The following is a 72,089-nucleotide window of genomic DNA, read 5'->3' as shown; positions in this document are numbered from 1 at the left end:
GTGACACACACATGTACACAGTTGCTGTAAGTTTGTTGTATGTGTAGAGTCAACCCTGATGTCACAGAACAACTTTTCACGCTCTGTGCTGTGTTAATGTGTAAGGGTTAATGTGTGAGATACTTGAACTTCACTTGAGTCTTCTCTTTCTTTGCTGTTTTATATTTGCATTTCACCATAAATATCATGCCTTTAGATCCACTCTCATTATATTCTCTATATAACACTTTTTGTTCAGGTTATACCAATTAAAAGTGCTTTATAAGCCCTGAAACTCTAATCAAAATCGAGGCTCAAAAAGTTGGCTTTGTAAGTTTACATTATATTTGGATGCTAAAAATCAGGTGTGGCAGGACAGTGATCAAATGTCTGCCACCTTCTGTGAAGTTTTGTCATACTCATATCTAAACCATAAAACCATCAGTTGGTCCTGTGTCATCAGCTTTATGTGTCAGCCCCATGAAACTGTGTGTCATCGGGGGGTGAGGGAGCTGACCAAAAGATCACATGACAGTCTTCAGGGGTAGAATCATGATCTACAGTCTGAATCACAGTTCTCCTTGCAGATTTTGTAAAACTCGTGTCACCACATGATTAGTTGTGCGTTTGGCAGTCTGGGTACAAAGCATGTCACTACATCTCAAGATCTGATTGCGAACCCCTAATGTCATTAGCATAGCTGTGGAAAGAGACACAGTGGCAAACATATGCAAGTAAAAAGTAAGGCTCTAGAGTCGTCATTTGGGAACCCCACAAGTTATTTGAAGAGACCCATGGAGAGCAGGACAGTTGTCTTGGAGGGTGATGTCAGATAATGACAGCTTAAGATGAGTTGCACTAGAGTACTTTTAAATTTGCTATCAAATATAAGGACACAACAAAAGTAATACTTGCTGTTTGATACTGGAAGAAGTATTAATACTTGACATTCCAGAAACTGATGTACTAAGATCAGCTGGTATCAGTCATATCTCGCTCATCTATTGTAAACCAACACTATATAAAAAGGTGGGAGAGAGCTACCAGGTTAGACGTTTGCAAACAGAAAAGAAGAGTTTCGTTTGCGTCAAGGTGAATCTCTAACTGACCATTGCTCCATCCAGCTTCGGAACGGAGGCTGCTGATGACGGTGAACCAGAGGTTGTTGTGTTTCCTTGCAGCTTGGACAAATAGCATGAAAAACTGTGAAATGCAAAGTAAATAACCAAACACATTCTGAAGCTCAGACTCACAACCACCTACTGCTACGCAATGAGCTGAGGCAGAGATGACTTCCATATGTGACTTAAAATTACGCTTTGGGAAAAACAATCATCTTTAAGAGCAGTGCTCAAAATGTATCCAAATTTCTGCTGCCATGTCTCATAAAACAGAATAAAAAACAAGAAATATTGTTTTTCATGTAGTCACTTCCAGAAATTATTAGGTATAAATTTACAAAGGCTGTCTCAAGCCCCATAAGATAGGGAGAGGGGCCAATCCTGGGAATTTTTAATGGCTCATTCTTGTTATAAACCAATGGTAATTTTTTTGTTACCATCTGTGGCCATGCAGATATGTGAAAAAAAATATATTTATGTCAAATGTTCCACTGGGATATAGAAACACAGTCTTAGGTCACGACTGCTTAATGTAACACCCAAAGTGTTATAGAAGTCTTTTTTGCCATGATCCTTTGCTAGCTAAACTTGGATTCAGCCTCCATGGGTCACTACAGTATTAAACCATAAGAAGATTCATTTGGTGGCACAACCAGGTGCTACAGCTAATCCACAACACTTTAGATGCCTATTATCTCGGAAAATGGTATTGAATATCAGCAGGTACAAATATTAAATGAGTCAGATTGGAAAATTTGATCAGGACGTCATTAAAATTTTGTCAAATGTTTGATCTGTAAGTTTCTGGAATGTTACTTTTGCCCCAACATGTTCTTCCACGTTTCAGGATTCTGCTAAAGGCTATATTTTGCAATATAGTATATACGATTACAGGTAACTTCATAATGTATAGCAGAGGTAGATACACTTAAATTAGCCTTTTTGTTTGACACTGTGGCATCAAAGTCAACAGATACAACAACTTAGCTGATCATTTCCAGTCAGCAACTTCATCTGTTGGGTGTCAGATGACTAGATTGAACCTTGGATGAAAACACTGATATTGTTCTTTCCCTTCATTCAAACAATCAGCAAGGGGATTTCCACTTGACTTATCTATTTTATAAAGCATTTGTCTCAGTGCCCAGCTTTAATTCCTGTCACTGACCTGTCAGCCCATGTGAGGCAAGAAATCTGCACTTAAAAAACATGTTTTCACCAAAATCTGACACCTGACCATTAATGTGCTTCTACTGAGCGCCCTCAGACAGGAGCCAGAGTAGTGACGTGAGCCTGCCTTGTATCATTTCCTGCCGGGCTGAGAGCTGGCAGTGGCCGCAGTGAGCGCTTTGTTTGAGTTGGAAGTTGTGGCCGAGAGCCCGTGTCACAGAGGGGTGTGTTTATGTGCCGTGACGGGCGTTAACGTGCTGTGAGAGAGCCTCTGACTCTGCAACTCTCAATGGAAGCACAAGCTCTGATCTCATCCTGCTGTTTCCTGGGTGTATATGTCTGGTCTGTATGCATGTGTGTGGTCGCGTGATGGTTTTCGTCAAAACATCTTTTAACTTCTTGATGAGGTTATGGAAAGAACATCATTTTAAAACCATTTTAATAGTTCTAGTTCCAGTCCTTGTCCCATCCAGTTGTGCTTGTTGACAAGCCAGTCTATCAGGTCCATGATTAATGGGTGGTAAAGCCATCCAATGGGGTTTATTCAGATGGGGTCATGTCACAGTCACACAATGGCTATTAAATGTGCTGGCACATTCTGGCAAAAAGCAGGCAAAACAGGAAATAATGTGGGCAGGATTAGCATCATAAGCTGTGGCCAGCAGGTTAATTTTAGCCTTCCACAATTTGAAAAGAATACAAAAGATATCTACTTTGTGAATTAGAGGTCAGCTCTGGATCTACACTACTGATGACAAAAAGTAAGCACGTCTTCTCAACTCAAATTGACTAACAAAATTTTTGACGTACCTTTGGAATTTGGGTTAGGTGCCAACATATTTTCTCACTGATGATCCCCATTGGAGGTGTGGCCATCTAACAGGCACGTTATATCTGTTTTTCTACCCATGCAGAACCAAGAGAAGACCAGAGCAGAGAGGCTGCGATGTGACTACAGCACAAATACATTGGACAAAGTTATCTGATAAACTCATAAATTCCGGAGGCTGAACACAGTAAGTCAAACTAGCTTACAGACACATAATACATTTTTTGATATGTTTTCTGCATGATGGAGAATGTTGAACTGTACTTTAGATTGATGGTCAACATCTGATAACTTTGCGCTCCTTCATCTGAATTAGCAGTGCTGTTGTCCGTACGGCTAATACTGATCAAGATTAGGATTGACTCACATTTTTACAAGTCTGTTTTGATTCATTATCCCCATTTCCATATGTACATTAAGATAGTTATCGGTCACTGTAATGAGTCTTCATGTCCGTACGGGTTGTCAAATCCAATGTGCTTCATGGCAACTGTTAATCTTTTTGGTTTTTGAAGATGCGTCACTTCTTATCCAAGAGGCTTATAACTGACTGATGGGAAGTCTCAGGTATTTTTACTCACCCCCAACTCGTATGACTCAAAGCTTGTCAACAGATGTGAGAACTGCATTCTAAGTAACTGATAAGTGGTGACGTAGGCCACCTCCCCTGATTAAAGATGGCTATATTCTGACAGCCGCATGTACATTCGTTGCTAAGACAACACCACCAATAAACTTGAATGCAACTCCCAAGACAAAGATACCTACTTGATTTAAGACTAAAGAAGCGTCATATTGGCGTCAGCTGAACTTTGAATTTCTGGCCATGGATTTTGTTCTGCAATCTTTTACAGCTTAATTGCTGCAGCAAAGATTTGATGTACTGCCAATATGAAGGGAGGGAATGATTATTGGGACCAATAAATGTCCATGTACACAGGGTCGCATGAATATTCTATCAATATAGAGATCTGGCAATGCTTCGCCTTTCCTCTGTGTCTTTGCGTCCATTGTTTTGACTTTGGCCATGCTGTCTGAAACTGGTCTAGCTGTTCATGATGCCACTGACTGGCTGTGACGGAGTCACAGCCATGTTGGGATTGTTGTCTCCAAACTCCAGTGAATGTGTGATTTGTATGACTCATTCCGACATTTGTGCTGTTGGTTGCCGTCATCACACCTACAAAAGTTTCACAATATATAACTGCTGTTTGTTGGTATCTTTGTCTTTGACTCTCTCAAGTTTTATTATCTGGGCTAATGGGTCACAGTCAACGATTTCAGACCATCAGAATTATCAAGCATGTACCAGAATCAGTATATGAGTTTGTATATGTTGGCGACCAAGCTCCCTGAAGAGAAGGACGTGAGTTGAATATGTTATTTGTTACATACGTAGCAGAGTTCATGTGCCGACAATGGCGACAATCCCTGCCAAAGAATATAACGTGTTGGTTCATTTAAGGTTCACATTGAATAGATAAAGTTTAATGGACACAATAGCTAGGCAGCGACCTTGATGCCAGACTGCTGCACAAGCTCTGGTTGACAATGATGTCACCAATGCAAGATGCAGCACCCATATCCAAGATACTTTGGCTTTGTGTCTGCAGAGCCTTCATACCATTCAACTATATGTACAGTCTCTGGTAGAAATACTGTCAACACTGATATGACACTACATGCACACTAAACCAAACAGATGAGGGTGTAAAAATATTCTAACATCATTTTCAAACTTATGGTTGGTTTGCTCTCATCCCAGTCTGTGGATTAGTTGGTGAACTTGTTGGGTGGAAGCTAGATTAGAATGTTGATTAGAACTCCATTGATTAAGTTGTTTCCACTGCAGGAACTCATGTTCCAGCCACAGGAACTGCTCCAGTAGAACCTCTTTCAGGGCTTTTTTTTGGGGGGTAAGAAATAAACACACAGAGGCTCTGAAAAAAATGTTGTGCAGGTCTCAAGGCTGATTGGTTAAATTTAGAGAGGACATCAAGAACCACTTTTTCTGACCACATCTGAAAAAGACAACATATTACATAGCTGGTCAGGGTGGGACCTTGATCTATTCTCAGGTTAGCACCTGCCAACTTTCGATTTCCTCATCTGCATACCAGTACGTAGACTGTTCAAACTTGTAGACTCGGGTTAGATTTGGGTTAGATTATGGTCTTACCAGAAACAAATCAATTCAGAATTCATTTGTGAATGGGCTGTGACCACTTTCCCTTCAGGCTCCTAAAGTGGTTGTTTTTGGTCTGCACCAAATTGCCCAATGAATGGTATGAAGAGGAAGCACAAATCAGAGTCCGATCCAACAGGGCAACACAGGTTTGAAAATGTCCCCAGAAGAATGAGGCTTCATTTCCAAGTCAAATCTGAGATTGCCAAATGTAATGGCATTCAACAGTGACAGTTAACTGTATGAATTATTCATGTATATGGATGCAAAACCTCTTGTTGGCTTAAAACATCTTCTATATTCATGACTATTTTTCCTGTGTTCTTAACATTGGCTTTGCACTTTTGAATGGGTTTCAACATGCCTGTGATTGTTGATTGAGAGACTGTTATGGTGATGACTGAATCATATGTGGGCTGTTTGTCTTTTTTTTGTAATTCCTGGCAGCAACAGGTTGTTGTGTTCATTCATATTTTCTTTGGTTTCATATTTTCTCCTATTTTCTCTCTATGATCAGGTTTCGTAACTATCATATTCTGTGTGATTTGAAAGGCTTTACAGTTGAGTGTTTTTTTGCTGGTTCCAAAAATTCAGTGACTGTTTGTGAGTGTTAATTATTAATGAAAATGTACTGAACTCTACCCACACTGAAGTTTTCTTCTTCATCTGCGGAGGCCTTTGAAACAGAAATCCCCTGTGGCTTGATTGAACTTTTCTGCCAAGTTATCTGGTATTACAACCTGGCATGACAGGAATGATGGATTTCCATACAAGATTTCTGTCACTAGTGACTGTTGGTTGTTAAAAAGCAGAGATAGTAGCCACTGGTACTTATGGGAGCATTTTGGTGTTCCTGAACAAACGAACGCTGCTCAGCTTTAATGTACCATCACTGCTAAAGAGAGTGACGTGTAGAGAGTGAAGAAGAGGTGTGTGTGAACCTGATGTATTTATCCTGCAAGGCAGTAAGCTCCATGGGTGTTCTCTTGTTTCATCAAGTTTCTGATGAAATATCCCCCATGGTGGATCACCTCTGGGTTTGTAAAAACACCCAGTGAGGCAGAGAGCCAGATAAAACATCTGAAAGTGAGAGGTCAAGACCCTTACCTGTAGGAAGTGTAGCCATGTAGCCATGCAGACTGACTTTTTGGATTTACATATTTCATCCAATACAGCTGTAAGTCAGCGTTGCAGTAACAGTGATTGAGAGTTTTGGGTGATTTGAAGGAAGTGGAACCAAATATGCTGATACATTATCTTACAAAGTTGTTGTGGCTAACAGTGGTTGGTTCTTTTAGGCATTCAAACTCTGACAATGTTTATCTAAAAGCAGATAACACACAAAAACAGATTGAAATTGACTAGTTTGTAAAAAGACAGATGAGGGCTTTTAAAAGCCAACAATTCCTTCTGCATGAAAACCTTTAATTGAATAAACAAACCACAGTGAGTCTCAACAGAGTTGTTTGGATTCATGTACAAATCTGCTGTTCTGCTGCTATGAACATTAAAAAAGGGTGAAGTACAGTAGGTGTGGACCCATCCATTATATCTTCCTGAATTCCAGTGATAACTCACCAAAACTTTTCGTAACTTGTTTGCAGGCACTAGTTGAGTTGGAAACTGGTAGCGTATTCAATGCACCCAGCTTCTCTCCAAACAGCATTTGGTCCTGGGTGAACACCAGTCGTGGCGCTTTCATGGAGATGATTCTCCATACAAGAGATATTGAACACTCAATTCCTGCCAACGCTTTCTCAAAGAGGGCTCTTCATTTGCACACAGACTGTTTACACTCATGCCAGCAGACCTTGATGTGAATCTTTCACTTGCAGTCAATTCGCCTACACTTTCCAGCAGAACACCCACAATCGGATATCAGGAGGTCTATTTGGAATTGGGGCATATCTGGTTTCAGATCAGGAGCTTTTTGAAGAGTCATAGTGGGGATGTGTCGGCAGACAGGAGATTCCAGGAACGTAAAAGCTCTTACTGTAACCACGCCGCTCATTTTGGGAAACTGTCATGGCACAGAGCCAAGAGGGAAGCAGAGGGGAAGCTGAAGATTTACGAGTCGGCTTGTGGTTAAAGCTTTTGCTGACTAACTGTGCGTGTGTGTGTCTGCAGCCTAAATGCATTCATCACACGGCTGCTGTGTGTCTGCCTGGCAGCAAGGCCAGAGTGTTTGAGTTATGTGACGAAGTACTTTTGGCAACACAACGCCCGTAAAGGCTGTTCTTTGTAATTTAAGTGTGTGTGTGCGTGCGTGCGTGCGTGCGTGCGTGCGTGCGTGCGTGCGTGCGTGCGAGAGAGAGAGAGAGAGAGAGAGAGAGAGAGAGAGAGAGAGAGAGAGAGAGAGAGAGAGAGAGAGAGAGAGAGAGAGAGAGAGAGAGAGAGAGAGAGAGAGAGAGAGAGAGAGAGAGAGAGAGAGAGAGAGAGAGAGAGAGAGAGAGAGAGAGAGTTTTCTGACTCACTGCATTGTGGGCCTGAGGAGAAGTGTGTCAACTCAAAAACAACTGCAGTGCAATCCAGGAAGGTCTCAGGGGAGTTTTAAGTGTGCAAATGTCCGTGTGTGTGTGTGTGCCTGTGTGTTAGAGATGGTTAACATCTTCTGGAGATGAGTGGGTTCTTTTATTGGCAAAGAAGTGACTAAGCTGGTTTACTGTAAGTGGGTGATGTGTCAAGATTATGTCATGACCCTGCTCCCCCCACCACCACCCCTACCCCACCCACACCACCACCCCTACCACACCACCACCCCTCGCCCACTGCCTTTTAAAACCGAGGCTGGAAGTAGAACCATCTAAACTCTGATATCAGTCTGATTTTCAAGTTGAGCAACTTGTCATTGTGACAGTGTACCCATCTAAACCCACCCTACTCAGTCACATCACCCTGTTCATCCATCCATCCATCCATCCATCCAGTTCCTTCTTATTGACGCTTTCTTCGTCCCTCTCTCTCCTTGACAACTTGTGTCCCAATTGGGTGAGAGGTGAAAAAGTTTCCCTGCCCCTCCTCGTCTTCTCCTTAAGGCCTGTTTTCCAGCCCACTTCAGATCTACGAGCAGCTCCATGCTGCTATTTTTACCGCACTTCAAATTGGCCTGTTAAGATTGTTTATCTGCGTCCAGGGAGGAAGGCCTCTCGGCCAGGCCGGCCGCCGTGGCGCTGGGAGTGGACTAGAGTTGTGATCCGTTCCCGGAACTGAGCCCAAACAAAGCCAGATGTTTGAAATTCTCCAGAAGGAGAATTTTTTTGTTTGTTTTGTCCTGTCTCCTTTCCAGGATGGAAAATAGGGTGAGGAGAAGTACGTCAGCCTTGTTTGTGTTCTTAAAATGCTGGAACTCTGAGGCTTATCCTGTGATGTGGCTTTGCTTCCAGGGAAGTATTGATGGCTTGTGGGCTGTACTGTTTATTCAAAGGATAATATCAGCGTTAGTTTTGACTCTTTTAATGATTTCCAATCATGTAAATTGCCTGTCTTTTTATCCAGTCCTCTCACGGGTGCTTGCATACTGGCATTTAGCTGCCATTCATTATTTTTCCCTACTTGTACTTGGGCCCAGCAGTGTTAGTCATTCAGTGACTCTTGGTTCATTCAGTACTTAAATAAAAAGTGCTTCCACAGGCCATATTGCAATGAATTTTACTAAATATATTCATTATTTCCAGAGCATGGTTCCTGGTGACTTATTGATGTTACATTTACTGGCAATATCAAGTCAGGACTTCCCTTAGGGTATTTTTGACCTCAGTACTCCATACATTGCTGTGAGATTCACAACACTGTAAAAAACTTTATTTTCTAACTACATATCCAGCAGTGGGTTTTTTGTGATCCAACAGATGTTCTCCCTGTCTCAAATGATAAAATGTTTAACCTTTAACTTCAATATTTTACAGTCTGCACAAAATCTTTCTGCTTCTCCTCAGGGGAACATGCTTTAAATGAGTCCAATCTGAGAAAATGTTGCATCCCAACTGTGAACAGACATTTGATCATTTCATCTAAAGACAGCAGGCATGTGTCAGATCATACAAAAAACACCAGGTTTATGTAGGAAGCTCTGGGATCTGTATTGCTGGGCTTTACCTCCCTCTGACCGCCACTGGTCGATGGCGTATAGTGTTTTGAGCTTCTGTTGATTTTGTTGTGGACATTCCAGTTGTCAGAGGATGCCGTGTTGCTTGGCGGAGTAATAAATTTGATTTGAACTCAATACAGTTAAGTGTAAATAACAGCCTTACAGCTGTGAACTAATAAACTCAGATGATATTGAACCTGTTCTTAAACTTTTCAGCTGCTACACTACTTAATGTGATGCAACAGAACTGGACAAGGCAATGCTGCATCCATTTTAACTGCAGTGCTGGGGGCATCCCCTTTAGGTAACCTGTGGGCAAAGTGACACTGGCATTGAATTGGAGGGCTGCTTTAGTCCACCTCATGCTGTAAGCACAAATGTCACTGTCCTTATAGCTCTATCTTTGGTCTCCATCTGGCTCTTAAGATGTTTCACTGTGTTGTTATTGAGGGGAACTGCAGAGTTTGGCAATAATACACACATGGTCATACAATCTGTTGTTCAAATACAAATTATCATTGATGCAGCTTTCAGAGGGGTAAATAATATGGGTTGGAATTTGACACACTGGCCGGACCTGCAGTCAACATGGAGCTGGAATGTAATGACACAGCATCCAATGGGGGTTGGGACTGTTAGTGTGCTTTTATTTACAGCACTAAAATCAGCATCCACTTTGGCAATCATGCATTGTAAACATGACGCTAAGCTCAGTCCGAGTTTTTGTTTCATCCTGATTTCATCGTGCTGGAGCTGCTTTGTTATTACTCTGCCAAGGACCACGGCAGAGTTATGTGACATTCGGCGTTGGTTTGTCTGTCTGTCTGTCTTTTGTTAGCAACATTACTCAAAAATGGAATAACAGATTTGAATGAAATTTTCAGGGAAGGTCAGAAATGACACAAGGACCAAGTGATTAGATTTTGGCAGTGATGCAGCTTATAGTCTGGATTCACAGATTTGTTAAAGATTTCTGTATCATTGATAATAGCATGACATCGCTGTAACTATGACAACAAATGAACACTACATCAGCTGCCTGCTAGGATCACATGACTGTGATCCTACTAAAGATCGACCACTGCACTTTATCGGGACTTATCTGTCAGAAATTATACAAGGACTGAGCAGCCTTGGCAGAGTACTGCGCTCTCTGAATGCTTTTCTTGTTTCACGCTGTTGTTCCTGTCAATCAGCTGACATCTACAGAAAGAAGTGTCCTCCAGGAAATAATACTTAACAAACACGCTGCCATACACACACTGAATTGCCACACCACTATAATCTGGGGTGTCTTTGTTTTCCACAGCAGCAGTTAATTATAAGCCACAGTGGGTTTGAAATCATGCTATGAAATAGCGACTTAGAAAATGAGGAGTTGAGAAAGGCTACAGTAAACTGTAAAAGACACTGTTATTCTGTTTTTATGTGCCTCTGGCAGCGCAGTGTTGTTGTCAGCTGTGCGTGCGTGTGCGTACATGCGTGCGTGTGTGTGTCCATGGCACTATGAGGTGTGGTTGCCTCACTGACTTAAAGTATCGTCATGCTCCTTAGCTGAGATTGATACCCTTCGCTGCCGCCATCAGCAACACTTCCATTAGCATAACTCTGCACGCTGGGGCTCATGCCTGCCTCCCTCTGGGCTTTTACGCTGCACGACCTCCGCTTGAACTGCACCACTGATGCACATTAACACACAGGAACCGGGGGCTATACACATCACTTCAGCATGAGCCGCTTTATGGTAATGTCACTGATGAGAGAAACAGCAGTGGTCTGTCTTACAGTCTGACATTCATCAATAAATCCAGACATTGGTTAGCAGTAATAAAGGGCCCTAAAGCCAAATGCACTAACAAAGTGTGACCAAGATAAATTGCACCCAGAGATGAGCCATTGCATCTGCTGAAGGCACCCGGGTGTTTGTCATGGAGTTATGATGCATTCAGGGTGCAATGTGGATTAGACTGGATATCATGGGGTCAAAACTTTAAAACATGGTGCCTGGGATGGCACTGGGTGGATTTTACAGACTTGTAGAGACGATATAATTCATATCAAAAAACGGCACAAATAACTTGTACATAAAGATTTTAAAACTGAATATGACATCTTAGAAACAGAGAGTGATCTTGTCAGAAGTTGAAATGGTGTAAAGGAACAGACTGAATATTTTAATGCTCCTGTGTGCCACATTTTTATGTGTCCTTATTGTCCCCTAAATGTTCTGATGAAGCTTAAAGAAGCATCAGTTGAGTTTTTTGCCACCTAGGGGCAGCAAAGCAAGATGTAAACATATTGTGATATCATGAAATGATATATTAAACAGTTGCATATTTACACATTCAGCAGATAGAATGTACCATTGATTTTTAGTCATGTTTCTGGACACTTGGTGGATAAAATATTTATTGCTCTTTTAGCTCCGTTTTTGGTCTCTTTGACTCCTGAGAAAGATAATTTGCTTTTTAGTAGCTCAGTACTCCTCCAGCTGCTGTCTGCTCCCTGATGCTGGACAGGTGACACAATGGGTTTATCAGAAACTTGTCACTGGGAAAAGATGTCTGCTATGGGTTGAAACAGCAATAACATGGACAAGGACAGTTAACCAAACAGTTGTAGACCAGCTGGAAGTGGCCATAGAACGTTCTGTAGAGTTGGTATGTTCTCTGTGGTTTTGTCAAAGCCAACACATCACATGTAGTCAGTTGTTATTCTAGTTATATGGGCCAGTGCAGCTTTAAGTTTTGGTTTTAGAATAGTGAAACAGACCCAGTGAAGAGTCTACTTGTAGCTTTTAGCGTCTAGGAGTGGGGTCTGGCCTCACTAGCCGTTCCTGCTATTATTCATTATTTGAGTCAAACATTTCAAAATTCTTCATATTGTGGATCTAAACTGTGGGTAAACCTTCCAAACACATGACTTGCTGAAAAAACAACTGCAAAGGTCATTCAGAGTGTGTGTTAGTACAGTTTACTGCAGAACAGCTCATTTAGTGGTTGGGAAAAGATGGCAATAAATCACAGAGTTACGGAAAGAAACAACAATCCTTAATACATGTTTGTAAAAAAAGTACTAGTTTGACTCGTCCGATTCCACTAACACACAGGGACTGGAGTTTATGACCTGTACTTCAACCAGCCACCAGGAGGGATGGAGTTTTTTGGCTTCACTTAGGGGGAGGGGTCGTGTTGTCCATCTTCTTGTACTGATTTACTGCACTACAGATATCCCCTCCTCAAACTGGCATTGAATCTTTCTCTATACAGTGAATCAAACATCTGTATGCTTCTAGACTTTCTCCAGCACATATTCTGACCCAGCAGGGGTAATAGAAAGCTGTATTTCTTCTCTAAAGGCCGCAGCTCCTTTGATATTCTCCCGACAGCTTGAATGACCTCTTGAGCGTTGACTTTGTCTCTGAAATCGATCTCTCTGTGCTCCAGAAGTATTCATCCAAATCTTGACAAGCAGGAACCCCAGCAGACCCATCTGCTGGACCACACTGAAGCAAATGCTTCAAACGTGACAGAAAAGAAAATCAGGGGATAATTAGTAGAATTACAGCACAAATGCAGTCACCTACCATGGATATGTGTTCTTACAGGTTTAACTGACCAGTAATAATGTAGTATTTTGTTGAAAGTTGGACTATTCTATGGGACAAACATGTCTTTTTTTTGCTTTGCACCAACACATTGCTCTCAGTGTACAGAGGAGGATTAAGGCCAGGATGAAAAATGCATTTGAATTCCGACTTTTTCTCATATTTCAATTCCAACTTTAAACGTACAGTTCTGAATTTAATGTCTTTACTGTTTACTGTCACCCCAATCCTCTTCCATACCTCTGAATTGATTGAGGACGCTGTGTTTTTTCTTGTAGAGCTCATGTTGGGTCGAACACCGCCTTCGTCATTGTTGCAAACAGCAGCAGATATTGGGCTGAATGCAAATAGAGGGCTGGCAGCTACTGTATTCTGTTGCTGCTGTCTCTGATTGGTCCTGCATCGCTCCTCAGGGCTGCAATCATTTAGTGAAAGCGCTCATTGATTCAAAAAGCAGAACAGGCGTTTGAAGTAAGATAACAATTTGAGTTTGTGCTCTTTACACACACACGTTGTAAAATGCTAAACACACATTCTCTCCCACAGAGCAGACACCTGTATGCTGCAGCTGGTTTCCCACTGATAAATGTTTGGGGTTTGGCCAACTTTCGTTCTCATCTCCCAGTAAATGAAAGACAAAATTCATTCTTAAGAACAGTATGTTAGAGCTCTTGAGGGAACTGCTGCAGGACATTATTATTAGTTTAATCGATAACAACAGTTGAGCGATGACTGTTCTGTGATTCAACATGTATAAAAGCATACCGCTGAATCTACCAGGCATCTTGGCTTCCCCGTGTCAGTGTCAAGCCACTCGAATTTTTTCCTGGAACAGCTACATGTGAACAATAAGATGGCTCACAGGGGGGAGGTTTCTTGATGGGAGGAGAGGATCAGTATCTGGTCGGTGGCCCTGAGGTGCCGGATCTGTCTGACAGCTGGCTCCTGGAGGAGCAGTCCGCTGGGAGAGTTTAGCAGAGTCACGAAAGCAGAGGGTGACTAATGATTTTTAATACTGCTTATACAACCACGAGTCTCTTCTCTGGTACAGGAACAAGTGAAAGGTTTCATCCTACTGAACTACACCGCATACCTCCTTTAGGAAATAATGTTAAGCGGTATTCACTGCAGGCTTAGATGATGGCTACACAAGGCATTAGTGACTAAAGTGGGGTCCAGAGATCGTTGATGAAAAATAGATTCATTTTTCACTCTCTAGAAATCTGTGCTAAAAAATGATCTGTGATTACAAGTCTCATTGTTTTTGTCATTCCCCCAAATCTAATTATCAACCTCAGCATACTCCAAAGCCTGTCTTAGGTAGATTCTCCGAGGATAAAAGATCATCCGATTGGTATTTGGTGTCTCAGGTGTCTGTGTGTGGATCTGTAACATAGTTTCTGTTTCATAATGCGAGCTTGGTAGATTTTCCCAACATTTGTGCAAGGGGATGCGATTATACTAAGCACCAAATGTGCCAGAGGAGCTTTGAAAAATATGACAGTGTGATTGTTACGTGTTTATCTGTTTCAGAGCAACATTCCTGACTAAAAAATGTAATGAAAGTTTGGCTTAGAATCTCTTAGATAGCAGCAGTCATGCAGACAATGGTGACCGCTGTTTAAATGCTCATTTTTTGTAATTAAATATAATCTACAGTAGCTCTTCAGCTGTTGTGCATATTTTTCTGTTTTGCAGATGAGAACAAAAACATTTCAAACATACACTACCAGTCAAAAGTTTGGACACACCTTATCATTTAATGGTGTTTCTTTATTTCCATGACTAGTTACATTGTAGATTTTCACTGAAGGCATCAAAACTATGAATGAACACATATGGAATTATGTTGTAAACAAAAAAGATAAGTCATAACATGTTTTATATTTTAGTTGTATAGAAACATGATTTTTGGGGTCCATTGATGGCACTGACCTGTCACTCAAAGCAGCCACACCCTTACTTAGACAAAAATTTAAGCCTTACTAAAATTTAAATGGGTGAGTTATATAAAAAAATCACCATTTTACAGTTTAAATGAAAGGAAAAGTAGCTACAAAGACCAACACAAGTTTTTGTTTCAAGTTGTGAATATGTTTATTTCTGCTTTAACACTGGACATTTTAACATTGGTGTCTATGAGGACTGACTTGCTAACAGAGGAAATCCCAAGTGGCCATTGGAGAAAATGCATTTTGTGGTGCTTCTGCACTGACTTCATTTTTCAGCTCCAGTAGTTGCCATGGCTTTACTCTGTGAAGTTTTCTGAATGATGTTAAGATTGGACAGAATTTTAAGAAATGTTCCATATCCCATCAGGGGCTAACTGTATTTATGGTGCTTAACTATTATTCCTAGAAGTCACAATTTATGCATTGAAGGCAATACATGGTGTGGTTCATCCTTTCCCTTGGCTTATTATAGCTCACTGTGCTGGATGATTTGAGCTCCTCTGAAAAGCCGTAAAGCCATAAAGGTTAACTCACCTCTGTGCAAGAAACAATCACATTTTGTGTGGGTTTTTTTTCTACAATAATAGCAGACGCTGGCGTCAGCATGTGTCACTTCACTGCACAAAGAGGTTACAAAATGTTGCTGTAATCTTTTTCAAGCTGAAACTACCACCGTGTTTGAGCTGATGAGGCTTAAACGACTGCACTGAAAACGTAGGTATCTTTTGCTTTTGAAAGAAACTCGCGTCGCTTTGAACACAACAAAATGTCGTTTTTACCAGCATCTCACCCACACACCTCCATTTGCAGATCGTTCACCCGCTCTCCGTTTCTCACCTGAAGGTGTGTGATGATGCGGCCTGTGGCAGGTGGTGCAGACAGTGGTGCCGCAGTGTGACTAATAGTTGTTGCTAAATGGTGTGAACATCCTGTGCATCTGCTTGATTAGTGCTGCTCCCCCTCCTACACTCACCTTCCCATCGCTCCATCCATTCACTAATTCATCTCTTCCTCTAAGTTCACCACAGGTCACATGTAGTCTGTTATTTCTGGGAGAACACCATGATTCAGAAAAAAACAAACTGACCTGAAAAAAATGGACACGTTATGAAAGAAGCCCAATTATCAGCGCAATGGAGTATTGCACCATGACTCAGCAGAACTGGACACGAGGGACATAGAAGTACATCTTATATAAAGTTGAAATCATCGTCATTTAACGTCATTTCTGCCTCTCTCTCCTTGCAGTCACAATGGCAGCGTGGACGGCCGGCCGGACGGAGAGGCAGGGAGGATGACATCACCGTCACCCATGGGAGCCTGGGCCTGACATTCATGCCAGCAGTGTGTCTGTGTGTCACTTCCTGGGAGAGAATGGAACAGGAAGCCAGAGTGAGAGCCGACAACAAGCGCTCGCCTCACCTCCACAAGGAAGCCTTTCTCCTCTGAGAGCAGAAAAGAGGGATGTGTGTGTGTGTGTGTGTGTGTGTGTGTGTGTGCGTATGTGTCTCCCTCACTCCTGCATTCAGACAGCAGAGTGCTGGTTCAGGCCTCGACTGTTCGGATTTCCTTTGAGCTCAAGTCTGACCCTTTTAAAACCCTTGATCAGCTTGTCATCACTTATTTAGTGTCTAAAATAAGTTACTGTGATGACGGAGGCCGTAATGTCCACCTTGCCAGCGTCAGGGTTTATTTTATCACATCAGAGTAACGCTGCAGGTAAACCTTGAGGGATAAGTTCAGTTTTAAGCGAAAATAAATGCTGTTTTAGTTTGGATGGAGGGCTGAAATGGAGAGAATGACAGGTTTACAAATGTGTAATTTGTAATTTTCTAGCTCATTTGCTGGGCAGTATGAACAATATAGTACAATACAATGCTAAGTGATGCCACAGGAAGTTGCACCAGAGATATTGTAAGAGACTCACCGCTTAAGGAATCCTTTTGTTCATCTTCCTCCATTTACCCAGAGTCAGGTCATGTTGGCAGCAGGATAGGGAGGAGCCTCCAGACGTCCCTCTGTCCAGCAACTCTGTAATTCCCAACTTAGATTAGATACACTACCGTTCAAAAGTTTGGGGTCACACAGACAATTTCATGTTTTCCATGAAAACTCACACTTTTATTCATGTGCTAACATGAACACAAGGGTTTCCTAATCATCAATTAGCCTCTCAGCACCATTAGCTAACACAATGTAGCATTAGAACACAGGAGTGATGGTTGCTGGAAATGTTCCTCTGTACCCCTATGGAGATATTCCATTAAAAATCAGCTGTTTCCAGCTAGAATAGTCTTTTACCACATTAACAATGTCTAGACTGGATTTATCATTCATTTAATGTCATCTTCATTGAAAAAAACAGCTTTTCTTTCAAAAATAGACATTTCTAAGTGACCCCAAACTTTTGGACAGTAGTGTAAGTAATCTCCCCTAGTGAGTTATTGGTCGACCCTGGGGTGTATTCCCAGTTGGATGTGCCCATGAAGCAGCCCAATCAGATGCTCGAACCACCTCACCTGGTTCCATTTGATGTGAAGGAGCAATAGCTTTGTCAAAACAAGGAAAAGGGAAACCTGGGCCCCCTTGTGGACCTGGGAGAGGAGCTCACAAGCATCCAGTGGCCGTGTCTGACCCATGGGGCTCTGCTGGGCCTGAAAAGGCTGCATGGAGCTGCCACCCAGTGGGCCCACCACCTGCAGGGATCAGCATCGGGATCCGGTGTGCTGAAGATTCAGTGGCAGGTAAGGGACCTGAGAAATCCTGAGTAGAAATCTATGGAGGAATTCTGTAACGCTGAGGGGTAGCAAGACCTACCTGTAAGGTCTTTACTAGTCCACCTTAGCCCCCGTGTTAATGCTGCTAGCTGTAGACCTCCTACATTTCAGATATTTGGCCAAGGAAACAGGTTGTCATTTTTTCTTCAAAGTTCAAGTTTGAAGAAAAGTTCAAAGCTCAACAGTGTGAATTTTTAGTGCACTACACTGCCATCCTCATAATGCAGCACATACACAATGATAACGAGACAAACACAGTAGCTGTATTCCTGTGATAATACAAAACGCCATCAGGACTCTTGAGGAAATATAGCTGCTAACCACATCCAACATCCAGCCCAGTTTTCGAAGGAAATACTAGAAGATTTGAAGTATTATGTTCATTGTTATGATGCAAAAACAGAGTAGCACTTAATAATACAAGTATGTACCCCTGTAGATGACTGTGCAGTGTACACACTCCTGTTCCAAAGTGAGGAACTACTGCTGCTGCTGTTGTGTTGTTGATCTTCTTGTTTACTGGTTGACACAGTTTGAATTGTGAGGCTCTTTGCTTCTGAATGGTGATTTGTTTATTAGGGAGTCAACATAGCTGATTTAGAGCTGCTAAGGAGTAAAGATGTTAGTCTCTTCTCTCCAAAGGCCTGGATTATCCATCCAAGTAGGCTATACAAAGAGCACCAGTTTAATTTGTGGCTTCTGTTTATCACTTGGCTGAGATACCCACAGATGCCCACCGTGAAAGACCTAAGGGAAGTTCTTGTGTGTTAATTAGACAGTGTCTGAAAGCACCTTTGGGGGGTGTGCCTGCTGTAACTGCTTCCTTTTGCACGGTGATTGGTCAGCTGTTTGAAAGTGCAAAATTAATCAAGATTTGAACTTCTATCTCAAGCTGTGCTTCTGTCACTTTCAGTGTATGAAATCAAGTACAGCAGCATCTTCCTTTCACCTGGTTATTGGATTTGCTTTAAGCATCCTGAAGTGTCAGAACAGGCAGGATGTGGTTCAGGCATCGCCAGGCAGAGGTGAGCTGGTGTTTAATGACACTTTACCAATGTGCCAAAAAGAGAGGAAGAAAAAAGGGAGGGGAAAGGTAGCTGAGATAGAGAGAGAGGAGAAACTGAAAGCGTGCAAGTTTTCATCTCCAGTGGGAACCACAGCCTTGTTGAATTACACTTCACTTGTACTACCTCTATTTGCTGTGTTGTGCCTTTTATTCCCTGCCGATGCCCCACTGATGCCCCACTGATGCCCCGCCGGCCCTGACCTCTGACCTACTGAGGGAGAGCCTCTTAATGGGAGCTTCTGCATGTAATGTCGCCCTCTTGTGCTTAAATGTAGAACTGCAGGATTCAGGCAGACTGCATTTGACAGCTTGACAAAACACTGTTTCATGAACATGAAGCACTTACGTCATATCACCTGATTTGTTCATCTGTGGGATGATGTTCAGACGACTCTCCGCTCCGAAGCTCCGACCCTCCAGAGACAACAAACCCCACATGCAGATTTTCCAGCCTGGACATACCGATTGTGGCACCCTTCATCTCCTCCGATCATCTGACACCTATCTTTCAAACACCTGTAAGGGCTGCTGGGACAATGCAATTCATTTACTGTAGCTTTGTTGTCATGACGACCTGGTCGGTTACGTAAGTACTGGGCGCCGGTTCCCACAAACGGCGGCGTACAGAAGTCTTTGTGCTGTGACACGAGACACCACACACACACACACACACACACACACACACACACACACACACACACACACACACACACTGTCACTGTTTGTACATTCCTCCAGCTGCTCATGTGTCAAAGCACAGACATGTTAACAAGCTGTTTAATCCAGTGTAGAGGTTTAAAATCAGATTTTTCTTCAGGCGAGTGGGGAGAATGTGCCAGCTGGGTGGCACAGTTTGTACTCAGTATAAATAGGCTCCTGATTGCACTGGACAAAAGCAACTTATGTACAGCTGTATTGCTCAAAATCCTTCCAACAAGTGAACTAATCTTGCTGATTATCTTAAATTCTTCCAGAGTACCATGGCTAAATTCCTCCCCTTAAAACCAGTTGTATTATTCTCTCTGTACACTGTAGTTCATTTTGTCAGAATTTCATCACAGGTCTCTACAGAAACAACACTGAAAATCTTGATAACTTTGTGCATACTCTGTGTTTATCTGGTTTAATGCAAGTTGCTTTTCTTAACTAACCTAATAAGCTAGTGCAAAGAGTTAGCATATCAAACACTTTGTTAGCTTGTGGAATATGAAATTATATCATACTCATTGTAGCTAAAATTTGCTCCAATACCATACAAGAACAGCGCTGTTTCTTTATTTAAGCATCTTTAATTTGTAAATAAAGAGTTGTTCGTAGCCTAAGCTTCAGTCTTTTAGCACAGCATAATGTATGAAGATATCAAGGGCATGTTTTACACCGTCTGACAGAATGTGGTTTGATACAAGCTAGCAGGCTAGCAGGCTGTAGCATCCCACTCTTACAACTATCGCTACCCTAATGAGCTAGCTAGCAACAGCTGAAAGATAGAACAGGTTGTATGAGAATGAAATAACATTTTCCCATATCAGACCACAGACTGTATATAAATGTAGCCTCTCAGTCTGCCCCTGCAAAAGTGCCCTAAACCTGCATTCTCTCTAACAGCCAGCAGGGGGCGACTTTTCTGGTTGCAAAAACAAATCTGATTGTATAGAAGTCTATGAGAAAATGAATTTACATCTCTGTTCACCTGTTAGCTCTCTAAATATTTTCCTAATAAGTTTAGGGTCTCAGTCATTAGTTTCAAGCTTTTTAAAATACCATACGATCATCATTTTGTACATTTTGGTTGTATTTAGAGTAAAGGAGATATATAGATAGATAAATAGATGTGTACATTTTTAGACAGGGCTAATCTGCCCAAGTGTTATCCAATTAGATCCACCGCTTACTCATTACATCTTTTTTCAGAAATCCAAAATGGCTTTCCAAAAATTCCAAACTGGAGGCTTTAAAAAACAGTCCACAAACCTGGTCGCTCTGTCCATCATTTTTGTACAGTCTACATCTCGGACTAAACCGACTTAAGATTTTACTCTGGAAGATTAATTTCAAGTAAAGCAATGTTTAAAAAGCATTTAAGGAAAAATACAATGGGAATACTTTCAGGCATATGTCACATTTGGAGCATTTCGGCAAGGGAAAGGTTTGTCAGTGTCAAATGCACACAGGTGAGTCATGTGTCCATCCTACCTGTACAAAAGGTATAGTCAGCTGCATTCAGTGTCACATAGCTTTGGCACGGGTAAGTTAAATGAGCTATTGTTAGAGTGGAGGGGTGTGTACAGCACATTCATGAATACTAATGTGTGTACATACATCCATCCATTCACAGGGGCTTTCCACTGTGCTGTCATGTGCTTCCTCTGCCTTCTTCCCTGCAGCGTCGATGGCAGCGAGGCTGAGGCTATGAGAACCCAATCACGGTTTGGAACAAAGTGAGTGCTCATCATTACCTACTGCATGTTTGTGAAGTCTAAAATAACACCGCGCTTCAGTATGTAGCTGACAACAACTACTAAAAATCTCTCCTAATGCAAGCATCACTGTCCTGTGCTGCCGTCAGCTTGTTTGTTGTGTTCTGTTTGAATTTTTCTGCTGCTGTAGGCCAATTTTCACGTGTTAGCCGTCCATGAGGCTGCGCTGCCATGACAACAGTACTGGTGTTTGACAAACTTCCTCTGAGTAAGAAGTACTCTTCATGTTTTTCTTCGCTGACAGGACACCTCATGCACTGACGTACTGCAGGAGAGTGTGACTGAACTAAGCTGACTACCAGTGACGTTTTTAGTGATTGTGACACGTGGCTGAAAGGCTTTTCATGGTGCCTTTGTTGTGATCACAGCTTCTGACAAAGAACAGAGAGAGAAAGGTCTTTCTTGGGCTTGGAAATAATAGATTGCATGGCTAGACTTACACTACCGTTCAAAAGTTTGGGGTCACTTAGAAATGTCCTTATTTGACATTGTTAATGTGGTAAATGACTATTCTAGCTGGAAACAGCTGATTTTTAATGGAATATCTCCATAGGGGTACAGAGGAACATTTCCAGCAACCATCACTCCTGTGTTCTAATGCTACATTGTGTTAGCTAATGCTGTTGAAAGGATAATTGATGATTAGAAAACCCTTGTGCAGTTATGTTAGCACATGAATAAAAGTGTGAGTTTTCATGGAAGACATGAAGTTGTCAAGGTGATCCCAAACTTTTGAATGGTAGCGTAGCTGCTAGGGGTCCCAGGCCAACACTAAGTAGTGGCCAATTATAGAGAAACCACTAGTTTCCTCCCAGAAACCAGCCAGTATTTCCTTGCTGAAATATTCCATATTGTTTGCTGTTTATCAGGTAATTGTGTTTATTTGGTTTAAAAAAAAAAAATCCCACTCACATTTTTTGCCATTGCACTAATGTCTTTAATTTGCTTGCATTGCTGAATAACTAAACTAATCAAATAGCTGCAGATTTCTCTTGTGTCAATCATCTAGTGGACTAATCAGCTTAACACTGCAGCTCTGTTATGACTGTTATAGCACTGACTCAGCCTGGAGCCTTCCTGGACCCCGAGGGTTTAGGATATCTTTTGCCAAATTATTCATCCAGCTCTGGTACTCTGACAAAACTTTAGATTGCGTTTCACACTTTTTATTACCAAATGAAGTCATACAGTTGTCATGTTTTCTACGTTGTCACTTGTCATAGTGCTGTGAAGACCAAAGAAAGAAAGTGTTCGAAAACACTAAAAAAGCTAATAAGTTCTTGTTCCTTGTGTTGAGATTATTTGGCATTTAATTGTTTTTTTATTTTAAGGTATATACAGTATTTCTATGTATGTATCTCTGTGTATTTCTATGTATGTGGCTGATGCTCTTATTCTAATGTAGCCACAGTTTAAGGTTTAGTGCAGATTTCAATTTGGGTTTTGTGGGCCTAAGTCACTTGATCACTCAAACACCACTGCTGTGTCTTCAGAACCTGTAATAGACCCAGTTTAGCGAGGCTTAACCCAAACCTGCTCCAGACAGTTTAACTGAGGTTTAACCTAAAGTGTCCTCAGTTTAACCGAACCTGCTACAAACTTAGACCTCAGTTGGTTTAATTGAGTTTTTATTTAAACCCACTGCTCAGACCCAGTTTCAATGTTTAACCTAAATCTACTCCAGACCTTGATTAACTGAGGTTTAACTTAAACCTGCCACTGACCCACCTTAATTAATGTTTAACATAAGCCTGCTGCAGATCTTCTTTAATTGAGATTATATTTACATTCTTCTCCTTAGAGACAGTTTAGCTGAAATTTAAAACTAATGACAGACCTAATTAAAGTCAGGTTTAAGTTCCTAAATCCAGGCATGACGACATATTTATTCTGCTCATGTTTTTAATTTGTAGCTTTTCTACCTCAGTTGTTTTTACAATGACAATTATGCACCACTACAAGTCCACAATCTGCAGGATGACGTGTTCAAAGGTTTAGAAGTTAGAGAAAGAAATCATTTTTTCTGTGCTGTCTGACTGATTCCACCACAGTTTTACTGTAAGGCAACACTGTGCATTTTACAGGTTATCAGTACAGATATTTGGTAAATGTGTTGTGATATGAAGTGACTAAAACATTTAAAGACAAATTACTTGATGTTAGTGATAGGCAGCTATCTGTACATTGTCAGGTTTGGAGATGGAACAAATATTAGCAAGGAGATGGTTTCTACTTAATGTGATATCACTAATGGAAACCAAATCACTATCAGTGATGTATCATGTCATCAGATCAAGCATCTCACGCACACAATAGTCAAGGCTTAATCATCTACTCATATTGATTAATTGTACAACAGTGGAAACACAAGAAGACAATGCAGATCAAAATAACACCAGCAGCAGCACAGTGATGGTTCCTCTGTCTCGGTGCATGCTGGGAAGCCATCAGACAGCTACACCATGACGAGGCTCTGTCAGTTTAGCTGCAGTTTAGCTGCAGTATGTTGTAGTTTAACTGGATCCATTCTAAGACAACCAGCAACAGCCCCATCAACTTTCCACAGGAAGGTAAAATGGGTTGTTACTGCTTTTTGCATTTTTCATTGATTGTTAAAACTAGATCAAAAATAATGACCAATGCAATCAGCCTTCCTTTTTGTGCCCCCCAGAATGACTAAATGAAAAGGTTAGTGTTCTTGAACCCTTTTGACTAGAGTTGTGATCCTAGGTCCTGGTAAGTTTTGGGATTTTATTATAAATTATATTGACTAGAGATGGGATTCAAGGCTCTTTGAAGAGATCTTGAGGAGCCGTTCCTTTCAAAGAGCCGTTCAAAAGACTGGCTTGTTGTTATATTCATTTATTATTTCAGGAGTCAACCAGGGGTAACTGGTTTTATCAAGGAAACAATCACTGGTAGCTGTTATAAGATATGATATGGATCAGAATAATTCCAACTGACACATCCCTAATCCTAGCCCCATTGGTGGATGTATACATTGTTATTTATTATTTTTTTTATATTTTTCCATTTTGTTAAAATGTTTTTGTGTGGTTTATATTGTTTTTGTTATTGTTTATACATATATATATGGCGGTGTAAGTTGTTTGTTGACCCAGACTTGAAATTGAACAAACATTACATTGTGCTCTACCTTCGTCCCCAGAAAAGTGCATCCAAATGCTGCTACGTTTGATTGGAATCTGGCTCGTATTTTATGTTTTTTTTTGTTTTCCCCATCGCTAATATCTCCTCCTCCACTAAGTTAGCTGCATATAGAGCTGCATTCAGTGACTGTAGCTGCTGTGGACAAATCAAACTCAGAGATGTCATTAGTGAGTTCACATGAAGGCAGCGTGGACAACTCAGACTTATGGGCCACACAGGTGACACGTGAAGAAAGCGTGGGCCATTTGCACATATGAACGGCTCAAACCGGTTCTCATTGTTCATTTAAAAGAGCCGTTCAAACGACTGACTCATTCACGAACATCACATCTCTAATATTTACTTCACTGTATTGTGTGGTAGGTGTAATGGTAAATGGATGTAATTGTCCACTTTTTCCATCAATCTACACTCAGTAACCCATAATAACAAAATGAAAACATGCTGTTAAAATTATTACAATTCAAACACTAAAATCTCTTATGCACAGAAGTGTTCAGACTCTTTTCTGTGGCTCCAGATTGTGGTTGGATTTAACCTGTTTGCTTGAATTACCCCTGTTGTGTCTTCAATTTAATTGGTTGCAAATTGAAGTTTAGAAATGCACACACCTGTGGGTATAAATGTCCTGAACTTTACACTGCATGTCAGGACAGAAACAAACCAGCAAGTCCAAGGAATTCTCTGTAGATGTCTGTTTTGTGTTTTGGTAAAGCAAAGATCAGGATAAGAGTGTAAAGTTCATCTCACCGCTGCAGCTGTGGTCAGCGAACATCTTCCCCAAGAAGCTGGTTTCACATGGTGGTTTAGATGTGTGTTCCCGTTGTCTAGCACCATTTGAAATCAGTGTTCTTGGGGACAGCAGGACAGCTCCGGCAGTGAGAGAGCCTCAGACACAGGACTGCTCCTCCCCTCTGTCGCCACCAAAAGATAACTGATTTCCTCTGGTGCTTAGAGCCCTCTGCAGCCTTCTAGCACCATTTGAAATCGGTTATGAAACTGTGGATCACTGCATCTGTGAGTCGCCAGCAAAACCAGAGAAGAGAACCAGAAGAAAGAGTTTGAAACTTGTGGATGTTGCTGTTTGTTGGAAATATTTATGGATAACAACATGACTTCTAATAAATCTGTTTTACTCATGTCTGTTATAAAAGTGAGTCTCCTTATTGATTGTTTTGGACATCCAGCTGATGTTGCAGTTCTTAATGACTGCCACTAGAGGCTGTTACAAGTCCTGACATGTCATTTTTAGTAGAGCAATGTTTTTATTTTGTTTTTAGTTCCTGGAAGGAGACAGCAGAGATCCTGTCCAGTACACAGGGATGAGGAAAATATTTTTTTATTGGGGAAGATGGAGGGAACTGGACAAATGTCTTGTTCCTTATAGATTTAGCCTTATTGACCAAAGTATATAGTTTACGGGAAGCAGGCATTAAATGGACCACACTGTTGATAAGATGATCCTTTATTGCTCCCCACACCAGGGGAAATTTACGTTCTTACAGCAGCAACATTTTTACAGTAGAAATAAACATTTGTATAGTAATAATTTTATGTAGTATTTATTTAACCAGGTTAGTCACATTGAGATCAGAGATCTCCTTTACAAGGGAGACCTGGCCAAGAGGGCAGCAGCATAGTCACATTAAAAACAATAAACAGTAGCTAAAATTAACAACATTAAAACTTGCTCACATATAACACTTGCACACAGACAAAGTAGACTGTAATGATTTCACCAGAGCTTTAAACTCATCCAGTGCAACAAGGGCTTGAAGTTAAAGTTGAGATCATAGTTTATTCCAAGCATTAGGTGCCGAAAACCTAAAGGCTTTCTTGCCCAGTTCAGATCATACTTTGGGGACAACAAATTGAGTATCCATAGATCGGAGATTGTCATTTCCATAACACACACACAAATAGGATGAAACAATCCCCAGAATGGTTCTATGAATAAACACATACCAATGACTGAGATGTCAGGCAGTCAGTGGTGTCCAGTTAACTTTAGAGTACACAATAATAATAATACCATGTACAGTATTTACAAGCATAAAGAATGAAAATGAATAAATACAGTATTAACAAGCTGTAGACAACAGCGATATAAAATGAATTGTAAAATAAGTGTAAAAATGCAAGATGCAGCAGTGCAAACATTGCTGTGTAAATTTTATTATGGTTTGAGATAATGATGATAACATAAGTCATTTATGTTACAATCAGCCACTGATGCTGATGTTGTAAAATCAGCCGTATCCAGCTAGAATAGTCATTTACCACATTAACAATGTCTAGACTGGATTTATCATTCATTTAATGTTATCTTCATGGGGAAAAAAAACTGCTTTTCAAAAATTTCTAAGTGACTCCAAACTTTTGAACAGTAGTGTATATTTTAAATAATCCATTAAAAAACTAAAATAATCCCCAAATTTCAATGTGAAAAAATTATGGGAAAAGAAAACATTTTGCTGTGTACGGTTACATTCTAAGAGCGCCAGTAAAAGCAGCTTCTCCTTTTGGTTTCACCTCTCATCTAAGTGGCTTGTTCAGTTCTACCTCTTAGGATTACAATGAGCTAGATGACTGAGAAGCTATTTACATTGCTAATTATTTTAAGATTTACATAAATCTTTGATAGATTTTTGATGTGATGCAAGGAATTGAATTATAAATGATCTGCAGTTATATAGCACCTTTCTCCCTTAGTGGTACTCATAGTTCTTTACAATGCTCACACATTTACACACCAATGGTGACAAAGCTGCCCTGCAAGATGCCTGTCTGACGTTGGGAGCAACTTGGGGTTCAGCATCTTTCCTCAGGGTTGACCAATTATTAGCTCAGGAATTAAACATACACAGTTTAGTGGTTGACGATGCTAAATCCACAGCACAAAGGTCACATTTCTTTGAGTTGAGTCTTTCCACTGGAGCAGAGTTCAGATGACAATGGTGCATTTGATCGACTCATCACAGGCTGTTCAACTAAATTAACCTGCAGCTGTTGTTCATCTGTAATATGATTGTGCCTCAAGTTCCTAGCAGAACATTGCCTACCAAGATCACTACTGTGATAGTGGGAAACATCCAAACTTAGTTAAGTGTCAGAAATCAGAATGGTGTTCTGAACAAACAGGAGCTTTTAGGGCATTAGATTAGGTTTTAATCCAAAGCAGCATCAGACAATTACACCATCAGATCGATACATTAAGCTTGGTTCACTGAGAGAGAGAAAAGCAACTTCGACACACATACAGTATTTATTTCATAAACAACACAAGATCTCAATCAGCAAAAGTCCTGTCAACAGAAGGCTGTCTAGTAGCTTCTTGGAGGAAGAGAAGCGTTTCTAAACCACTGCCCAGGAGGGAAATAAGGACAAACAGTTTTGCTGGCTGAAGACATAGCAGCATGTCACTGTGGATGATGGATGGAAAAAGTCCCATTTACTGATAAATTCCAGTTAGAGATTAGCTGCAGTAACAGAAGGATGCGCTAGTATGTGAGGAAACTGACCAGAGAGAGAGAATAATACCACAGGGTATCAAACCCACAATAAAACATGGTTTCTTGAGTATTTGTCTGGAGGGAATGTTTGGTAGTCTGGAGTTGGACATCTGCACTGAATCGACACCACTCTGACCAGGGAGAAGCAGCATTTCATCCTTCAGAGTACATACACATTCACCCAGTCATCAGTTACACTCAGCCACATCTAATCTAAAAAAATATGTACCAAATGACCATTTCAGATGAGATCCCACTTCCCACTGTGTGCTCGCAACAGTTAAGTCTGAAAAACAGTAGCAACCAATGGCTGCTTGTGGGGAAGCCTGTAGGAAGCCTACAGAATTTCTTTTCTTCAAAAATCATGTTTTTATTGTAAAATAACAATAATAATAATAATAAGAAGAAGAAGAATATTTTCTTTTACTGTTAAAATGGATTATTGAGAAATATAAATGCAGTGATTGAAAGAGCTGTTTGACAATTTAGAAATTAGACAATATGGACAATGAAAACAGCAGTAAGATTTAGCATAATATGAACATATCATATATCAGAGAGTGTGACATCTCTGTCTCTATGTGATTATTGGCAGCAAGTACACACATTATCTGCACACAAGATGGCAGTATAAGTAAGAAACAAGAGACCTACTCTGACTCTGCAGTTTTCCATTAAATAAAAAGAGGCCCAGTGTAGGATGATTTAGGCTGGTTTTAAATAAAAGTGACATACACACCCTATACTGTACAAAAAATAGCCTGTACATATATAGAAACTGTCTCCAGTCTGGTATGTTCTCCACATACTGACAAGCAGCACACATACAAATGGATCCATTTCTACTTGAACAAAGTCATTGACCAAAGAAAAAAAGACATCCAACCCATCAAAGATGAGCAAAGAGGATAAAAAAGAGAGACTAATATTTATTTGTCCTTACAATGAACAACTCCTTTTTTTAAAAAAAAAAAGTGAAACCTGGTTTCTGAGTTCAGACTGTTCTCATATTTCTTCCCGAGACTGCGTCTTTTCAGACACCATGAGGGTCCATCTGTCTTGGTGTCGATTAGTCCTCCAGGGATCCAAGACCCACAACCCTCATCACACTTCTACCAGGTGGTGTCTTGGCTCGGCTGTTGGTGCATGTAATTCTATGTTGGCGCAATTTTATTTTATTTTTTTATCTGTTGTGAATTTTAGATATTCATGGATGCATTTGTTTTTGTGTTTGGGTGATATTTAAATTGCAGGTTGTCTATACTAGTATCTCTCAATTTAAATGCAGCATGCTTTTCAGAATTCTGCTTTATTGTCATGAATCAGATTAACAATATTGCCAAAACATCAAGGATGGTGTAATACTACTACTACAAATAATAATAATAATAATAATAATAATAATAATAATAATAATAATAATAATAATAATAATAATAATAATAATAATAATAATAATAATAATAATAATAATAATAATAATAATAATAATAATAATAATAATAATAATAATAATAATAATAATGATACGGAAATTAGATAGACAGATCCGTTCTCTCCAGGCCGCTCATATTCCGTTGTGTTCTCTTATTAGTTAAACTACTGGCCCCGCCCATTCAGTGTAATATCCTAGCAACGAGTTCGTCTCTCCTCCTCTCATTGGTCAATTTTTACATTTCCGCCATATTCAAAAATAGTCACGAGCCTCTGCTATTGTAGTTAGATTTATTGTTTTTCTTCCCTTTAATCCCCTCAGCAGCACGTAATTTAAAACCACAGTAGGTCATATTTCAAATGGGTGAAACCGGTGAAATCCAGGCCCATGTTTCGACTTTAGAGGAACCGAAAAGTGAACCGAGCTCGGTTAATTTAAAGAGGAAGACTTCAGCTGATGAAGAGGAGTTTCAGCTGGAGAACAGCAGCAGGAGTCTGAGACGGTGAGTTGTTTTATTCCTCCCGTTCAGACTCTTAACATAGCTCTCCAGACCTGCAATAAAGAAACTAAAAGTAGCAGCCGTCAGCGCTGCTCCAGTCTCTACTGCTAGTCCAGGCCAGCATTACAATCCGAGCTAACTTTGGATAGCAATGCTTTAGCTTGACATCTTACTATAATATACAGAACGAGACTGTACGGTGCATTTTCTTTGAACGGACGTTTTATTACTTGGAAATACCAAGCTCATTGTGAATAATCATGCAAAACAAGATATCGACTAGTGAAAATACCTACATTGCATTGTTACATAGTTTTAAAGCGACCTGCCGTCATTTTCAGCTGCGTCATAACGCCACAAGGTGGCGGCAAAGGGCCACTGTGGTTATATAAAGTCTGACCTGCCGCCTTTACTGTTTCTGGTCTCTGTATTTTGCAGCTTTTGTTTTATCTCTCTCTCTGTATCTGTGTAATTTAAAATATGTGTTTATTATAATAGTTTGTATGTGTATTATTGCACAGAAATGCTTCGGTTTCATGCATTACAAAAGGCACAAAATAGGCACTGGCACTTGCTCTTTGTTCCAGGTTTTTTGAATTTTGGTTTTTACTCTTTGGTTTTGTTATCTTTAATTATTCTGATGCACTGATAAGTTTTTATACTGTTTGTATGAGCGGAAAACAACTAAAAAAATGTTTGTCTCAATGCAAACTCATGTGCAGAATGATCAGGATGCATAAACAAGGTAAATAAGCAGTTTATCAGTGATGTCACCTAGTCCTAGTTTCAAGCTGTATTTGAGGACAGGTCCACATATTTTCAAACAGTTATGCTGATAAATTACTGCCCCCCTGTGCCATTCTGCAAGAAAACACTCTCCAGTGGGCATGAGAGTGTTGTTTTACGACAGAATAAAAAAAAAAAAAAAAAAAGAAAACTGTTCTTTAAATAATAATGCCTTAAAAACAACAACAATCCATGTTCCAAAATCATTCATAAAATGACTATTTGACTGATAAACTATTGTTTCTTTTAAGCTTATAGCAGTCAATAAACCAGCTGACTGGTTCATATCTATTTATGGTGTGAACTTTGAAATTAGTTAAAGTATAGCAATAAGTTAATTGGTGGAAACTCTACTCAGGCTTTCAGACTGTCCTGCCCTACGTCTGTGTACACCTTTAAAGGTAAGCAGAAAATAGAATGCCTTATATACACTGTTATTCTGGAATCAGGCAACACAGACACTTGTCATTGTCTCTCTTAGCAACATCAATAATTTATTGGCCAGAAACGTGACCAGACTAATAGGGCCCCAGAGCTCAATTACATCAATCCAATGAGTTTTATCTGGTTCTCAGACTGGCAGCTAATAGAATAACAATCAGCATGTTTTGGGATGATAAACCTCTGGGAGAGTTTATGTTGGAATCTTTTGAAAGGCTTTCCATGTTGTGTGCCAAAGTGCACCAGCCCTGCCCAGTGCCCAACTGGCTCTGCAGACAAACATGGAAAAACATAACCCAATATTTGACCTCCATAGCAAGGTTTATGGAAAAAAACTATAAATGTTGAGTGAGAGAAAATAAGGCTTGATTTCCCAAGTGAGATTGGCATTAAACACTAGACTGGCAGTGGAATTTCTCTTTTTCAGTGGTCTTGTTGCCAAGCACGTGCAGCATTTAACCCACAGAGATAAACAGGCTTGGTTGAAAGTTTGTGAACTTGACATTTTAAGGTCATTGGCCATGTAGAGCAGTGTGGTTAGAATATGGGTGGAGGCAGAAATGTATAAATGTTCTTAGGATGCAGTCTAAGCCCCATGAAAATGGGAATGTTTTTCAGTGAACTTCATATAACAGTTGTATGCACATGCACTGCGTACCTGTCAGCATCATGAAAAGTCTGATCGTATATCTGTCTTTGATAGGAGCATTAGAAAAGACAGAGGGGACACGTGGGTTCTGGTGGGGTCATGGCACGGGCTGTTCAGTTTCAGTGTTAGCAGGCTTTAACAAACAAGGGCAGGACTAAAGAGGATGCTAATCCACTGACTCATGGGCCACGCTTCCCTTAACACATAAAAGCAGGTATAGGAAGTGAAAAGACCTTTGTCCCCTCCTGACTGGCAGCAGTGACAGTTGTATACAGAAAAAGTCACACACAGGTACTGTCAACTTTCAAACAAGCCCATCGCATGAGAAACAGGATGTTATTAAGTCTATATCCAATGAGTCATTGACTGATGAAGCTGAATTTTGTGACTTGATCATCTGGTAAGATGCCTACATAGTAGAACAACCAATAAACCATTCCCAGAAATTCAGCATTTATTATGAGTGCTGATTCCCTCTGAGACGGTTATATATTTCAGATATTTAGTTGTTGTTCATCTGTTCACAAGCAGCTTACAAAAGGAAGCAGGGATTTGGTTTCACTCTCAGAAGACACTCTGAAAGACTGCAGAACTGTTGACGTACATAGCAGGACTCTTTGAAGGGTTAAACCTGCTGGGTCAGGAGGTGATCTCACTAACCTCCTCTCTTTTAGCTTACAAGTGGAATAGGGAGAATCAGACAATATATTCCTGGCATTATGAAATGCTTTCAGTTTCAGAAAATAACACGGATAGATAGATTATCAGGTATGGCATTGCCCACTGAGTGCACTTTTCCAAAGTACATTGTATCTTTACACTTGGATTTTTGATATTCGTATTTGTGATTCTTAATTGGCCAAAGGTGTGAATGTTGGTGTATATAGTTGTCTGTCTCCTTGTGTTAGTCTTGAACTGGGCTAACCTGTCCCAGGGATACACTGCCTCTTTTTCAGTGTCAGCTGGGACAAGCTCCACCCTCCTGTCACCTACTATGGGAAAAGGCACGCATAGCTAATGGATGAAACAATGATATTATTTCTAACTAGGATATGAGGAAATTATTTTATAAAATTCATAGTCTATTGATGAACTGTTTAGATTTTTTCGTCATGTGGCCACTAGCCTTTCTCACACCAGGAGTTTTGACCTTTCATAGTAGGAAATGCACAGGTGTTACTGATAATGTTAATGGACCTGTTTTGTTGCACGTAGCATTAAACCAAGCTGACACTGTCCACATTAATCCCAGCTTTATTCCTAAATTGGTGCCCTTGCACAAATTTTAGTTTTGGTATGTTTTGATTGTGCAGTCTTGATAGATTAATTTGTAACAACAACAGCTGTTTCTACTGTTTACCTTCTGAATGTTGAGACTGAGGATAGAATGATGATCACCAAGATAAGATTTGTAGAGTTATAAAATCCTGTTTCTTTGTTATAAACTGCTGTCCAGTGTCTTGGCATCTGATGAGCCTTTAAATTCATAGGCTTTTTGGATCATACTTCATTGTCTTACCAGTATCTGGAGCACTGCACACACGCTAACTCAACCCTTTGTTTTTGTGTTGTTTTCATTCTGAGCCTTTGTTATGCCTGCCAGTTTAAAGTAAATTCATAAGCCATTTAAAAACTGCTGTGTCCACCGTGTCTTCAACAGAGGCCTTTAACAGTAACTGTTGTTGCTGTTCTGAGAGTCAAACTGGTGACCTAGTCGGCAGTGAATTCATTTAATCACTCCTCTGTAATTACAAATAGCCTTGTCTTCTCTGGCACTACTTTCTCTACAATGATTGTTTAGATGAAGCAGTCTGGTATTAAGTCAGTGAGTGGAAAAGCAGTTATGTTTACTTGCTGTAGGCTCTCATCACCAACAAGATTCCCAGCATGTCTTCCTAGTCCAGAGTGAGAAATGCCTTTGTCCCTCTGTGTGATGACATAACACTTGTTAGAGTGTGTGTGTGTGTGTGTGTGTGGCCCAGCCTGATTACTGGATCAATGGTTTTCATTTTACAGCATCATACCATCAACCCCAGTGACTGGCTGCTTCTCTTCTTGGAAGCTCTGCACATTCCCCACACACCTTTGCTTTACCGTCAGAGCACAGCCCGTCTAAACTATTCTGCAACCTGTGTCACTGTTGTTCTATTGAAATGGGCTTGCCATCATTCAGTATCATCGGAAGTAGGAAATCTCTCAAGTAACTCTTGGGTTTGACAACAATGTCGCTTGTATCCAGCAAAAAGGTGACAGCAATTTTCTAGTATATTGCAGTTAACTACACAGTGAACCCTCAAATGAGTGATAAATAACAGGGAATCAGTAAGCCAAGATGTTATGAAAACAAACCACTATCCTAATTATTTACAGGATAAACTTTTCCATGAATTGTTTATAGCAACTGTTTTGCCAGCTATTTGTTTCATTTTACAGTCACAATTTTATAATCAAAGGAGCATATTTCACTCTCTTTAACCGCCAAAGAATAAACAATTCACAACTACAAGGGCACTGAGAGCTGAGATCTCCACCAAGGCTAATTGTCCGCTCTCCTCTGAAATATGAACCCAAAACAAATCTGTACCACAGCCAAAATATTTAATGTTGAATGTCCTGTGTGTGGACTGTAGGTGTGTGATTGCCTTTGACTCCTTCTCCTGCCTCATCTCATGTTTCCCTCATGACTAACATTTGTGATAAAAAGCTTGCAGTTCTTCAGAATTTGGCCACAATGATCTGTTCCTGCGTCACTGCTACGTTACATCTTTATATTTCCCCCTCCGCTGCAAAGCTTATACCATCCTCTGACTGAGCAGCTGCAAATGGTAGTTCTTGACTTCTTAAAATGCTGATTGGCACAGAAAATGATTTCCTAGTCATTACCATGGAAATTTACTGAGATGATCTTGCTGAAGGATACTTGGCATATCACTTTGAACAACACATGTACAAACCCTCATTTCATCACAGTGCAAATTTCCATCGTCATTAATGGTTTCGTTTTCACTGTCCTACAGAAGAAGTGCTGTGTCAAATTTATGATTCTCGGTAATATTACCTGTTGTATATCATACATTTTGAGGAATAACCCACGCAGAATTTCATCACATTGCCATTCTGAAGCATAAACACACCTTGCTGTACTCAATAACAGACAAACCTCAGCCAAACCCTGACTGTCTCTCAGGTGTGTTTTGTCATTCAATATTTGTTTCTCAGGAAGCTAAGGATGTGCAACATTAGAATAAACCTCAGTTCCTAGATCATTCAAAGGGATGACGGGGACAGTATTTGTGTTTCTGTTGGGACGGCAAAAGAAATAATTATTTTTGGCTTTTCTGTAAAATGTAAGAAAATACTGAATAAGGCCCCTTGTATTTTTCAATGTAAAATTTTTCATCTTCAGATTACATATATTAAAAATCATAAAGTTTAAACTTCAACATTTTATACTTATTTATATATTATATAAAGATTGTAATGTAATACCAGACATTTCAGTTTCTTCAGGCTCTTTCTGCAAAAGGCATAAATCACCCCAGATGGACAAGTGAGCTGTGTATAGTGTAGTGTAGTGTAGTGTAGTGTAGTGTAGTGTAGTGTAGTGTAGTGTAGTGTAGTATAGTATAGTATAGTATAGTATAGTATAGTATAGTATAGTGTAGTGTAGTGTAGTATAGTATAGTATAGTATAGTATAGTATAGTATAGTATAGTATAGTAAAGTGTAGTGTAGTGTAGTGTAGTGTAGTGTAGTGTAGTGTAGTGTAGTGTAGTGTAGTGTAGTGTAGTGTAGTATAGTATAGTATAGTATAGTATAGTATAGTAAAGTGTAGTGTAGTGTAGTGTAGTGTAGTGTAGTGTAGTGTAGTGTAGTGTAGTGTAGTGTAGTGTAGTGTAGTGTAGTGTAGTATAGTATAGTATAGTATAGTATAGTATAGTATAGTATAGTATAGTATAGTAAAGTGTAGTGTAGTGTAGTGTAGTGTAGTGTAGTGTAGTGTAGTGTAGTGTAGTGTAGTGTAGTGTAGTATAGTATAGTATAGTATAGTATAGTATGACTGTAAGTGGAGGATTAAAAAAGAGTACATTTGAATACTTCTCTAAAGCATTTCATACCAAAACTGGGACAGCTGATGACACTTCATTTTCCTCTCTGTCCTGCCTTCAAGTTGATTCAGCAGCAGTTTGACAGTTTAAATCTGAACAACACCTGCGCTGACCTCTGACCACTGATTTAACTCCTGGACACCCAGAGAGCTTCTTGTTTTCCTTCCTTTTGTAACTACTGTTGCTAGTGAACAACACATGCTGTTTATCCAAAACACCTTACAGTAGCATCAGTCCTTACATGTCCTACATGGGTGGTCCTAACACAAACTGTATCTCTAATTTAGTGCATGTTGGAGCTCCATCTGAATTATCTGCTCACTTTCTCCTCTCTAATTGTTGATTTTCATTCTATTGTCTCATCTGTGATATCACTTAGATGTCTCAAACAGCTACAGTTGTGTTAAAATGTTCTGGTTTGTGGTCAACAATGAGCATTTTTGACATATTTTTGTAACTATGTAGTGAGACCAATGGGTATATCGTACTCAGTTAATGTCAGTAACAGAACCAGGATTGTTTCAAATGCTGAAAATTGTAACAAAACATTTTTTCTGCATTTCAGGTCCATAGTAACTACTAATGGATAGTGTGATTAAAGTGATCAATAAAGGAAGCATATATGTCTGTTTAGACTATTTTAACCTGTCTCCACTTCTTCCTCTTCTGCATGCCTTTTGTTCATTTATTACATCTAACTTACTACTTTTTGTGTGTCAATTTCAGACCAATGTTGTTAATCTGGACTACTAAACTACAATAGATTAATCAAAGTTATTGTATAATCTACCACTAAGTCCTTTACAGACATGGAATATGTACCATTGCATATGAACCTTGCCAAAATTGAAAAGACATGCGATATTTTGCCTCTAACAAGGAATATTTGACAATATATGAAGTCACACTGTCTAGCTGCTGTCTTGTTAAGTTGTGTGGTCATCTCATCCTCAGTATAAAGGGAGACTAGTTCTTTGATTTCAGCACTGGACCATTCTCTAGCCATTTTTCCAACACACGCAAACTCTAAAGCAATTCCTCTTACAGTCAAACTTGCCAGTTTGGAGCCATATCTGGACTTGTGCTGCAGCTGACTGGTACAATCTCTACTTTAAAACATTAGTCATGGTTATGTTGTGTGTGTATCACTCAATGAGACCTGGTTTATTCAGATTTTATTACTTTGTCTGAATAGTTACGCTGCATTCACACACATTTCTGTATTTAAGTTCCATTCTAAACTTCTAATCAGTGCATATTAACACAGCTGAAAATGCATATCACATGACTATTTATGTACACCAGGCATACGGGTGCTGGTATAAACATAAAGCAGAGGGTTGTTTGCTCAGGGGGAGTCAAAAGGGGGGCTAATACTGATTAATAGTAATCAAGGAGACAGATAACCGATATTCTGAACCCTGAACTCTAATCCTAACTGATATTGTTTGAAATCACAAAGTGACTACAGAGAGAGATGCAACATTTTTAATTAAATTTATTGTATCAGGGATCGGTTAACAAAAAATAACAATACTGATCTAAAAATCTGAATCTAAAAAAAACAGCATATCAGAGCTGCTAATTGGCCAAGTCTCAGTCATCAGTGTGTCCACAAGTCTTCATTTTGTGGGTCCTAAAACACTGTAGCAGGGTGCTTATGAGACATGAGACCAATGCGTTAAATTGCCATCAGATTAACGGAAATGTTGCATGTCTTCAAGGGGCTTAACTCGGGGTAGTAGCTGTGAAATGGTGCTGGAAGTGCTGCAGCTGCCTGCAGTGCTGACTGCAGAAGGACAGTTGGTGTGTGTGCAGTATGACTGGAATGACTCAGCCTTACCATCAGCACTTGCCGGACACACACACAGAACAAGTGTTTCTGAGCAGCTCAGCATTCTCCGGATGCTGATGACTTTTTTGGTCCCACCATGTAAGCCCCCAAGACATACATCTTCAATATCATCAACTATTCTGACACCATTTACGATAATGTGTAAGTTCCAGATTGAGTAAGGAATGCTGAGCAGTGTAGGTGGTTTTCATTCAGGGTGCTGTCGTGCGTGTTTGTTTGATAGTTCTTTTAAACATCCTCAACACTGTCTTAACATGTCATCTTTTGTTTGAAATTTTACCAGTTGCATTGAGGTAACTACACTTATTAGATTTTTATTATTTATTTGAAATTTTCTACATATTTACCTCTAAAACTAATGATATAAATGTTTTTCCTGCAGTGTTTTACATTTTTTGATGAAGATGATGTTTTATGTTTTTATTAACGAAAAACCATCCCAATAAATGCCATGCAGGTTTTTTTTTCTTGGTTTGATATGGGTCTTTGTGGAGTGACTATGCACAACGGTAAACATGAGCAGTCTGCTTCCAGTAAAGGCAAGGAGTCAGTGTTACCTTATTTAACAGAAATCTAAGCATTTTCCACTTATAACTGACCAACTGATACAGAAACTTGTCTCGTAAGCGTGAGAAAGTAAAAATCCAGTTATCAAAACTGTTTCAAAATTGCATTTTTAAAAATTCTCTGCATTTATTGTTTTGGGGCTGGTGAATTTCCTTTGCCTCAAACCTCTTTTATAGATAACGCATCCTTTATGGAGGAAAGCTTTGCCACATGAACGTTTTGAGTCAGTCTTCAGTCTGTTGGCCGTCTGTGTCAAGGCAGTACAAGGTAGTACAATCCATTTCCTTAGTTTCATAAGTTGTACAGTGACTTGGCCTTGTATGGCAGTCTGAAGCACACTTTTTATACAAAGTATTGCATCAGTGTGAAATAGTGCTTCAATAAAATCCAATTTATTGTTGTATGAGACAGATCTTAAGCAGTGCTTTGATGTCTTTTTTTCGCACTGTGTAACCGTCCATTTAGTGAGTGTGATGTGTTGTGTAATTGTCCTCGCTATGACCTTATCCAGCACTGACCTTGTGCTAATGCTTTAACAATCGCACAGGTTCAAGATGAGATGTTTGACATGAGAAGGATTTACAGTTTGCATGGCTGGTTTGGGGGAGACAATCCCTCTGTGGAGCCCCAAAAAAGGAAAAAAAACACCCCAATGTAAAAAGACAGTTGGATGCTGTTCATTTTTTGAGAGGTCAGAAGGTGTGGGATAAAGAGCTCCTCCTTCAAATGTCACAGGGATCTCAGGTCTAAGGACTGCTTAGTGGTTGATGAGGCTTCTTTGAGGAAGTGGACAGGGATCATGTTCCCCTTCCCTCTCTGACTGGGTGGATCCTCATCTGTCAGTCTTGGTCTGAACTGCAGCTACACTATGCTGAGGCTGTGGTAGGTAATGGGAAGCAAATGTTTTCTCAGGACACCTCTGTTCTGAGTCACAATCCTCCTCTTATCACTTTGTGAATGCTTTGAACTCAGCTTTACTCGCTATTTGGCTGGAACTGTAGGTCATTGTGCACTCCACTGGTGGCTTAAATTAATCTCTTCTTGAATATTTCCAGGAAATTGACTTTAAGGTCATGCAACTACAGTGTTAGGCCAGGATAAATAGGCCCTGTAGATTTACCCTCCCTTCTGGTCTCTTGTTTTTTGTTGTCACGCAGGTCATTGCGAAGAGGAAGCTCCTTCACCTTCCTCACCTCAGGACCACAATGGGACTTGAGTTTGGTGAGTGCATGTCTCAGATATTCTTGTTTGCATATCATATAGCTGCAAAACATAAACTTCTAGCTTAGCCACTGTATCACCATTAGGATATAGCAGCGGTGAGTAATTCCACCAAAAAATGGGCCATAGACAAGACAGAAGGATCTGAGCTGTAAGAAGACTGGATACCCACTTCATACACGTTTTACATTTTTTTATACTCTTATGCTGTCTGCACAATTCCTCAAGTTGGCTTTTGGCTTACTCCTGCCCTGTCCTGCAAACTGGGAATGCACTTGAGCGCCACTTCCCGTCATAGTGACTTTGGCTTTAAATCTCGACTCAAAGTTTTCAACAAAGTCTCGGAAACAGTAGCACTGCTCACTGTCACAGCGATGAAAGGCAGCTCACTGTTGGCCCACAGCTGCTGTAACTCAGATAAACCACCCAGACTGGGGGACAGATGTTTTGTTTTACTTTTGCTGGTTCACACTTTGAGAATAATCCTGAATACAATGCAATTGAGTATACATTTTTAATTAGGGCCATATTTTTATTTCATTTGTTATTTATATATTAATAAGTAATCAAAATCACACAAACTATTAATTAGAGCCTATTTGTTAGTTTTTATGAGTCAAATATGTCATTTTTGAGACTTTGTTTGAATGCAAAAGAAGCATGCACAACAAGCCACAGGGTAAACTATAGCCGATCAAAATGTGATCCTTTAGTGAACTCGACTGTCACTACTTTCTCAGCTTTGCTCTTCTCTGAGTATAAATATGACTGGGTGAATGTGAGGAAATAGATGCACCAGTGACACCTTGATTGGTGAAATACATGCATTTGCTATGAGCTCCAATGCTGATCATCTTTTTTACTCTCTTTGTCATTGGTAAAGATTGGTGTGCAAAACATTTTGGGTTGCAGCTTTTTTTGTGTTAAGACAGAAACATTAATTGTGCGAGTTACTTGATTACAGATCAGAATACATGCCACACTAGTAGAGTTTCTGTCTTCACTTAATCTTTCATTCATGTCAGTAATTTAAATTCATAAAGAAGATTTTAGCCAAATGTGCTAAATGTATTATCATATAGCTGTTGTGTTTAATATGTCAGGTAAGTTTTTTTTTTTTTTTAGTAGATTTTTAGCTTATTGTTCACTATTTTTAAAATCGTCCAATTATCTAGAGTTCCTATTGTAACAAATAAGGCACTCAAGTGCTGCATACTGTCAATAAGAAAAAATAGAAAATCTCCGTAACTCTCTATTCTATAACTCTAACCTGAAATAACATTTTAAAATGTTTTATTAAGACAAAGTATTCATAATCAACCATTAAGGCTAGCGGTGCAATTTCAGCTTAAGATCTGCACAAAGTAACACTGTCTTTCTTTCTGTCTGAGTTAAGCTAAGTTTGGGCTTCGTGTTTACATTCAGTGTGACCTCCACATTATGGCTGGTTGATTGGTTACAGGTTCTGGAGGAGAAGAAAGGATGATTAAAAATTTTAACTGAGTTAAAGCATCATACAAGATGAATAAAAATCAAACTGAAGCTTCTAAGAATAAATCTACTAGTATGCTAATGGAGACAGACAATGACTGGTTCACTGCCGTTCCAGGCTCATGTCTCAGAAGTGCAGGAACATTGATAAGCTTTCCTGATATTATTTCTTTTAGATCACATGCTGGAATTGAAATCTCATATGGAACAAGACAGAATGATTAAACATACTGTTACACCCCTATCAGATACATTTAATCAGCATTTTGGTAAATATCGATTAAACCTGACATCAACAGATAAGCACTATTAACCCTTTCAACCAAATGGTTGCACCACCTCTTCCTGTTAATTATTTTTCGCAGTAAGATGTAGCAAATGTCAAATGAAATGGCACCGCATGACCTTTCCAACGATGCTAGTTGCTTCTCTGTGACAAATTATTGATTAAAAATAAATACATTTGAATTTGCACTGAAATTTACCTGTAGTTACAACTTGCATCCACCTCCACACCCATTCCTCTTATTTGAATTAATCTTGAACTTGTCATTGAATAAATATGGTAACATCTACTAGTACATCTGTAAATATCTTTTCAATACAATCATTGCATGTCACCAAAGTAATGTTTTAATGTTGTGAAGATAGATCAATTTTCCTCAAAATCAAATCTTTAATAATATCTTTACTCATTTTCACACTCTTGCTTCTTGGTTGAATGAATCAAAATGCCCGGATTGTTTCATTATGTAGGCCTTCTGCAACCTAACCTTTCCAATGGTACAAGTTACTTCTCTGTGCAACAAAGAGTTATCAAGTTTTGAAATGATCTCTCCACTTCCACTTTCTTTAACAAAATAAACACAATAATGATCATTTGCAATTATTTAAAAGTCGAGGTCAAAAGTCGGAGGTTACCTTTGTGCTAGAATGCAAGGGGGATCATAGTGGCCAATGGGGGCCCCTTTTTAGGAATGAGGAAGCAAACATTTGACTGGTTTGCCACCTCTGCGAGTAGGCTACTGTATGAGAACACATCAATAAGACAGTTATTCCATCAGGCATACAAGTCATATAGTATCTCACCATCGTGGTTCTGTTATTGCCAGAATCTCCCCAACACAATTAGGAAAAGATATGTGTATTGCCAGCATTTTATGGTGAGATACATATAAAAACTAAAATGTTATATCAAATGACGGAAAATCTGGATAGTTTAGACTGTTCAGAAAAAAAACAAGATGCAACATGAATGGCTAGCCCTAATATAACCAAGATAAGAGCTTAAACGTAATGGTAGGGAAATTACCTTGAAAATAGTCTGGGGCTTATAGGTTTGAAGACTTGGATGGGTTTCAGGACCAAAAACAATGCCTAGTTTATATGCACGCTTGTCTGACTGTGCTTAAACAAAAAAATCTGTAAAGTAATTACAAAGGCATGTGCTTTGTGCTGAGGAGTTTACCTTGCAAGTACAAATAGATAGTTCAAATGAGAACAATAAACAACAGTCATCATAATGACAGAAAGGTTGCATTGAACAGTTGTTGGAACAGATCTGATCTATGGCTGTACTGTTGCAAGTGTGGCAGTAGTTTGAAAGTTATTGTCCTGAGGAGCGCAGCACCCATCCAAAATCTTGGCCTTGTTGTAATGTCTGCTTAAGATCCTCTATACTTGACCTTCAGAGTAATCACCAGCCTTGATTCTTGTGCCTTGGTTTTCAAGTGCTATCAGTTAAATGACATCTATAAAATTTGTTCTGCATTCCAGGCCAGCTTTCTCCTTGGCGTGTGTCTCCATCTACTGTAATACGTTACTTGGGAACTGTGATGTCTGTTGTTGTGTGGCTCCTTCGTGGCCTGCTCATGTAGCCAGAAACCAAAAGTCTAGATAAAGAAAATCCAGGCTGCTCAGATTTCTTATCCCCCCCTACCAGAGGAGCATAATGGCCTACAAAGCGCTGCTGTCTGTAAAAGCCTGGCCTGCTTGTGGTTTACAGTCCGCCTTAAATGAGACGAGCTGATTAGAAACAGAAAAGAGCGAACAGATTAGACAGTGAACAGCATGAGGAGTGTGTAGGCATTCTGGGGTTTACAGCTGCCTGAAACACAATCCATCGCTCATCTGAAGGCAGAGGAGGAGAAATAAAAGCAGAGAAAAAGGCCAACAGCTCTTTATCTTGTGCCAGCCTGCTGCCTTTGATTCGCAAACATTGCACGCTTAGCTCATCCACCAAAACCATGTGGAACTTGTTAGCTCACCCTTTCAATATACTCTCCCTCAGTTTTTCTGTTATTTATAAATCTACCAAAGAGCAAGCAATAAAAGAAACCTGGAAGTGTCTTGGTCTCAGTGCCCCTCTTATCTCAAGCCTGCCACTCTAAGCTTGAAGGTTTTGCCAAGACTTTGAAAAAAGTTTAGCCAGCTCCAAGGGCTTTGAAGTGGTTAGGGGGGATTTTTCTTTTTACCTCTGGCTGGGGCTGGGCCAGGTATAGGTTGGAGTGAATTGGCCCCCAAGCGAACCTTGGAAGCAGGCGAGGCGAGCATTCCCTGGGCGCTTGGTGCATTCTCTCAGACTACATCAGGCAAGAGGCCTCGAGGGGCTTTCTGTCATGGTGAGAATATGAGTCCGGTTTCCTGCCCAATGCCAAGGTGGAGGAGATCAAACCAAACTGCTATTTGGTGGAATGTGAAGATAATTAACAATAGCAAGAGTCAGAGTCTGAGCTTTCTGTCTCTTCAAGCAACAAGTTCAGGCAGCCAGAGATGTCAGTCTATGGCGTGGCCTGTCTGATAAGCAGCATTCCAGCTTTAATCAGATGATGTGATTTAATGTGGCTGCCAGCTGCTGAGTGGTGTCGAGCTTTTCACGCAAACACTGATAATTATTGTGGGATGGCCTTGCCCATATCAACATCAGTTTATATTAAAACTGAGACTGACTTTTTCAACTGCTGACTTAATTTTCCTGAACATTCCACAGAGAACATGATTTATATCACTGAACCTTTGATAACACGTGCTACTCTCCACAGGATACTCATTTATTTCAGTCAGAGATCCCAGTGCAGCTGCATCGTCCCTCTGCAGAAACAATGCACTTTGATGTTGCAGTGCAGCTGTTCAGTGTCTTGGATTCATGCCTCTTAATAGTTGATAACACGTGTTAACTAAAATTAATTTTGCCTGTTTACTAGCTTTCTGTGATGTTACAGATTTTTGACAGGAGGTCATAAATGTATGTTGTAATACCATAGTCAGTGAGCATATCTGATCAGTGTCTTTCATTTAAACGAAATCACTAAATCCACTTCTTCAAAGTCACATACAAATTTCAGATATAAAAGAGAAATGAAAAATAGGTAAACGCTGCTATTTAGCATTTTTTCCAGTGTTTTAAATGGGGGTAAAACCATATTTGTACATATTGTGGAAACTGTATCTTGAGGTTTCGTGGCTCATATTCTCAGGTTGACTGGACAACAACTGGCATTGCTGGAAGACATACTGCATAGACAATGAACACTGACACAAAGTATTTGTCATGCTTTTTCTACAAGTTCTTGTAGCATTACCTATTTGCATTATCAAAGCAATATTCAGTTGTAAACAGGCCATATTTCTCAAACGAAAACAATGGCTGCAAGTTGGCTGTCATGAAGTGCCGTCTGATGAGTCGACCAAACGCACTTGAATGTTGTCTGAACGCTGCTTCGATGGAAAGATGCAACTCAAGGAAATCTGACCTGACTGAAACGGTAACTGATGCTAATCTGCTGCCGTTTGATTGCTGACCTGGAAAAAGAGCATCTGAAATATGTTTTCTTCATTTTAGGTGTCAGAGCTTCTTGTATTTTCAAATGTTTCTCAATCGTCAAACTTTCTGACAATTTGCAGATTTACTGAAAAGTAAGTATAACAGATTTTTCATATGATCTGAGACATCTGGACTCCAGTGTATAGACTTTTTATGGAGCAAAGTTTAATTGTGGTTTTACTCCGGCCTTAAAACATAACATCTTAGCAATGTAAATACATTACAATTGGATGTATGACTTCAGGATACCTGCAGCTCCACACTTTTGCTCGTCAAAGTGCTCAAAGTCACCCTGCAGAGTTCTCACACTTGTTCTTTAATTTTAAAGAAGGCTGTGTTTCAGCTCCTGGTTTTACTGTCATTTACATGTGACTAAGATGGAACAGAACAATGCTGGGTGGGGGAGGGTTTCTACCCCATCAGCTTGTTACTATGCTCCCACCCCTTCACAAAACATAAATCTTTCGCTCTTCAGGATAACTCAAAACATTTTGTGGCAGAACTGTAATACATACAACATAGCCAGAGTTTTTAATGTTTACATTTCTATCTTTCCTATTGCGTTCCTTATTTATCTCACTGTTTCTTTGTCTCTTTACCCTTCCTCTTCCTGTCCGTTCAGCAAATATTTATTTTCCTTTTCACCAAACCGTCAGACTGTACAACGTCAGCTTTTCTTGGCTTGTTTGGCACTAATTTAATGCACTCCTGGGTCAGAATGAGCTGTTTGTGAGGTCAGTGGACAGATTTTTCTTTGAACATCCAACCCATGATGTCATGGTAATATGAGACTGCGATACTGTTTGAATTGCGGCAGACAACAAATCTCTCAGTAAGCTGGTATCTGAAGACAGAAAAAGCAAACCCTATCATTGTCTGTGTCTGAAAGTGTTGAAACTTGTGTGTAGTATTAGTGGTTGTGTATCATGGCTGTTACTTTATGTTTTTGTTGTCTGTCCACATCATCGTCCCTTTTATGTAACATACAAATCTGTCAGTCACTCCCCAGATGAGTAACAGTGTGATCTAGAACAGTTTCTATAGCCTGTGTGTGTGTGCGTGCGTGCATGCGTGTGCGTGTGCGCATGTGCGATGAGCAGAGAGGGATCCGTGTTTGATGAGTCAGAGTATTGAGCCCAGCCCACCATTTGAACAAGTCGCTGCTTGGGGCGTGTTGTTTCATATGCGAGTTGCTGACAGAGGGATTTCCAGAGGTGGCAGGAACACGGCTGTTAATTTTCTCCTCCTTTTCCCAACTGTGTCTGGTTTTGCACAGAGATTACTCTCGTGTCATTTTTATCTTATGTGTGAGACCTGAGGTTAAAGCAATATTTAACTTGGAGGGAGCTTTCACACTTTGCACGCACACTTCATGGACAGTGAGCTGCTGACTTCAGCTCACCTGCTGCTCTGTACCCAACAGCACTTTTCAGGCTTTTCTTAGTCTCCCTATTATGTCAAGCGTCTTCATAACCTAGTCTGAATGTTCTTCTTGTATATATAACTCCTGCCCAGGAGGATTATTCTACTTTCTAGTCGGCTGGGAGGGCCCTGTTCCATATATGATGCTGAGATCAGGTCTTTGTGTGACTCACAGCATCTGCTGCAAGGACTTCTTGTTGCTCTTGTGGCTGAAAATAATTCTTTGTGACTTTAGCTGGCTCTTTGGACTCATGGTCCAGCTGCAGAATGAAACTGTTACTAGTTAAATGGCTCCTTGATAATATTGTGTAATGGACAAGAATACAGCTCTTAAGTGCCTGAAACTCTTATACAGTACTGTATCTCTGGGTGGAACAGAATATGTGGTTTAGATAGAGTGATTTAAATTAAATCCTTCAGATGGGATTGGATCACTTCGAAGTGGCCTGGGGAATACAGCATGATGTACAGAGATGGTGGAGATACTGTTAATTTTAAACCACTCACATCGCTCTCACCTGCATTGCTAGGTCAGGAGAAGCTAAATGAATAAACAAGACTTCAGGCACATTCTTATGCAAAGTAAACTAAGTATTTGCCACATGACATCTAAACACACACCTTGTAATATACTAAGCTGCTTGTTGCTCTCTACCTAACTACCTAGCTAACTGAAATGGTGTAATCCTTGTTGTTGACACTTCGGTTTAAGGTGTCTGAAAACCATCGCAGTAGATGTAAGAGTAGTAATAACTGATTAGCTCCTGACATTGATTATCTTCATTGTTTTAATAGCTTTATCTAATTTCCTATTTGACTGGTAGCTTAACTAAAAACCTCCTGTGAAACTCCTCTGCTCTGCTAGGCTGGAGCACTGAATCAATGCCTACTAACTAGTGAGTTACACAATGTGTAGTTGTTTGCAGCTCTGTTCATGGCCTCGTATTAAGACCCAAACCGACTCTGAACAAACCATAGCCTTCATTGTTATGCTAACAATCAGACACAACAAGGCTAAAGAAGTACATGCAGGAGGCAATATTTAAGTGTTTTGGTGAAGCTTTTGACCAGACCCCTCTTAAATTTTATGGATGTGGGAAAACAAACAGGTTAACCCAACAGAGAGGAAATGCTTCCCACCACCACCACTACTCCACTTTTACACAAACACAGACACAGCTCACTCATCCCTGACCATTATGTCTCTCTTTTTGGCCGTCCTCACCTCACTGGTCAATCAGGTCTTGACGTCCTGTGTGTCAAGTCAGAAGCACTCAGGCCTAATGGAGTGTAGTAACGGAGCCCCAGGGGTCCCAGAGGCCACCAGTGCCCCTCAAGACTTTTACAACCTCAATAGGCCAGACTACTGTTCTCACCTGCTAACTGACTTCTCTCTGACTGACTGACCACATGCAAGTGTTAAAGTGCATTGCTGCCTAATTAAGCTTTTCCTGTTCCCAGTGGGACTTCCAGCAGTGTCTATTGTAGCTTTACAAAAGCGCTGCCAGAGCAATGAGCATAATTGGCCTGAAGTGCGAGCAGGGAACAAGGTAGCTGTAAATTTCTCTACATGTTAGTCTTGCCTCTTCATCCAAACAAGAATGTGTACTCCACCACAAGGCAGAGAAAGCATGTGCTACATATTGAGAGGGTTTTGCCGGTGGATTCCCAATCATAGATAATTGTATGTTTCGTTAAAACACTCTAAGATAAGATAAGATAATCCTTTATTGCTCCCTACACCAGGGTAAATTCACATTGTTACAGCAGCAACATTTTTACAGCAGCAATAAACATAATAATAATTATATGTACAAGGATGAAAAATGAAAATGAATAAATACAGTGTTAACACACTGTAGACAACAGCAATATAAAGTGGATTGTAAAATAAATGTGTAAGTGCAAGATGCAGCAGTGCAAAAATTGCTGTTTATATTATGGTTTGAGATGATGCTGATGATATGATATAGTCCAGTTTATGTTCACATCAGCCATGGATGCTGATGTTGTACAGTCTTACAGCAGATGGTATGAATGACCTGCGATAGCGCTGCTCCTTGCAGGGTGGATGTCTCAGTCTGCTGCTGAAGGAGCTGCTTAAAGACCCCACAGTGTCATGCAGTGGGTGAGAGGGATTGTCCATGATGGATGTGAGCTTTGCCAACATCCTCCTCTCACCTACCTCCTCTATGGAGTCCAGGGAACAGTCCAGGACAGAACCGGCCCTCTTGACCAGTCTGTTTAGTCTCTTTCTGTCCCTGTCTACGCTCCCCAGCAGACCACTGCATAGAAAATAGAAGACGCTACCACAGAGTCATAAAATGTCCGGAGCAGAGTCCTGCACACTCCAAAGGACCTCAGTCTCCTCAGCAGGTGGAGACGACTTTGGCCCTTCTTGTACAGGAACTCTGTATTGTGTGACCAGTCCAGTTTATTGTTGAGGCGAACACCCAGGTATTTGTATGTGTCCACCATCTCAATGTCCAAACCCTGGATGTTCACCGGTGCAGTCTGAAGTGTCTTCCTCCTGCGGAATCAATGACCATCTCCTTTGTCTTACTGTCGTTGAGCTGAAGATGGTTTAGCTCACACCAGTCAATGAAGTCAGAGATGACAGTCCTATACTCCTGCTCGTCCACCTCAGACACACTACACAGAGTTGTAGTGGAAGTCTGATGTGCACAGGGTGAGGAGAAAGGGGGAGAGCATTGTCCCCTGTGGGGCCCCCATGCTGCAGACTACCACATCAGACACACAGTCTTGAAGCCTCACGTACTGTGGTCTGTTGGTGAGGTAGTCGATGGTCCAAGCAGCCAGGTGACAGTCTACTCCCGCTCCTTCAAGCTTCACCCTGAGCAGAGAAGGCTGGATTGTGTTGAAAGCACTGGAGAAGTCAAAGAACGTGACCTTCACATTGCTGCTGCAAACTGCTACTATAGACTATAGTGAGGGTGGGCAGACAGACAGACAAACAGGGAGACTACAGTCGGGCAAAAAGTGTATTCTGTGTGTATTCCTGACTCAAGCTAATTGTTTACTGTAAGTGTCCGTGGCAGACGTGACTCCTCATACTGTGCATCATGACGATATTTGATGATACGGCGGCATGTTCCTGTGATACGTTGAAAATTCCCACTAACATCGAGTCTGTTTATGTCTCCACAGAAGCGGAAGCGCAGAGAGAAGGATGACAGCGACGCAGTCAGCCTCTGCAGCTTCGACTTTAAGGTAAAACACATCATCAGACATACTTTTGAATGTTTGAGCCCCCTGTGCTGCTTTAAAGACCAGCTCTGTCAGTCACAGTCCACACACTTTTTAACTTTACATTTATTTACTTTCATTTCCCTAAATGAAAGTTGAATGCAATGGGGGCTACAGTGATGGTTTTACAACAGAGATTAGAACCAACTAAGGCTTAGCATGATAACAAGCCGATAAAAGAAAGACAAGTAAAATAAAGGACAATATCAAGGTAGGTTGATTTGTTATGGCCCTATCTAATGTAGTCTTAATATTTTCAAAGAAATTACCAATCATCCTGACTTGCTCTTCCTCTCCTACTGAAAAGCTATTCACAGTACAGAAATACTTTAAAATAAAGTCTTAGGCCAAATATATTCATCACACTTTAAAGTTTATGCAGTTGTTCCACATATATAACCTAAGCCTAAATTTTCCCACAAAAATCTCCAGTATGCAGAATTTAAAAAACAGAGAGCTACAACTAGTTTTGCGAGGCCAAATCTTTATTAACAGAACTAAATAACATCCAGTCTAATTTATCAACAATACTATAATAATTTCCAGTCAGTAGATTTAATTTTTGTTTAGTTAGCTATACTTTTACTACATGAATTGTTGAAAACTAAGACTATGAGTTCCATTAATTATATTTTGTAGCAATAGTTGTGTAGCAATAGTCTTTTTCCAGTAAAGATTAACTGCCAAAAAATAATTGCAGGGTAAAAAAAGACCCATCACTGTTTACTGGAGCTGGTGTTTGTCCCACCCAAAACAACAAAAACAAGTAGCATTTATCAGCTATGGCCAAGATTCTGGCTTATACGTGTGGGTAAATATCCCTATCTGAAACTTGTTGTCAACAAATATGTAGAGCAGAGAGAGTGTTGCCCAGTAACTGTAGATATGCTCCAGATTTCTTGTACTTCATGGTGCGCTATCAAACATTCAAATCCAGGTTTTGTACACTTTTAAGAGACGTTTGATAGTAACAGAAACATTATGTTGCCGAACTGTAAACTGGTGGTCTTATCTGATCCCTTCCTGTATCTGACGTCTGTGGTCCCGCTGTTTATTCAGAGCATATCATCAAAATGACTAAGCTTATCACTGGAAGACATCTCGATAAAGATTGTGTTTGTTTGGTGAAGAGCCAGTTAAGTCTGCTGTTAGTTACGCCAAAGCCAATTCATCTGTATAGAGATTTGACAGGTAAGAAGAAGGAAAATGTATCACACTGGGTGTGTGGGTGTTAAATGAGCACACCTACTCATATGCACACAAAGATCTGTCAGTGCTATTCTCATGTGGGATGATCTTGTCATAACTGAACACCCTTTAGCTTTAGGCACATTTCACTACACTCCCAGTCATTTAAGATTTCCACGTGGATATTTCAGTGGAAGTCTGCTATAGCTTTTTCACAGTTTGCTTTGGTTGCTTCTTCTTTTCTTTGAAATATTTGACTGTAAACCTCCTCTCCTGCTAAGGATAACATCAACTGACCAAACAGTTTACAATCAACCCGTCGCCTATCTCCATCTTTTCTGTCTCCATGTAGGCTGCTTTTGCTGTACACCCACATGAGAGGGATTAGCAGAGACAAATAGCCCGGACTTCAGTAACCAGTCAGATCAGTTGGTCTGATTTAACTAAACAAAGCTGATATGGTGTTTTTTTAGAGTCCCGGGGGCCACTCCTTGATTCAAATCAGAGCAGCACTCTGTGTTTTGCTATGGCTTTATTTTATTTTCTAATTGAGCTGCATCCAGTGCAGGCTAATCCCTTCAAACTCTGCTCCACACACAGAGGCAGTTGTTGGAGAAATCCTTTGTTAACCATATGGCTGCTGACATTCTGCTGCCTTTTGGCTCTGACTCCAAACAGAGTTAAGTAAAATCAGTCTGTGCAAGTGCTAAAATCTGTGCAAGTTGATTGAAATGGTCTTTTTATGTATGGCTTGTCTAGTCTTTGTAGGTTTTAGCTGTTCTTCAGGTGTCTCCCAAACTTAATTGACCAGTAATTATCTAGCTCAAATAGTACACTCAAAGAGCGTCCTGTACAGAACAATTTAAGATGAATACACATTCCACTGCTAGATGTAATGAATGTAAGAAGCACATGAAGAAAGTATGTTTTCATCAAGGCAAAAAAAAAAGATTTTAAAACCTGCTAAGAATTAATTGCATATTTGCTTGTATGTAGTGTGTAGTATGTCACTATATAGTGTGAAGGCATGATACCCAAAAGAGAATGTTTGCTTTTTAGCCAATCAGGGAAAATAGATAATTTCTAGATGAGTGTTATATTTAAAGTCATATCTAATATAATCAAATATAGCCACTGATGTGCAACATTACCCACATTTCTCTGTGTCCTCTAAAGGTATTAACATAATGTCTACTACAGTGTAAATCTATAAATATATGTCTGCAGAGAAATAGTAAAGCCTTTTGGTATATCTTGTCTGATACCCAACTCTTCTCAGGAATTGTAGCACCTTCACATCATCTACTCGCATGTCCACCTCCTCATGCTGAATAAGCAGGAATGGAAGGCTTCACCCTGCCCTACACAGGTCTGGTCCTGCCCTCCATTCCTTTTACAGCAAGAATGTTGCCGCAATAAGAATTTCCCTGGTAATGATGCTCGAGTCTGGATTCTTTGATATGAAATGATATGTCTTTCCACTTTCATTTAATGGAAACTACTGCACTTACGCTCTGCAAGAATACACAGAGGTAGTGCCTGGCAAAAATATAGGCACAAGCACTCACTTTGCAATTTTGAGCTGTTCTCTTACTCGTTTTTATGTGAAAAATTCATATGTTGTTGTACCAGTGCCACCATGACACACAGCTAATGACAGTAACTTGGCAAATGGTCCTTTTTTATTTGTCCTATCAGTGTATGGGTTTGCTCCGTCTGCAAAGCGTTGGCGGTTTCAGTGTAAGTCTTAGTTATGTCGCTGTGTTTGGTAGCAACCAGATCTGCTCTGGGTGTGAACACTGACAAAACAAAACTTAAAAAAACACTGAGTTGACTAACCAAGGATGTTTGTCTGGTTTGAGAACTATGGCTTCCATTGTCTCTACAGGCTGTTGTTTGATTAAATCACAGTCTACAGCTTCATCTTTATTTAACTGTAGCGACAGAGGAGTGGAGGTATTTATAGTTCCCTACCCTCAGAGCAGTAACTTTTTAGATCAACAGTAGTTTAGATCTTTCATTCACACCCTGATTTTGGCCTGATTTATTATTTGATCTATGCAGGGAATGAGTGAATAATTAAAGACTCACTGAGTGTCAAAGTGATGTTAATCATATAGTATAGATTTCATTGACTTCCGATCTCAATTGAACTGAACACCCATGAGAAATTTTTGGAGCTAAGAACTGCCTTAGGGACACTGACCTCATGGCATTAATGACATGGCAATTGTATTGTCTAAAGAGATGCATTTAATGTAAAAGTCACAAGGGCAGTCTTGCTAAGTCAGAGTTGGTAAGGTTTTTGTAATACTATCAACACTGTGAGCAGCACCCAGCTCATAATACGTACGTAAGCCTAACAAAATACTGCTAGTCTTTGTGAACAATGAGTGTAGAGCATCGCTACAACAGATGTAGCTATTGTAATTCACAAAAAATAAATATTAAAAAAATAATAAATTTTTCAAAATGTGAACACTGTGATGCACGCAGTTAATAAAAAGTAACAACTGGAACTACCTCACATTGCATTCTGTGAACTTATCCAGATGTCAGTCTTTGAGCTCCAGTAAGTTTAAGGGTTTCTTCTTTTCATTGAAAAGCTCGATGACACTGTTTGCATGTTTACGTTCAGTTGTCTTAATCTTGTCCCTGATCATCAATGCAAAGTATCTCCATACATGACTTTAGATGTGTGTGTTTTTTCCCCAAAAAGTCACAGCAGTCTGTTGCTGCAGCTGCACTTACCACCACATTTCCATGTGTTATTATCCATCATCTCCACTACTTTTTACAGTTTTACAGCATTTACATTACTACAAAAACAAACAAATGTTTTTGACATGGTATAAAAAAATATTTTCTGACATCCCTAATCTAAACTGAATGCAGTCAGATGAATTTATAAACACAAATTAAACCACTCTTTCATATTGAATCTGAAGGAATTTTTTTCCCTCTTGTGATGTAAATGTTCTGTATTCCATGTATGAAAAAGACTTTTTATCACCATAATTAAAACATAATTAAAACACCACCATATTTTTTGGAAGAATGTGCTCATACCTCCAGTTAAGGCAGAACAGGGGACTGGGAATCGGTGATGTGCTATCTATCCTGGTGATGCAATATTCAGTTCAACTACCCCTCCTTTGTGTTGCTGCCAGCCTCTACCAGCAGGGGGCAGCAACACCACCCTCCTCTTGCTTTAGATCAGTCAGCACCGAGTGGTGTGTGTTTGCCGGGAGCTACAAGCTTAATGCCCTGTCCAGATCTGGAAGCAGGCTCTGCTCATCCTGCACTTGCTACTGCTGATGTGGAAGTTAAGCTGAGCTCTGCCTCATCAGGCCTCAGGGCTCAGTCTGTCCCTGGCACGACATGGGTTAGCAAGTGGTGGAACTCTTCCACTCACTGCATTACTCATCCCGCTTCAGCTCTCTGTGCTCAGTCTGGCTGTATATGTGTGTTTAGGGAGTGTAAATCACAACTATACTCCAGCTGCAGCTCAGTGTGACTCTGGGCGACGAGGCCAGGCAGGCCTCACCATGTTGTGTTTAGTTTTTATAGAGGCTGGGCTAGACGTACAGCTGATTCAGCCTGAGGTCTCCCCAGACAGTGAGTAACAGCAGGACTGCACACGGTGTCTTCTGCAGGCACGCATAGACTACACATAGACACATTCATTTTTATTGGGTCCTCTCTGACTCTTCAGTCTGCATAGTTTTTTCATTCTGTTGTCTTATGATCCCAAATCCTGATTGTCTTGTTGATGTTCTGAGATGTATCTTCTCTGTCCACTTTGGGCTTATGGGTGATATAATGCAGACTCTGGTCCTGTTTTTCTGCAGCAGATGAGCCCTTCTGACCACTCTGTCAACAGACCTAAAGAACAAGGTGTCAACATCTATACACCTCAATCAGCATCTGTTTTTTGTCACCGCAGACACACACATATTGCAACAGCATGAAGCCTGCGTCCTGCTTCACACCTCAAAGTTGACTCGAGGCTGAGGCAGAGCCATTAACAGCTTGTCCATTTGCTTAAAACACACGCATTGTGCAGCAACTCCACATTAGGCGCTCCATCAGGCCTAACACCTCCACTTTTAACTGTGCATTTGTGCACCAGCTGTGTACATGTGTCTGCTTGAGGTATGGGTGTCCTTCAGCCATGTGTGCATCTCCCTTTGTGGTTAAATTTCCCTTGTGGGTGCACATGCATGCAGGAATAACGAGCACGGGATGGATTTTGTTTTCAGTTAAGGTCTTTGTCTTTACTGAAACTGGGAGACATGTTGGCCTTTGCCCCCTTCCATTAGACCAATCAACATATGGACAGGAGTCGCACCCCACCCCCAAGTGGTGCTCAGTATACAGGTTTCAGTTTAAACATCTGGCTGAGTGTGTCACAATGCTCCCACTATTGATATTCTAATTGTTGGCCTCCCCCAGTTCAGCTGATGAGACTGATAGAAGCTGTCTGTCAAGCAAAGAGCTCCAGATACTACTTTGATTAATTAGCTAGCAAGAAACAGCCACACCATAATTACTTTGTAGTTTGATTTAAAGAATGTTGACTAGAATTAGTCAGTTAGTCTAAATCTTTGTTGTACTTGATGCCAGACTAAATAAACCTTCAATTGTGTTGGGCTGCAACACTGAGTATAATCATTTTAGTTTTACAAAATGACAATATAGCATGACCATAAGGCTTATTAATAATGTGATAGAAAGAAACTGTAATTGAATCTGTTTATGTTTATATTTTGGTTTCATTCATCAACATGCAAGTGTAGTTTTCTTTAACTGGAAGCGACACTTCTATATGCTTAATTCTAATAATGTCGCCTGACAGGTACAGTGACTAATTATCTGCCAACACTAAGATAAGATAATCCTTTATTGCTCCCCACGCCAGGGGAAATGTACATTGTTACAGCAGCAGCATTTTACATCAGCAATAAATATATGTATAATAAATAATAATAATAATATGTACAATATGTACAAGGATAAAAAATGAATAAATACAGCATTAACACACTGTAGACAACAGCAATATAAAGTGACATGTAAAATAAATGTAAAAGTGCAAGATGCAGCAGTGCAATAATCACACTTTTCTATGTTTTCAGTCAAAGTTACTAAAAATGTGAGACAATAGTTTACTTAATGGTTTCAGTCTCTAAACATTTCCAGGTAAGTTTACTGTAAAGTATTGTCATTGTCATCCTCTCATCTTCAGCATACATCAGTATATATCTTATTACTGATTGTTAGAAACCAAATGTAAGGGATCATTGTTTGTAATGTTTCAATAGTGTGTTCGTCACAAAACAAAACAATACAATTTCTTTTTCCCTCAGATATCACCATGTGTCTGTAATTCAAACACGGCTCATTGGTCAGAGTTTACTGTACATCTTAACCCAGTTCACTGAAAGAAACCCACATTGCATCAGTCAAGGTTCAGGTGTCCAGCATTCATTAGCCCTCACCTATGTTGTCTGTGTCAATTCCACTTATCAGTAAGTGTGTGTCATGATCTTTAAAATTCTCACTAATGTTTTCAGTCAGAGTGGACGATCAACAGAGCCTGCGGGCAGCATCTCCTTACTTCCATGTAAACCTGATCCATGTTTCATCTGCAGCCACCAGAGGCAAGGGCTCCTCCCATCTAAGCTCACTATAAAGCCCTCCCTCCTTTAGTCTGCCTCAGACCAAAGTTTAGAAAGTGTGTGTGAGGGCAGCTCCCAGAAAGCCCCGTCCCGCAAGGGAGGAAGACAGATAGGGGGAAGGTGTATTTATTTATTCAGGTTTCTTTACTCTCACACAGCTCTTGATTTTCAATATTTTTCTCTGATGTGGATTACTTGGAGCTAACACGCCAGGATTAAAAGGATACTGTGTTTTTACTGAAAGCTATGGTGGCTTACGATGAACTTGGTAGCTTGGTGCCTATCAAACGGACTCTGCAAGTGATAGACTGCCAGAACCAAGCCAACAAAGAGTCAGAGGTAAGATCCAAAACCACACTGTGGTGGCTGAAACTGTGTTTGACAATGTTTAACCGGAACTCCTTCAGTGAAGTCTTATCTTTGTGTCATGCATCAGACTGTGAGTGATTCAGCGCCTAACCCTGATTTTATCTCACTTGGTTTGTGTTTGTGAGTGTGTGACATGAGACTTTGACCATTGTGCCTGGGCCCTTAGAACAATGCTGGTGATACTGTTGAACCTGGAAACGTTAATCATTGGATTACATTGCACTACCAAGGGGTGTGTATTCCCTGCCTGCTGTTCAATATGCATCCCAGCAGGTAGCTCAGTCTCTGTGGGGTAGGACGAGATCAGGAAAGGCAGCAGACTCAAAGCAGCACAAACAGTGAAACGGCAGGGGGTATATCCTCAGTCAACAACCCTGCATCCAAAGTAATACCTTTGACCTCAAGCTTTGGAAGTTAAACAGGTTGTCTCTGATGCAAATCCAGCATAGCAGCCTGGCAGTGTTCCCTCTGCTACAGACACCAGTAAAGGGACAAAGGTGTTGAAACCCAGGTGTGTTCTCTGTACTGGTAGAAGTCACTACTTCAATTCATTCCTTCCTCTTTTGAGACTTGATTCGGAAGAGAGCATGTGGTTTCACTGACAGTAAACTCTTCACAAAGGAGAAGTATGAAAGCAATTCATGAAGTGAGTCCTATTGTCAAAGAATTACTCAATTTAAAAGAATTTTAGTTTAACACTTTTTTTTTTTTTTAATCCCCTGTGCTGACTTTTTGATGACCTCGACTCTTTGATTTGTGATCTGACTGCTCTGTTTCCCTATCAGCTCAAGCTGAGCTGTAATCACAGGGACACATCTGGGGTTTTAGCTCACAGCACACATGAGGTTACATCAAAGAGAAAGCACAGGAAGGGAGGTTTTGGGAACCCTGAAAAAAAACTCCTGAAGTTTATGAGGTTGTAATCTTAGGTTGGAAGTTTAAGGAGGGAGCATGTACTTTATGTCTGCCTAGAGGGTCATTGTTCCAATGATAGGAACTATCAAAAGCAACAGTGCAAACCCCGGATCTGTCTGGTTTCCTGAAGCAAGGCTGGCTCGCTCTAACTCCAGAGTTTGACTGCCAGGAATAGCAACTTTCCCCGTCTGTCTGCACTGTTTCACTTTACAGCTGATATACAAAGAGCAGGACTAGTGGCCCTTTGTTATTCTGGGGCCAGTCCACAAAGGACAGGAAGGGCATGATGGCCAGCACACTTTTCCAATATTGACTTTTGGAACCCCCACCCTTCTCTAACTGTTGCTTTTTACTTATTTTCTTTATCTACAGATATTAAAAGGTCACAATTTAGAGACACTCAAGTTCTTCATGTGAGGACAGACTGTTTTACTTGTCTGTTGAGACAAGTAAAACAGTCTGTCCTCACATGAAGACCATAGTTTAAGCAGATGACATGCGGCTTCTCTTTGCTGGCTCCTGCCACTAGAAAGCTTGCTAAGTTCTCAAGGCAGTTTGAGGAGACCCTGACCACAGCAGACCATGACCCAACCACAGCCACAGCAGCTCTCAGGCCACGCCAGACTGAGTGGATCTGTTCCACAGCTGTGTCCACGGAGCCCGGAGCCTCAATGGCTGCACTGTTTCCCACATTCGCTGAGCCAAGGCAAAATCCCATTTGGCCTGAGTCAGGAGAAAACACAAGCAGCTACTAGCAGCACTGTGCTCAGTTTTAGCGGGCAAGCCCTCATTAGAGTGAAGTCCTTAAAATGCACAATGATCTGCAGAAATTGCAAATTTTGGAGATGCTAATTGCAGCTGTGGCTGTCTCTTAGTGTCGTGTTTTTGAAGAGGCTCTGCAGAATGAAATCATTATCCCAAATCTTCTGCTCTTTGATTCCTGCAGCCTGTTGTTGTTGGAACAAGGCCAAGCAGCTCTCTCCTTTCTCCCAGCCTCAGGGCTGGGTGAGGAGTAAGGGAGGGGAGGGGGGTCACCTGGCCCAGGTGTAGTGCTGCTCTCACGCAAAGCTTGTTGAAGAGCCTGTCTCAACTCGCAGTCATAAACTCTACTGTGCACCCCCTGCAAAACTGCACTGTGTAAACACTTTAGAGGGGCATATTCACTATTTACGACTCCTGCTTGTTTCCCCAACTCACAGCGGTGGTCTGTTTCACTGAATAGTCCTGCCACACTGCCACACTGATGCATCTCTGGGAACAGCAGTTAAAGACCTAGAGCAATCAGGAAGTATTTATCACACTTTGAGTGATGGAAGAGATCCACTCTGGAGGGGAGTTAAAGCTGCCAGATAGCAGAGTGTGTGTGGGGAGGGGCATTGAACAGCTGAGAAGTACGGTCTTGTGCATTCCTGGCATTCCTCCAGACCCCCTTCCCCTCCAGATCAGCAGTCAGAGAGGGTCTTTGTACTCACTGGGCTCAGGACTCTTCACATGATGGAGCCAACAGCTGCTGGAGCTGCTTCCTCCCCCTTAGTATCTCTGTGTCTTCTGGTCCGCCAGTCTGTCTGCTTGCGGCTCGGCCTCGGCTCCAGCTACTCCTCTTTCCTCAGCCCTAAGCTGGGAGTGGAGTCAGCAAGCAGGATTTATTACTTGACTTGATGTGTTTTGTCACAAGTAAGTCACAGAGGAGCGTCTGGGCTCACTGTAGGGGTCTCACAGTCAGTGTTACTGATCGATTTGTTCTGACCTGCTGCACTCCGAATGAAAAGTTCAAACTTTTTTAAGACATGAGCCATAAATAAATTATTTCTAACTTGCATCTTCTTCCATTTTTCTCCCGTTTCTTCAGGAACCCAGCAACAAGCGTGTCCGTCCTCTCGGCAGGGTGACGTCACTAGCTAACCTAATCTCTCCGGTGAAGAATGGGGCCGTCCGGCGCTTCGGCCAAACCATCCAGGTAAGCTCCCGTCACATCCCACAGAAAGAGAACTCCTCTGGTCAAGAGATACCTCTTGCAACATGTCTGAAGTGGGGCTTCCTCTTTCTGGTCTGTAGGACTCCTTCCGGGGGAATGGAAAGTCGCCGGGCGTGCCCCAGAAGCCTTGCAGCAAGGCAGCGGCCCCGACACCGCCCAAAAGGAGGAACAGCACCCTATGGTCGGAGACGTTGGATGTCCACCAGAAGGGAACTTTCTCCACCAAAGAGATCAAGCGACAGGAGGTGAGAATCAGCACTGACACATGGAAATACAGTAAAAATGTGCAGAGCGCCAAAGTAAACACAAATGACTGTGCTATGTCAGAAATCCAGACAGTGGAGAATTCTACCTGTCTACCAGGCGACATTCACAAGTCCCTGTTGTATTTGTGTCAAATAGCTTTAGTGGGACTGAAAGACATCCAGGGCTCATTTCCCAGTCTGTGTGAACTCACATAAACCTGACAAGCCAACAAACTCATGCCCAGCCTCCTCACTTACCCTGCATGTCAGACATCTTAGCCAACTGTCAAAAGCATTAGACTTTTAACAGACTAAAGCGCAGAGAGCAAGGAGAGAGAGAGAAAGCAGAGATCTCAGAGTTGACCTCAGTCATTTGACTCCACTGCAGTTTTAGATGGAGCCCAATGGCTATCACTTGAAATAATGTAATGACATCCTGATTTATGTGCTTTGCTAAAAAGTATCTTTCTGTGCCTCCTCCTCCCTTTCCTCAGGCCATATTTGAGCTGTCTCGTGGAGAACAGGACCTGATTGAGGACCTCCAACTCGCACGCAAGGTTTGTATTTTTAAAGCGCTGAGGCAGAGGGAGTACATATAAAGCAAACAGATTAAATCAAAGTCTGGCAGGCCTTCCATAAAGCCAAGCCAGGAACTATAAAAAGACAGGAATTGTTCTTGTCTTTCTCTTGTACCCCTAAAGCTCTTCACCAAGCTATTCTTAGCAGCTGCCTCTCTCGGCCCTGATGTTATTTGACCATTGTGACTCTGCTTCCGTCTACAGGCATACCATGACCCAATGCTGAAGCTCTCCATCATGTCTGAGGAGGAGCTCACTCACATCTTTGGCAACCTGGATGCCTACATCCCTCTGCATGAGGACCTGCTGGCCCAGCTCTCCAAAGCCACAGGGCAGGATGGGACTGTGGGTCAGATTGGGCAGATTGTGGTAACCTGGGTAAGTGTCCCTTCATCTTTTCATCAGGAACTATGATTCTATTAAAACTCTTTGTTTTGAACAAGGAAGGCAGTTAGTTAAAGTGTCCCTCTCTCTTCTTCTGCAGCTGCCCAGACTCAATGCCTACAAGGACTACTGCAGCAACCAGCTGGCAGCCAAGGCGCTGCTGGACCAGAAAAAGCAAGACCCTCGGGTGCAGGACTTTCTGCAGCGCTGCCTTGAGTCACCCTTCAGCCGCAAGCTGGACCTGTGGAGCTTCCTGGATATCCCACGTTCCCGCCTGGTCAAGTACCCACTGCTGCTCAAAGAGATCCTGAGACACACTCCACCAGAACACCCTGATGCTGCCAGCCTGGAGGAGGCGGTAAGTCCAGGACACAAGCCAAACCTGTGTAACACAGGAAGCACAATCATCTTCACATAGGTTATCTTAACCTGTGGCCTTAGTAGTAATCAGGCTAATCGTGTTTTCAGATCGCCATCATCCAAGGAGTTCTGTCTGACATCAACATGAAGAAGGGAGAGTCAGAGTGCCAGTACTATATCGACAAGCTGGAGTATCTGGACGACAGGCAGAGGGACCCTCGCCTCGAGCAGTGCAAGAGCCTGCTGTGTCATGGGGAGCTGCGCAACAAGAGCGGCACGGTGAGCAAAACACACACTTCCCACCCCATCAACATATTCTCTTTTGGCTGCCTCTTAACACATCAACACAAAGCTCACATCCCAAATAAGGCAGTCAGGCTATAACTTTCTGCCTCTCTGACCTAACCAGAGGAGTATGAACTTTGATAAGAAGAAACAGCTTCCAGAAAACTGCTCATGGTTATGTAAGAATATCAGTGCTATGGTTTGAGTGTTTTTCTCTTCTCTGATTCCTTGCAGAAGCTGCATGTGTTCCTGTTCACTGAAGTGCTGGTCCTTACTCGCCCAGTCACTAGAAATGAGCGCCAGTGTTTCCAGGTTTACCGGCAGCCCATTCCAGTGCAGGATCTGGTGCTTGAGGACCTGCAGGATGGAGACGTCAGAATGGGAGGCTCCTTCAGAGGTGCCTTCAGCAACGCAGACAAAGGTAAGTCTTGTGCCACAAGGATTCTAGCAGTTACTGCACAAGAGTGGCTTTTCCTCATTCTGTGATTGCTAATTTCATTTCTCCTGTTTCCGCCGCAGCCAAGAACATTTTCCGTGTGCGTTCCCAAGGCCCAAGCCAGGCGCAGTCCCATACGCTGCAGGTCAACGATGTCTTCCACAAGCAGCAGTGGCTCAACTGCCTCCGCAGCGCCATCTCCGTCCACCGGCCCCTCAGCGAGCCCTCCACCCCCAGCCCACCCACAAGTGATGCTCGCTCCAAGCGCCGGCCTTCTTCTGTCTCCGCCATCGTCCACATGGAGGAAGCAGATGAGAACTGCCCAGAGCCGACCTCTCAGTCCGCCCCCTGCTCACCGTGCAACAGCACAACTCCCAGCCCCACCTCGACATCTCCTTCATCAACGACATCATCAACGTCGTCATTGGTGCCGCTGTCCTCGCCTACATCACATAAAAACAAAAAGGACAAGAAGTGTCTATATTCTTTAGGGAAAAGAAAAGAGACAATGGTGTGAAGTGAGGTGACGGGAGGGAATGGACTCCACGGACATTTTGGTTTTTGTACATATAACAACGCGGAGAAGCGTGGGACTTGTATTTATGTGTGTCTGCGTGCGTGCGTATTATTACAACAGTGTTCTGTGTTACTGTCCTCTTCGGCAGCTATTTACCTTACCCCTCCATCCAAGTGCACCCCACAGAGACACAGTGTTCTGGAGGGACGTGCACGGCTTCCACCGACTTGAAAAGGGAAGCACAACGAGGAACAAACCCATGTTTCACACATAAATCCGTGTGTGTCGAGTTTGTTGATTTCTTGAAGAATGAGGTGGTGCATCAAATCCTGTTTACTATAAATTTGATATTTAAGCATTATTTTAGACCTGTTTTGGGGGCTAATGAAAGTTTTACATTTTTATATTCTAAAATTTATTGTAGTATTTTTTAAGGTATCATAAAGCAGCACTGTTTTAGCTTTTAGGGCAAGTTATTTGAAAATTTGAGCATGTTTATGAGAAGAAAGAAAGGAAAAGAAACCCCCCAAAAGGTGAGATGTACCACACAAAGCTACAAATTTCTCTGTAAAAACCTGATTTTTAGATGAATCAGAAAGACATGTCTTATTTTTATACATTCCTGAAATGACAGATACTAGAACCCGGACACTATTTTATTTTATTTGCTACAGAGGCATTAATTTAAATCTTGAACAGATGAGATGTTAATTTCTCTCTACGAAACACAGCAATAACAAACCATCAGATGCTGAAATCCTACCAGAGAAATGATAAGTTCCGTTTTAAGAAAAAAATTTGAACTGAGCCATGTTGGTTTTTAAAAAAGCTGACTTTTCAAATAGAGACGGATCACTTTTCAGTGTAGCATCTTGCATGGAGCTTTAGTTGTGGACACTGCTCGCACCAGTAGAGGCATCAGTGTGTATGGATCTGTCCTGAGCGACGGACAGCAATTGATGTAAAAGACTGGTTGAGGATAATAAGAGAATGTTGTTGAAGGCTGAAGAGAAGAATTGAGACCTGAGGGATAAGGTGTGTTTTGGAACGGAAACAGACTGTCAGAGCGACGTGTTTTACTCCATCAGCTGCTCAGGCTGGTGTGAAATCTTGCTCATAGATGGATGAAAGATGGTAAAAATCAAGTGAGTGTAACTGATGGGAAAAGTACGTAGGGGAAGGGAGATGAAAAAGGTTTTCGTATGTGTGCACAAAATGTTTTTGTTGTTGAGATGGGAAGAAAAGAGAAAGGGGCAACTTGTTTGCCATGAATTTTATGTAATTAAAAGAACAATAAAGATCTGTGTAAGATTTGAAACTGAACCTTTGATTTTGTGTCTTTATTATTCATTCATCTGCTAATAGCGCAAACATTTAGTAAAATATGCTTTATTGCTTTCTTCCTTACAGTAAGGGCATTGATACCATTCATGGCTGTACTTCAAATAATTAAGTTACTGCCAGCGCTGCTTAGCCTACGTTAGCAGAAAGTCTATAACCAGAGAAAAGCCTGGGCTGGCTCTGTCTGATGATGGCTGAATCTCACTAGCATGTTATATTTACTTCTTTAGTCCATACATTTTGCACAAAATGCACAATTTCCTTAGCTTGTAGTTGTGATTTGGACATTTGCACCATGCCAGACAAAAGCCCTTGAAAAGAAGAGTCACATCATCTCTGTTTCCTCCAAAGAACGAACAACATTGGACCATGGAGCCCGTCAGTAGTTCCTAGAAGTCAGGAGCAAATGCTAGCAGCACTGTAGAATTTCTACAGAATACACATATGATGCACTCTGACAGGATTAGTGTTTCAACGTTGTGGAATACCACAAGACATCTAAAAGTGATACTTTTGTGGAGTCAGGGGAGTTTAATATTCATTAACTATAACATAGAGGTTTGTTAGTCCCAAGGTGGTGAAATGAGGATAGTAATTTTGAACTACAAGTAAGAATAATAAAGCTAAGTCAAGAGGGTTGGGTGTTATTATGCATTGAGATTCTGTTGACTATTACCTGTCTTTGCTATGTAGCAGAGACAAAGACAAAGCAGAGAGAAGTTAGAAGACCTGACTGAGTCTGAAAAAACAAGTTTTTAAAAGGCCAGCATTCATACTAAACATGTATTCTATCACAGTGTTATATAGGTAAGTGTCAACTAGTAACCCACTACATGATCACTGAGTACTGTATGGTGGATGAGCAGGAAAGCTGAAGCTCATATGGACTGACTGGACTATAGCCAGATCGAAAACAAAACAAAGTATGTTTCAAATAAGGAAACATATTAAATCTGTATTATACTGCAATATTATACAATGACTCGACATTTTCATGAATATATAGATAATCATATTGAATATGTGACTTATATTATGTGCAATTGTTTAAAAAACATACTGCAGTGATGCTGCATTTCAGAAGGACTGCGGACCAATGAGGTTACAGGACATTAGTAGTGAGGACCAATGAGACTACATGACATTAGAAGTGAGGACCAATGAGGTTACAGGACATTAGTAGTGAGGACCAATGAGACTACATGACATTAGAAGTGAGGACCAATGAGGTTACAGGACATTAGTAGTGAGGACCAATGAGACTACATGACATTAGAAGTGAGGACCAATGAGGTTACAGGACATTAGTAGTGAGGACCAATGAGACTACATGACATTAGAAGTGAGGACCAATGAGGTTACAGGTGGAGGAGCCAGGTGCTGGCAGAAGCCATAAGAACACCATTAGCTAACACAATGTAGCATTAGAACACAGGAGTGATGGTTGCTGGAAATGTTCCTCTGTACCCCTATGGAGATATTCCATATTCCATTCCAAATAAATCCAGCTAACTGCACGTTTTCAAACTAAACTGACCTTTGCTAACAGGTAGTTAGCTGCTTGTTGTCAAGCTAAACCAAACTAATCTGCTGCAGTTTCCAAACTGAGCTAACCAGTTGCCAGTTGTGCAGCAAGTTATCATGCCAGTTTTCAAGCTAAACTAAGCTAACCAGCTGAAGGCTATAGTTACATAGCAAAAAGTCAGATATATTTTTTGTGTCTTAAGACTTAAATGATCAATGGATCTTTTAAGTTTCAGAGGAATTAATTAATTATAGCTTCTTAATGTTGAACAAACAAATCTTAAAATAGCATGCACGTCGTCTATGAAATGGTTTGTATGACTCACATGACAGTGAATAGAGGGGTGCCCAATACAAGGCAGAAGAAGGAGATACAAATTGATTTATGGCTGTGCTTAACACTTAAGCAAACAGTCGGTTCCATGGAAGGGCCAAGAGAAACATTCCCAGTATAGGAATTAATCAGGATTTGCATTTTCAAAACTATGACGTCTCAGACTGGTCCCTGTTTGAGAATTCTGTTTTGCTGACCCCAACCCTAACCCTTTATGGGAGGAAACACCTCCATTTGTCAGTTAGTGATTCCCATTTGAAAGACATAACAAACGGTCCACAGGATCCTGTCAAACATTTTAACAAACAGATTGATTTTAAAGAATTTAGGGCTGGAGCTCTTCATGTTGGTGTGTGGTTTGATGATGCTGGATAATGAAAGTGATCGCTAATGAGAAGATAAAGAGAGAGGCTTCATTTTATCCATCACTGTGAGCTCTTTGGCTGTGAGACATTAAGTCTTTCTTGGAGCAGAAGAGCTTTCTACTCTTTTAATTTGTCTGCTTGGCAGAGGCCTGATGCTGCTGTGATTTTATTGAGTTATGGCCTCACGTCTGCCTCTCAGAGAGCATTCTCCAAACATTCGCTCATGCTCTCCACACAGTCGCCCATTTACTTTAATGGAAGTTGAACATGTACCAGCTTTATAGTGAGAGACCTGGATGCTGTTAAGTTTCTGGGCAGCAAAGTATCGACCTGTGATGAGAACTGAACAGCAGTGACCCAACAGTGATGCTGAGAAAATGTGTCAGAACACTCCTGCACTGGTCATGGAGCTGTACGCCATTTAATGGGGCTTCTTAGGTGTAGTTTTTGCAGATATTAATACTATATCCTTGTCATGATCTTTGACTCCACACCAGAGCTTTGAGTCCAAGCAAAGGCAGTCTTGTTTACTGCAGTTTTTGCAGTTTTGGGCTTCGTCCCTGTTGGTTGTGATCATATGCTCTGTGCTACGATGTGGGAACACCATGACATCACTACAACATCTTGTAGGTCAGTCAGCCAATCAGACAAACAACCAAGTTGGTTATTTGAACCACTTTATTCAGAGGTGAAACCAAAAGTAAGCAAGGATGAAATATTTGTTATGTTCTGTCATAATATCGCAGTAATAGCCTAACATGGCTAAAATAAATCAAACACTGCCAGAAACATGAGCCAGATTAGCTACCAGTATGTTTGGAATTAAAACTGAAAGTGTGCCTTGGTTCTCATTCCTTGTTGTCATTCAGATGGATGATTCCATCTCAAATCATCAGGGGCCTCCTGCTCAACCATCTCTGATTTGATTGAAACTTTTTTCATATCCATCATTCTATCATATACTGTGGATACCTGTAAAATTTTAGCTTAATATGCAAAACACATTCTAAGATAATTTTTAAAAAAGATTAAACATTAATTTGAAGTTAATTTAATAACTGTCCTTTGACTTTCCTTTGGCATGTTTTTGGCTGTGTTTGAGTTACAGTGTCTCAGGAAATAATAAAGATAAAACTTTGAAATCTTCAGTTATTTATTCTTATGTCATTAATTCAGATGTTGCAATCCAGCAGTCAGATAAATGTTTGAATGAACCCATACACCTCTGTCTAATGTGCTGGATCTTCATGTGCACCAAAAAAAACTTGACCCTACATGATGTTAGCAGCTGATCCTTTAAGTTCTAGAAGTTGAAGCTGTCGTGGATCAGGCTTGACCTCAACATCTGGGCACTGATGGTTCGTTCCACTTTGGTTAGTGTCCATTTAATGTAGATGAACCCACAAACAAAATGACCTTGCGTTGAGCACAGGTGTGTGTTATGCATGTGTACGTTATGTATGGATACCGAATCATGTGACCTAAATATGTAGCGGGAGGCAGGAATTATCATTTCCGATGGATAAGCAACTTTCATTCTGCAGTGGTGGATTTGTAGTAGGATCACAATCATGTGATCGTCAGCAGGCAGCTGATGTAGTGTTCACTTGTTGTCATGGTTACAGTGACTCAGTGTTGCTATTTCACAGTGATACAGAAATCTTTAACAAATCCATGAATCCAGACTATAAGCTGCATCACTGCCAAAATCTAATCACTTGGTCCTTGTGTCATTTCTGACCTTCCCTGAAAATTTCATCCAAATCCATTAGTCGTATAGTCATATTGAGTAATGTTGCTAAGAGACAAACAGACAGACAAACCAACAGCGATCACATAACTCTGCTGTGTTCCTTGGTGGAGTAATAATGACAAATGTCAACAGAACTGTGGCCTAGTCCACCTTTTAAACACCATTCAGCGTCTTTTAGAACATATTTAACAATGTAATTGAAGTGGTTCTTAACTTCTTACTGCTGTTTAGCCACAAAGCCATTAACAAGGATCTGTCAGTGCTGAAAGTCTAAAAGTAGAACTACACAGCTTGCTCATTTGATTATGGTTTTAAATTAACAAAGATTATTTTTGTTGAGATTACCTAAAATAGGGCCTTTTTAAAAGTACACAGCACTTAAATCAACCCTGGTGTTATTTGAATTTGCCTTTCATCCAAACAAATGAAAACCGTGGCTGTTTATTTGAGTGTTGGAAGCTCCCACAAAGCCTAAATGTTGATGAACGAGCAAATTAAGTGACTGAGGTTGACTTTAAGATGCCACGCACTCTTATTTTTTCCACCAGCTGCTGTTACGTAATGAAGCAGCCCTGTTGGAGATGTTGCAGCATCATACAGCTCACTCCTTAACAATAAAATAACCAAACTGAAAACCAGCTCAGACACATCACAACTCGGCCTCCAGTTGCCAAAAGTGTGTCTCTCAGCAGCTCATCTGTGCTATTGAAAGAGTTGTGGACCTGATTATTGACGGACGCGGTCAGCTGAACCTCTTGTCAGTGATCCGTCACCGCCTCATCCTTTCACACTCATCTGCCTCCACTAAAAACTCCACAAACACACCCTGATAGCTACAAACTGCCTTAAGTTTCATAATCTGAGCTGCCCTCTGGCTGGAGCCGGGCGGAAGAGGCTCACCGCAAAGGATCAGATAATGTGGAGGGGAAGCAGACACTTCCCTGACTGGTCTGACTCAGACACACAGTTTCTCTTTTTACCACAGCTACAATGTGGAAGTAACACCTCATGCTGAACACTGGCTAATGAGAAAATGAGCTGAGATGACAGAATTCATCTCAGAGCATTCTGGAGAAATCAGCAAGCATTTTAGTTTTTCAGTTGTGAATGTGATACACTTCAATAATTTCACAACGATAAGAATCATCCTTTAAATGTTCTGTTCCAAAGGACAAATACATTGAAAATAAAGCAGCGTTTTAGCTCGTCATCTCAGTGTGGTTTGTACCATTGTGGAGATTTAAAGCATCTTTCTGCTCATTGTGTTGCTTTTAAAGGCTCACAACTTTACTGCTGGCATTCACTCCCCTGGCTCTCATCAGGGGCCTTTCCACCTTGCAACCCCCAGGTAGCAAGAGACAGCCATTAGCTGGTGAACATGGCGAAATGTTATAAAGACTGAAACAGAATTAAATGTGGGTGAATATTAGGTTGACATTTATCTGGTATACAGAAACATGACTCCAAATGAATGCTAATGCTGTATTATTTCTGCTAGATGTGTAAACTGCCAAGTGTTTGCTATAATGTTAGCTATACCAACCTGAAGGGGATTATATGCCAAGTTTGTTTTGTAACCATCAGCTCACTTAACCAAATATTACAGCTTGAAGTTTATTTTCCAATCTGTGTCACATATTTAAAATAAATGATATTTAGACAGAGAAAAAATGGAGTATAAAGTTTGATCTCTTTATAATTTTGTCCAGCTTAGGAGCAAATTAGCTATTATGCTAACTCTGACATGTTTACATTGATGTTTTCAAAACGTCATAGAGCTCAACATTTTTGCAAATACACTGATTATACTGACTCACTTTTTTTTTTTGGCCAAATATTGGGTAAGAAATCGATGCTGCTGATTAAATAAGTCAAATAAATCACCTCATTAGACTCTCAGCAAGAAAACAAACAATAAAAAATCTGAACATAACTGATTTTTTTGGAGGAGCCAGGTGCTGGCAGAAGCCATAAGAACACCATTAGCTAACACAATGTAGCATTAGAACACAGGAGTGATGGTTGCTGGAAATGTTCCTCTGTACCCCTATGGAGATATTCCATATTCCATTCCAAATAAATCCAGCTAACTGCACGTTTTCAAACTAAACTGACCTTTGCTAACAGGTAGTTAGCTGCTTGTTGTCAAGCTAAACCAAACTAATCTGCTGCAGTTTCCAAACTGAGCTAACCAGTTGCCAGTTGTGCAGCAAGTTATCATGCCAGTTTTCAAGCTAAACTAAGCTAACCAGCTGAAGGCTATAGTTACATAGCAAAAAGTCAGATATATTTTTTGTGTCTTAAGACTTAAATGATCAATGGATCTTTTAAGTTTCAGAGGAATTAATTAATTATAGCTTCTTAATGTTGAACAAACAAATCTTAAAATAGCATGCACGTCGTCTATGAAATGGTTTGTATGACTCACATGACAGTGAATAGAGGGGTGCCCAATACAAGGCAGAAGAAGGAGATACAAATTGATTTATGGCTGTGCTTAACACTTAAGCAAACAGTCGGTTCCATGGAAGGGCCAAGAGAAACATTCCCAGTATAGGAATTAATCAGGATTTGCATTTTCAAAACTATGACATCTCAGACTGGTCCCTGTTTGAGAATTCTGTTTTGCTGACCCCAACCCTAACCCTTTATGGGAGGAAACACCTCCATTTGTCAGTTAGTGATTCCCATTTGAAAGACATAACAAACGGTCCACAGGATCCTGTCAAACATTTTAACAAACAGATTGATTTTAAAGAATTTAGGGCTGGAGCTCTTCATGTTGGTGTGTGGTTTGATGATGCTGGATAATGAAAGTGATCGCTAATGAGAAGATAAAGAGAGAGGCTTCATTTTATCCATCACTGTGAGCTCTTTGGCTGTGAGACATTAAGTCTTTCTTGGAGCAGAAGAGCTTTCTACTCTTTTAATTTGTCTGCTTGGCAGAGGCCTGATGCTGCTGTGATTTTATTGAGTTATGGCCTCACGTCTGCCTCTCAGAGAGCATTCTCCAAACATTCGCTCATGCTCTCCACACAGTCGCCCATTTACTTTAATGGAAGTTGAACATGTACCAGCTTTATAGTGAGAGACCTGGATGCTGTTAAGTTTCTGGGCAGCAAAGTATCGACCTGTGATGAGAACTGAACAGCAGTGACCCAACAGTGATGCTGAGAAAATGTGTCAGAACACTCCTGCACTGGTCATGGAGCTGTACGCCATTTAATGGGGCTTCTTAGGTGTAGTTTTTGCAGATATTAATACTATATCCTTGTCATGATCTTTGACTCCACACCAGAGCTTTGAGTCCAAGCAAAGGCAGTCTTGTTTATTGCAGTTTTTGTAGTTTTGGGCTTCGTCCCTGTTGGTTGTGATCATATGCTCTGTGCTACGATGTGGGAACACCATGACATCACTACAACATCTTGTAGGTCAGTCAGCCAATCAGACAAACAACCAAGTTGGTTAATTGAACCGCTTTATTCAGAGGTGAAACCAAAAGTAAGCAAGGATGAAATATTTGTTATGTTCTGTCATAATATCGCAGTAATAGCCTAACATGGCTAAAATAAATCAAACACTGCCAGAAACATGAGCCAGATTAGCTACCAGTATGTTTGGAATTAAAACTGAAAGTGTGCCTTGGTTCTCATTCCTTGTTGTCATTCAGATGGATGATTCCATCTCAAATCATCAGGGGCCTCCTGCTCAACCATCTCTGATTTGATTGAAACTTTTTTCATATCCATCATTCTATCATATACTGTGGATACCTGTAAAATTTTAGCTTAATATGCAAAACACATTCTAAGATAATTTTTAAAAAAGATTAAACATTAATTTGAAGTTAATTTAATAACTGTCCTTTGACTTTCCTTTGGCATGTTTTTGGCTGTGTTTGAGTTACAGTGTCTCAGGAAATAATAAAGATAAAACTTTGAAATCTTCAGTTATTTATTCTTATGTCATTAATTCAGATGTTGCAATCCAGCAGTCAGATAAATGTTTGAATGAACCCATACACCTCTGTCTAATGTGCTGGATCTTCATGTGCACCAAAAAAAACTTGACCCTACATGATGTTAGCAGCTGATCCTTTAAGTTCTAGAAGTTGAAGCTGTCGTGGATCAGGCTTGACCTCAACATCTGGGCACTGATGGTTCGTTCCACTTTGGTTAGTGTCCATTTAATGTAGATGAACCCACAAACAAAATGACCTTGCGTTGAGCACAGGTGTGTGTTATGCATGTGTACGTTATGTATGGATACCGAATCATGTGACCTAAATATGTAGCGGGAGGCAGGAATTATCATTTCCGATGGATAAGCAACTTTCATTCT

General features: G+C 40.7%; 1 protein-coding gene across 2 annotated transcripts; it reads left to right on the top strand.

The window, feature by feature from the left end:
* The first annotated feature begins 29,712 nt into the window (after nt 1–29,712).
* net1 (neuroepithelial cell transforming 1) lies at nt 29,713–63,754 on the top strand. Of its 2 annotated transcripts, XM_023299768.3 has the most exons (11): nt 29,713–29,870; nt 39,432–39,495; nt 49,400–49,462; nt 59,501–59,608; nt 59,707–59,871; nt 60,366–60,428; nt 60,654–60,827; nt 60,934–61,191; nt 61,302–61,472; nt 61,713–61,899; nt 61,998–63,754. In XM_023299768.3, exons 1-11 carry the CDS (start codon nt 29,728–29,730, stop codon nt 62,429–62,431), a joined length of 1,830 nt encoding a protein of 609 aa, XP_023155536.1. In that variant the 5' UTR covers nt 29,713–29,727; the 3' UTR covers nt 62,432–63,754. The 2 variants fall into 2 exon arrangements, with proteins under 2 accessions (XP_023155536.1, XP_023155537.1); XM_023299769.3 differs by lacking the exons at nt 29,713–29,870; nt 39,432–39,495; nt 49,400–49,462 and adding an exon at nt 56,407–56,706.
* The last annotated feature ends 8,335 nt before the right edge of the window (nt 63,755–72,089 follow it).

This window comes from Amphiprion ocellaris, chromosome 21, assembly GCF_022539595.1.
Source record: "Amphiprion ocellaris isolate individual 3 ecotype Okinawa chromosome 21, ASM2253959v1, whole genome shotgun sequence".
Taxonomy (NCBI): Eukaryota; Metazoa; Chordata; class Actinopteri; family Pomacentridae; genus Amphiprion; species Amphiprion ocellaris.
The sequence above is the reverse complement of the archived record's forward strand: the minus strand, read 5'-3'. Positions and strand labels throughout refer to the sequence as shown.

Bases quoted from the DNA above. Each gene is read 5' to 3' on its own strand.
- net1 (XM_023299768.3), top strand. From the start codon at position 29,728: ATGGGTGAAACCGGTGAAATCCAGGCCCATGTTTCGACTTTAGAGGAA. The intron at 49,463-59,500 runs GTAAAACACATC...CCGTTTCTTCAG, and splicing joins TCTGCAGCTTCGACTTTAAG to GAACCCAGCAACAAGCGTGT. The intron at 59,609-59,706 runs GTAAGCTCCCGT...TCTGGTCTGTAG, and splicing joins GCTTCGGCCAAACCATCCAG to GACTCCTTCCGGGGGAATGG.